The sequence below is a fragment of the Dromiciops gliroides genome, chromosome 1, assembly GCF_019393635.1.
Source record: "Dromiciops gliroides isolate mDroGli1 chromosome 1, mDroGli1.pri, whole genome shotgun sequence".
Classification (NCBI taxonomy): Eukaryota; Metazoa; Chordata; class Mammalia; order Microbiotheria; family Microbiotheriidae; genus Dromiciops; species Dromiciops gliroides.
The window spans coordinates 52,616,037-52,688,125 of NC_057861.1; positions in this window are offsets into that span (position 1 = coordinate 52,616,037).

The following is a 72,089-nucleotide window of genomic DNA, read 5'->3' on the forward strand; positions in this document are numbered from 1 at the left end:
GAGGGAAAATGTGGAGAGAAGGAAAGAGAGGAAGGAAAGGAGGAAGAGAGGAGGAGAGAAAGGAGGAAGGAAAGAGGAGAGAAAGAAAGGAGACAAAGAAGAAGGGGAGAGAGACATGGAGAGGAAGGTGAAAAGGGAGGCGGAGAGAGAAAGGAGAGAAAGGAGGAGGGAGGACCTCAGAAAGCCTGGGTTGAAATCCCACCTCTCTGACCTTTGGCTAGCTTTGTGACCATGAGCAAGTTGCTACCCCCTCTCTGAGATTCCTCTGTAAAGTGAGGGACTCAGACAAAAGGATCTTTAAGCTCCTTTCCAGCTGTATATCATATGATCTGGTTCATCTCCCTGCCTTTGTCTGGGTGAGGCATCTCCTTTAGTAAATTGTAGGTAAAACACTTTGCAAATCTGAAACAGCTTCTCCTCCTCCTCCTCCTCCTCCTCCTCCTCCTCCTCCTCTTCCTCCTCCTTTTCCTTTTCCTTTTCCTTCTCCTCTCCTCCTCCTTCTCCTCCTCCTCTTCCTCCTCCCTCCTCCTTTTCCTTCTCCTTCTCCTCTCCTCCTCCTTCTCCTCCTCCCCCTCCTCCTCCTCCTTTTCCTTCTCCTTCTCCTCTCCTCCTCCTTCTCCTCCTCCCCCTCCTCCTCCTCCTCTTCCTTCTCCTTCTCCTCTTCCTCCTCCTCCTCCTTTTCCTTTTTCTTCTCCTCCTCCTTTATCTTCTTATCATTACTACTACTACTACTACTACTACTACTACTACTACTACTACTACTACTACTACTACTACTACTACTACTACTACTACTACAAATTGGCTAAGTGATGCAGTGGATAATCCTGCTCAAATCCTGCTCAGACTGCAGCTGTGTGGCCTTGGGCAAGTCACTTCTACATGCTTCAGTTTCCAGGTTGGTAGAATAGGTATAATAACAACATGTACCTCCGGGATTGTCATGAGGATGGAATGAGATCATGTATGTAGAGTGCTTTGTAAAACTTAAAATGCAATAGAGACACTAGTTATGATGTTATTATTATCAGTATTTCAAAAGAGCCGTGATTTCACTGCTGGTGGTGTTTCCTCCACTTCAGCAGGGCATAGCCCCACTGCTCTGCTCCACCACCAAAAATTCTACCAGTATAGATTCTCACCTGTGTGGCGGGTCTTTTTGGGTATTAAAAAAGATGCCATCCTTGTTAGTTGAAAAGGAAGAAGAGGAAGAAGAAGAGGAGGGGGAGGAGGGAGAGAGAAGGGGGAATAGGAGAGAAAAGAAAAGGAGAAACGAGAAGGGGAGAGGGAGCAAGAGAAGAAAGGGGAGGCGAGGAAAGCAGAGAGGAGGGAAGAAGGAGAAGGGGAGGGGAGAGGGAGAAAAGAGAGGGGAAGAGAGGAGGGGAGGAGAGGAGAGGGGAAGAGAGGCATGCCCTATTTCACCAGGAGTGGGGGCTGGAAGGGGGTATTTAGCTGTTACATTTGGAGTTACCTGTGGTGGGAGATGACCTGGGTCTCTTCAAAGCATCAGGTCCACCGATCTGAGCAGCCCCATCTGGTCTCTGGGTCAGCTGGCTTCCTGAATCTCCGACTCCCATCCCCCTGCCCACAGGAGGCAGGGCTCCCACTCTCCAAAGGCACCTCCTGATGCCATCAACCCCCTTTTCCCATCCCCTCGGGCTCCCCTTATCCCCACCCCATCCCTGTTCCCACTTCCCAGCCTCGGCCAATTAAGTATCGATCCCAGCTTTCCATCGCTAGTCAGGCGGGCCTGCAGCCTGCATAGCTGCCTTCCATAGAGATGAATAATAACAATAATAATAATAAAGAAGGACCCCCTCCCAGCCCCCAGAAAAGAAGGAAACCTAACTTCCCTTCCCCCACTCTCCCTCCCCCTTCTCCTTTTCCCTCCCTTTCCTCTCCTCCTCCAGATTCCGAGTGGCAGCTACAGGCAAGATCGATGGGGAATGGAGTCAGGAATGGAATATTTTGATCGTCTAATTGGGAAGTGCTCTGACAGCTCCAGGAGAGGTGGGAGAGGTGGGAAGAGGATCTCTCTCTCTCTCTCTCTCTCTCTCTCTGTCTCTCTCTCTCTCTCTTTCTCTCTCTCTCTTGCTCTCTTTCTCTCTCTCTTACTCTCTTTTTTTCTCTTCTCTTTCTCTCTCCTCTCTATTCCTCTCTGTCTTTCTCTCTCCTCTCTATTCCCCCCCCTTTCTTCTCTTGGAATCTCTCTTCACTTTCCCTTTCTCTACTTCTTTCTCCTTTTTCTCTTCCCCTCCCTTTTCCTTTTTTCTTGCCTTCCTTTTCTCTTTCTCCCTCTATCCCTCTTTTTCCTTCTCTCTCCAATATCTCTCCTCTCTCTAATTTCTCTCTATCTTCCTCTCTTCCTCCCTCCTCCCTTTTCTCCCTCTTCCCCTTCATGTCTCTCTCCCCTTCCTATATCTCCCCCTTCTTTCTCTCCTCTCTCCTTCCTCCCCCTCTCCTTTTTCCTCCTTTGCTTCCTCTCTTTCCTTCTCTCTCCCTCCCACCCCCACCTCCATCTTCTCTCCCCCAAATGACTTGAATGTGAAATCCACAGCTGGACAAAGTAGAAGATACCAAAGGGGAAAAAGAGAAGCATCTGTTTCCTTGCACCAAAGGTCTGCACTTGAGAGTCTCCTATGGCTGCCACTTCCAGCCCCTGATTGGGGAAATGAATGGTTAGGCTGAGCTTCTAGCCTTGCTTCCCAGGGCACGTTGGGATGGAATGACTCTATAAAAGGGAGATTTCCAAGGTGTGAGTGAAGAGATCTCCTTTCTTCCACAGACTCAATCTCAAGACGCACATCTAAGTTGGACACTCCATATTAGGCCATCATTGAAGATACCTGTATAATTAATCAGTGTTATTTATCTCTCTGGGCCTCAGTTTACCCAGTTGTAAGATGAAGGGTGTGGACTAGACCACTTTTAAGGCTCCTTCCAGTTCTAGTCTATGATCCTATATAAACTTCACCTTTTGGAGGGAATTGAAATGAGCCTCAAAAGACAATTGGTGAGGCAACTAGGAGGCACAGTGGATAAAGCACTGGCTCTGGATTCAGGAGGACCTGAGTTCAAATATGACCTCAGACACTTGACACTTACTAGCTGTGTGACCCTGGGCAAGTCACTTAACCCTCATTGCCCCCACCACCACCACAAAAGACAATTGGTGATGTGGAGTAAAATGAGCAGAACTGAGAACACTGTACACGGTATCAACAATACTGTGTGATGATCAACTGTGATAGACTTAGCACTTCTCAGCAATACAATGATCCAAGATAATGCCAAAAGACTCATGTGGGAAAATGCTCTCCACATCCAGAAAAAGAGCTATGGAGTCTGGAGTCTGAATACAGATCGAAGCATACTATTTTCAGTTTTGTTGTTGTTTTTATTGTTTTTGTTTCTTCTTTCTTGTGGTTTTTCCCTTTTGTTCTGATTCTTCTCTCCCAATATGACTAATGTGGAAATATATTTAACATGATCCTAATGCATAACCTATATCAGATTGCTTGCTGGCTTGGGAGGGGAAAGGGAGGGAGAAGAATCAGGAACTCAAAATCTCACAAAAATGAATATTGAGAACTCTCTTTACATGTAATTAGAAAAAATAAAAGAAAATATTATTAAAAAAAGACAATTGGGATTTGGGTGAAGAAGGGGAAAATGGAAGGTGTTACAGAGAGTGGGGATACAGTAAACAAAAGTGTGGAGACAGGAATGAGGATGACAAGTGTGGGAATAGTAAGAACAGGGGGAAGTGGTTGGAAAACAAGAGAGAGAATCACAGATTTATAGAACCATTAAAATGCCACAGGTCAAAGGGACCTTAGAACATAGAACGTCAGAGACTATGTCTGAGATTCAGTTTCCTTATTTGGAAAATGAGCAAAATAATACTTGTACCACTGACCTTGAGGGTTGTGAGAGAAAAGCTTGGTAAGCCTTAAAGTGCTATAGAAATATAAGCTATTATTAAGAACATTAATAAATAACAACAATGGAAGGAACATTATAATGGAGAATGCCAGAGCTCAGAAGGACTGTAAGATGTGGAATATCAGAGCTGAGAGGGACCTTAGACTATAAAATCACAAAGGTGGAAGGAATCCAAGGTCACATAACCCAATTCCCTTATTTTACAAATGGGGGAACCAAGGCCAAGAAAAGCTAAGTGACTTGTTCAAGGTCAAAGTCAATTAATGCCAGAACTAGGATAAAAATTCAGGTCTTCTGATCCAAGTGTTGTATATTTTCCATGATCTATGCCCTAGCTTCTTCTTATTTTTTAAAAATGGGGCAATGAGGGATAAGTGACATACCCAGGGTCACATAGCTAGTAAGCGTCAAGTATCTGAGGCTAGATTTGAACTCAGGTCCTCCTGAATCCAGGACCAGTGCTTTATCCACTGCACCACCTAGCTGTCCCTATGCCTTAGCTTCTTAAACTGTGGGTTTCAGCCCCATATGGGGTTGAGTAACTAAATGTGGGAGTTGAGAAAAAACTAGCAACAGTAAAAGGTTATACATACTTATTTAATATACCTATGTACCCGGGGTCATGTAAAAATTTCTCAGGCGAAAAGGGGTTGAGAGTGGAAAAGGTTTAAGAAACCCTGATCCATGCCACCTCTCTAGAAAGATGGGGCAGAGGGAAGGAAGGAAAGGAAAAGAGAATGAGAATACTAGATCTAGAAGAGAGCTTATAGGTTATCTAGTCCATCCCAATCATTTTGCAGATAAGAAAACAAGAGAGAAGAAAGAGACAGAGTGAAGAAAAGAGATAGAATGAAAAAAGAAACAGAAAGTGACATAGAAAAAGGAGAGGAGGTGATGGGGAATTATAGAGTATTAGAGCTATAGAGTGGAAGCGGGTTGAGGGCAGGGACTGCTTCACTTTTGTCTTTGCATCCCCAGCACCTAGCACAGTGTCTGGCCCATAATAAGTGTTCAGTAATTTGTTTTAGGGACAGCTAGATGGTGTAGTGGATAGAGCGCTGACCCTGGAGTCAGGAGGATCCGAGTTCAAATTGGCTTCTGACACTTACTGGCTTGTGTGATCCTGGGCAAGTCACTTAACTCTGATTGCCTCAAAAAAGGGGGAAGACAAAGAAAAGAAAAAATAATTCATTTAATTAATTGGGATGATTCTTCAAGATCATCTAATTCAAGTCCTCATTTTACAGATGAAGAAACAGCTCAGTAAAAGAGAGAAGACAGAAGGAGACATAAAGGGTCCTACAGCTAGGTGGCGCAGCAGACATGGAGTCAAGAAAACCTGAGTTCAAATGTGACTTCAGACATTAGCTGTGTGACCTGGGTAAGTCAATTAACCACATCTGCCTTATTTTCTTCATCTGTAAAACGAAGATAATAATAGCACCTACCTCCCAAGGTTGTTGAAGTGAGATAACATTTGTTAAACTCTTTGCAGAGTCTTAAACTCCTATTTACCACCTTCTCTCTTCTTCTTCTTCTTCTTCTCTCTTCTTCTTCTTCTTCTTCTTCTTCTTCTTCTTTCTCCTCCTCCTCCTATTACTACTACTACTACTACTACTACTCCTATCATAAAAGAAGAGAGATAGAGACAAGAACTGAGTGGAAACAAGGAAAAGACAATAGAGGTAGGGAATGATCTGCCACCGACTCTGTGTAGCCTTTAACAAGTTACTTTACCTCATGGGCCTCAGTTTGCTCATTTGTAAAATGAGAGGATTGGACCAAATGAGGATAATCTCAAGAATAGATATCAATTCTATAGCATTTTCCAGGTTAGGAAGAACTTTACTCAAAATAATACTTTGAGGGGGATGCTATCTTTGTTACCACTTTAGAGATGAGGAGACAGACCCCAAAAAGTGGAGGGACTTACCTCAGGAAGGCGGCAAAGTTCCTCCCTCCTCTGGGCTTATTTCCCTGTTTAGAAAATGAGGGGGCTTGTCTCTAGGGTCTCTGCCAGCTCTGGTAGTCTGAAAGGAAGTGCCAGAGCTAAGGTGGGCTTGAAAGGGTTATTCTTGCTCTAAAATCCTCTGGGTCTGTGTTGACTAATGGATAGAGCAGTGATCTTGGAGCCTGGAAGACCTAGGTTCAAATCCTGCCTCAGACTGGCTATGGGATCTGGGACAATTCATCAAAACTCTAATTTTCTCATATGTAAAATGAAGACTTTGGATTGGGTGACCTCCAAGAACCCCTCCAGCTTGAAATCTATGGTCTTATCATGTTCAGAAAGAGACAGAGACGGAGGACTATAAAAGAGAAATTGGAGCCAGAAGAAGGAAACAAACGTTGGGATCCATTATGGGATATAGGAAAGGAGAATAGGGAAGGAGTATGGGTATCTCCCAGAATCCCTGATCCCAGCAGGCTGAGATCAATAGTCCTGTTTGATTTGACTAAGCTTTGGTTCATCTGCTCTTTCTCCTCCCAGCAGGCTCTGCTCCCTCAGCCTCTGCACAGGCAGGACAGAAATAGTGATGTTTGGCCTTTTCCCGAGGGCTTAGTACACTTCCCCCTAACCTTCTGGGTCTTCCTGGAACTGGTGTCCTGATCTTTACCTCCTACAAGGCTTTGGATTCTCAGACCAAACCAAGTCAAACATTTCCTGAAGCACTGTGGCCCCATGGCCTCAACGGCTGGTCCTCTGCTGTGGTTAAGCTCCATCTGGAACATTAGATCCACTTCTGGGCACCACAGTGATGAGCCAACATGTTCAGGGGCTTAGTGTAATAAGCCCAGTGTCATCCATAAATAGGGGATCTATTAGCTGGACCTCCTCACTTCTGCCCCCTTAGGATACTGCTGCTGTTGTTGCCATTCAGTTGTTTCAGTCCTGTCCAACTCTTAGTGACCCCATTGGAGTTTTTCTTGGCAAAGATACTGGAGTGGTTTGCCATTTCCTTCTTCAGCTCATTTGACAGATGAGGAAACTGAGGAAAACAAGGTTAAATGATTTGCCCAGGGTCATACAGCTACTAAGTGTCTGAGGTTGGATTCGAACTCAGGTCTTTCTGACTCCAGGCCCAGTGCTCTATCCACTGTGCCACCTAGCTACCCAAATATTGAAACTTTAGCTTGTTTCCATCTAGTTTTGAATCAGGGACATTTCATGTCTAAAGCGATTGTGATAACTACCACACTATGCAAACTAGCATCTTAGGATACTAGTAAACAATTACCTATCATCTTAAGGTTTATAAATAAATATCATCCTGTCTGAGCTTCACCTCACAACCCCTTTGAGGAACAATGTTATTATTATCCACACTTTACAGATGAGGAAACTGAGGTAGACAGGTTAAATGACTTGTCCAGTGGAACTCAGATTGTTTGAGGAGGAATTTGAACTCAGGTCTTCTTGACTCTAAGACCGATGCTCCAGGATCGTACAATTCTTAAGGCTCTGAACTTAGATTTCAACAAATCTTCCTGATTCCATTTCAGCTCTCTATTCAAAGCTCCAACAAGTGGCCTCTAATCCCTAGACTCCTTTTCTCTCAAAGCTCAATTCAAACCCAATCTCCTATTATCTAAGGCCTTTCCTAATTCTTCCAGCTGCCTGTGTGCTCCTCCTTCCCACACCCAATTACCTCCTCTTTACTTTGTATCTCTTGTCTACAATGGTTGTTTTCCCCGTTGAATGTAAGGTCCTTAAAGGCAGAAACAGTTTCATTACTGCATTTATAGAGCCAACACCTAACTCGGTACACAGAGCAGAGTGGTTAGGTACTTGTAAATACTTGTTGAGTGATTAATTCTGTACCTACAGATAAAACATCCTGCACGATGCCAGCCTTTGTCTCCCTCCTTTATGCCTGAAATTGGTCATCAGAAGTCAGATGGACAAGGTCGGCTTTTGTTGCCTATCAAGGAGTCTTTTATGATCTTAATATGTGCATGGGAAAAACCTTTTTGGAGGACATCCTCTAAGGCTACATTTATAATTGTGTGTGTGTGTGAGTGAGTGAGAGAGAGAGAGAGAGAGAGAGAGAGAGAGAGAGAGAGAGAGAGAGAGAGAGAGAAAGGCAATTGGGTTTAAGTGATTTGCTCAGGGTCACACAGTTAGTTAAGTGTCAAGTGTCAGAGGCTGGATTTGAACTCAGGTCCTCCTGACTCCAGGGCCAGTGTTCTATTTGCTCCACTGAATCAAATGCTTTTGTGTAGCCTGCAAACAATAAGCACAGTGGGAACTTGTGTTCTCAGGACCACTTAATTAATTGTGTGACTGTCAAGATGTGGTCAGTTGTGAAAATGTGCCTATCCCTTTCTAAAACATTTTCATTCAGGATGATGACTGCATGGAGTCCCACAACATTTCATAATCTCCTAAAGGAGATCCATCACCATCAGCACCATCAGAAGATATCACCCTAACCAACCACACAGCAAAGACAAAGTGGATGACAGATGTCTGTTGCCTAGACTATGATGCACAATTGGATGAATAACCTATAGAGTTGGTCCATTAGTACACACACACACACACACACACACACACACACACACACACACACATTATTGGCTGAATGCTACAAATGAATAATTTGCTAGACCCATAATTGAATAGGAGAAAGCTAGGAGTCTGGATTATGCTTGAGAAATCGAGCTGTGCTTTTAAAAAATTTTTTTTATTAATAAAGTATTTTTCCCGTTACATGTAAAGATAGTTCAACTTTTGTTTATACAAGCTTTCCAATTTCAGATTTTTCTCCCCCCCTCCCCTCCCTCCCCCCTCCCCTAGATAGCAGGTAATCTGATATAGGTGTTTTATATATATGTATATATACACACACACATAATAACATTAAACATATTTCTGCATTAGTCATGTTATAAGAGAAAAATCAGAGCAATGACGAAAAACCTAAAAATAGAAAAACAACAGCACCCAAAACGAAAGAAATAGTATGGTTCATTCAGCATCTATACTCCACAGTTCTTTTTTTCCCCTGGATTTGGAGATCCTCTTCTATTATGAGTTCCCTGGAGAAGAATATAGTCCATCACAGTAGATCAACACACAATGTTGATGATACTGTGTACAATATTCTTCTGGTTCTGCTCATCTCACTCATCATCAGCCCACACAACACTCTCCAGGTTTCTCTGAACTCCTCCTGCTCATCATTTCTTAAAGCACAATAGTATTCCATTGTATTCATATACCACAACCTGTCCAGCCATTCCCCAATTGATGGGCATCCCCTCAACTTCCAGTTCCTTGCCACACACAGAGCAGCTATAAATATAATATAAATATTTTTATACATGTGGGTTCCTCTCCCCTTTCCATGATCTCCAAAAGTGGTATTGCTGGGTCAAAGGGTACAAGCTGTGCTTTTTAATGGCCCCAGTCTTCTTGAAATTAAAGTTCATTTTCTGAAATTCATCAAGTTTTTTTTTGGTTGGGATTCATAGACCACCAGGATCATGGAACACACCATGCCAAGGAATTATAATCGCAAAGAGCAATGAAGAAATATGGGGTGGACATAAGAAGATGGATCCAACAGGGGTCATGACGGATGGGTTGTAATCCTCACTGCTGAAAGGAATAGCCACATGGGAAAAAAATCAAAGATAAGCTGGAATAGGTCCAGAAGAAAGCCACCAAGAAGGTCAGAGTGCTAAAGATCAGGCCACCCAGGGTTCAATTAATGCATGCCACCCAAGTTGTTGGTGCTCTGGGCCAAATCCCCAGCTGCCACACACCAGTTATATTTAGCTCTGAGTGGAAGAACTAGGAGCATCAGATGAAAATTGCACCCACAGAGAGATTTTAGCCTGATATAAGGAAAATGTTCTGACAATTCAAGGTGTCCATAAGTGGGGTGTGCTCCTGGGGAGGGAGGAAGTTTCCCATCACTAGATGAGATCACTAACCTCCTGAGCAGAGGCCAGAAAACCATTTATGGAGATATTGTAGAGGGGATTCTTGTTCAGGCATGGATTGGATTACAAAATAGCCTCAGAGTTCCAATTTCATCCAACAAATGTTGAACCAAGTCCCTACTGTGTGCAAGATTACATGTGCAAAGTCCTTTCCAACTCTAGACATTTTATGATTCCTTTAGGAAATTAGTAGGGCAGGAATCCCCTCTCTAGTATTCTTGATCTGTGGCCATCCAGCCCCTGCTTGAATACCTCCTGTGCCAGGGAGATCACTCCCCATAGCTGTCTAATGCCAGGATGGGCTACCTGTGACACATAATGTGAGATCTATCAGGGCAGGGACAATGTCACATCTAAGCTTACTGTCACCCCTGGTGCCCAGAACAGGACAACTCTGGCTCTTAAATATTCTTTGGATGAATGAATGAATGAATGAATGAATGAATGAATGAATGAATGAATGAATGAATGAATGTATTAAGGTCTTTGTCACTGGAAAGTTTGAGCAAAGGCTAACTATAGAACAATGGAATCCAAATGATGGGAAGACAGGTTGTACAATGGTAAGAACCATTAGCAAGGAGTCAGGAGCAGCTAGGTGGCACAGTGCATGGAATGCTGGAGTCAGGAAGACCTGAGTTCAAATCCAGCCTCAGACACTGACTAGCTGTGTGATCCTGGGCAAGTTGCTCCTCCCTGTTTGCCTTAGTTTCCTCTCCTGTAAAATGAGCTGGAGAAGGAAATAGCAAACCACTCCAGGACCTTGCCAAGAAAACCTCAAATGAGGTCACAAAGAGTCAGACACAAGCAAAAAACAACTGAACAACAGGAAAGGTAGATTTGATTGCTGTCTCTGAACCTTCTCATGGTGTGACCTTGGAACCCTCAATGAGATCATGGTGTGACTGCAGTACCCCAGTCTGAACTTGTAGTCAGAAAGACCTGGGTTCAAATTCCACCTCATAGATTGACTAGCCTTGTGACCCTGGGCAAGTCATCTCAACTCTCTGTGCTTCAGTTTCCTCATCTATAAAATGGAATGGGTTGGACTTAATTGTCTTTAAGGCCCCTTCCAGCCCTAAATCAACGTTTCTGTGTTCCTCCCCTTCTACTGGGATTTCATCAGTAAGAAGAAAGGCCTGGAGCAGATGACCCCGAAGGTCCCTTCCAAATCTAAGGGTCCTTTTCCGTCTACAATTTTGGGATCCCTTATGCCCTTTCTCCCCACCTCCGATTTTTACAGCCCTCCCCAGGAAAGAGGATCCTCTCTGGTCTCCCTTTCCCTGACCCAACAGCAGGGGCATCAATACATCCCCCTGGTGGTAGGGCAGCTGCCCCCTTTTCTGGCTGTTGGCTCCATCCTTCATCTCGGGCTGCCTGGCCACACAGCTCAAGGTGAACCTCACCCCAGGCCCCTCGTCAGCCAGCGGCTCCCCGCCACCCCCCATCCATCACCCCGCCACTCTCCCGCAGCCGATCACAGCCAGCCTGCATCAGCTATTGATTTATTGACCCCCCTCCCCTCCCTGGGCTGGGGCCGGGAAGGCTGTGGGAGGCTGCTCCCTCCAGAACAGCCTTTTCAGAAGTACCGATCCGATTTTTTTTATTTATTCTCAGCTTCAATGTATAGATCGGAGGAACTTTAGGGCACCGAGGAATGACTCTCTCCTTTCTACTCCCAGCACCGCTCCCCCACTCTCCACCTAAGCTGCCTTCCTCGCTGTGGGGAGTGCCTCTCTCTCTCCTCTCTCTCCTGTTAGCAGTTCATGCTGGGTTTGTTCTGGCTCTGGGAGCTGATTCCTCACTTTGAGAGCTTCTCTTCATTCTTGAGAAGCCCCAGTCTCCCCAGCCCCAGCTGTTGCCAGAGCCAGAACTAAGGATTCTAGGGCCTGGGGCATGCAACTGAATGGAGAGGGTGCAGAGGACAGGGTGACCTTGGGTGCGGTCTCACCAGGAGGATCCCCATCCCCAAGAGGATATGGCCCTAGGTTGTGGGGGAAGATGGGTCCTAAGAGAGGGGCACTATGGGGATGGGATTTGGGAGGTGGCAGCCTAGAAGCAGTTATGCCATGAAGAGTGGTAGGGGGGATGTGGTTGCCATGGGGATGATGTATACTGTCTAGGAGGTCAGTGCCCTGGGATAAAGCCCTAGTTGACCCAAGCTGGTTTTGTCTCTGCTGCTTCTCTTCGAGGCCCTAGGATGTAGTGGAAGGAACCCAGAGGACTCACATTCAAATCTTGACTCTTCTGCTGATGTTGTTATTGTTGTTCAGTCATTTTTCAGTTGTGTCTAACTCTCCATGACCCCGTTTGGTTTTGGGGTTTTGTTTTGGAAAAGATACTTATCATTTCCTTCCTCAGCTCATTTGACAAGTGAGGAAATTGAGGCAAACGGGGTTAAGTGATTTGCCCAGAGTCACAGTAAGTGCCTGAAGCTGAATTTGAACTCAGGTCTTCCTGGCTCCAGGGCTGGTGCTCTAAACACTGTGCCATCTAGCTGACTCTTCTACTTACTATATGAACCTGCCTAAGGCACTTAATCCTGATGAATCTCTCATATCCTTTATCTGTAAGGTGATCGAGTTGACTACATGGTCTTCAAAGTTGCTCCCAGCTCTAGAATGTTATGATTCTAGGAATTATACCACAAAGCAGACCAAGTGTTAACATCATTCAGAGGCAGGACATATCACCAAGGGCTGAGATGGAATCAGACAAAGCTTCATGGAGGAGATGGCTTTGAATCTGATCCTCCAAGCATGGGAGGGGCATTGATACATGGAGATGGGATGGAGGTCACTGGATTCTGGAAAAACATGGACATTTTGGCCATGCCTTGGGTAAGTAAGTTCCTTCTCTTTGGACCTCAGCCTTCTTCATCTGTTAAAAAAAAAGTAGGGGTGGACTACCAAAGGTCACTTTTTAACTCTGTGCCTGTTACCAAGGTCTCTCACAACATACCCTCATGTTCAGCATACCTCAAGGAAAATGCTCAATGGTGAACACAGGAAAAAGCACTCTAGGACCTCAGACCCTACTCTGTCTCTCTGGTTTGCTCTCAGTCTTTGTTTCTCTGTCTCATCCCTCTTCTTTCCTTTCTTTCGTTCTTCTCTCTCCATATATGTATGTGTGTGCATATATGTATATATACATATATATGTCTGTTTCTTTATTCCTCTCTCTCTTCCTCCTCCTCCTCTCCTCCTCCTTCTTCTCCTTCTCCTTCTTCTCCTCTTTCTCCTTCTCCTTCTCCTCCTTCTCCTTCTCCTTCTCCTTCTCCTTCTCCTTCTCCTTCTCCTTCTCCTTCTCCTTCGCCTTTCCTCCTTCTCCTTCTCCTTCTCCTCTCCTTCTTCCTTCTCCTTCTCCTCCTTCTCCTCCTCCTCCTTCTCCTTCTCCTTCTTCTCCTTCTCCTTCTTCTCCTCCTTCTCCTTCTCCTCCTCCTTCTCTTTCTCCTTCTCCTCCTCCTTCTCCTCCTCCTCCTCCTCCCTCCTCCCTCCTCCTTCTTCTTGTCTGGGGTTCTAGTTCTAGGTGAGGCCTATGAGTCAGCATGTTGTCTTAGAGCAATTTTTTTATAGGATTGAAGACTGAGAGATGGGAGGGACTTTAAAGGCCATTTAATTCAAAGGTCCCAACTTTAACAGATGTGGAAACTGAAATCAAGAGAGAGGAAATGATTTGCCCAGAGGTCCCACAGGAAGTTGCCATTTAAAAGCAGGTTCTCTATCTAGATCATGAGTTTCCTTTCCACTATATTTTAAACTGAATGGTTCTTCCTATCCTGACATTTTACATTCTTTTATTTGAGAGAAAGCATTTCATAGTGAAAAGGGGTCGAGGAGATTGACTCATTGTGTGAGTTTGGGCAATGACTTTCCCTCTGGGCCTCAGTTTCCCTTCCTGTAAATAAGAGGCATTAGATTTGACTCAGAGAACCTGGGTTTGAAACGCCCAGCACTCTGACACTTCAGTGCATCTGTATGACCTTGGGCAAATCAATTTACTTCTCAGAGACTCAGTCCCTCATCTGTAAAAGAAAGTAGGTGGACTAATGACCATTAAGCTCTAAATCTCTGGTTTCCTGATTCTCTACTGCTGAGATTCTATTATCCCAAGATTCCCTCCAGGCTCAGGCCCCAGAACCAACCCTAGAACTGGACTGAGTGTGGGATTGGGGGGAGGGTTTCTGTTGCCATGGCACTAGCCCATCCAATGGGAAGGTACAATGGCTTTCTTGCTTCCATGTTACATATCTATATTTATATATTTATATATTTATATATATATATATATATATATTTTTTTTTATGCTGCACGGCAGGGTCATTGATTCCTGAGCCTGCTCGCTGCATGTCCGCTCCTTGCAAACACTGTATGGCTATCGATTGGCCTCCCATGTGCTCTGAGACTGTGTGGCTGCCAGGGAAGACAAAGGCAGAAACCCAGCATCCCCACCTGGCCCTCCCTGAATAAAGGGATGGAGAAGAAGCTGCTCTTACCAGGCCCCCCCCTTCTGCCCCCCTAAACCTCCCCACAGGTCCCAGGTCAGACCCTCTCTTCCTCTGGTTTTTACAGGAGGACAGTGACCCTATGGAGCCCGATCTGAACTCATGATTAAGGGCTGTGGAAGACAAGATTGGAACCCTGGGGCTTCCCCCCACCCCACCCCACCCAGATCCAATCTTAGCTTAGTCCAAGCTGTCTCCCCACCCCCATTACTCTGGCCTTTGAAGAAAGAGGGAGAGGACCCAACAAAGGGAAGAGCACATCTCTCCAACAAGGGCACTCTTTTTTGTATGTTGAGGACTTCTCAGGATACTGTTTTTAAATGCATACAAGAAAATACAGAGGAAAACAGAGGAAACCAATTTTGTGGAAATACAATCATCATTTTTCTAAAGTTCCTGGACCCCCCCAAGTTAAGAACCTGTGCTCTAGAACCAGAGAGCTAGAAAGATCAATTGCCTAAGAACATAGAACATTAGGGGGTAGCTAGGTGGTGTAGTGGATAGAGTGCTAGCCCTGGAGTCAGGAGGACCTGAGTTCAAATTTGGCCTCAGACACTTGACATTTACTAGCTGTGTGACCCTGGAAAAGTCACTTAACCCTCATTGCCCCGCAAAAAAAAAAAAAAAAAGGAAAAAAAAGAACATAGAACATTAGAAAGGCAGTCCAAGCTATGGGAGGGAGCACAAGGAACAAAGCTTATTTGGAGCCCTCCTGGACTGAGCCCCATCTTGGCCACTGACCAAGCTGTGTGATCTAGGGCAGGTAGCTTACCTTCTCTGAGACTGGGGTTCCCCTCCTGTCAAATGAGAATGAGGACACTTGTAATACTTATCTCACAGGGTGTGTTGCAGGGCTGAAATGGGGATGGCAAGCTTTTCAAAAACTGTCGTTCTGTAAGAATCAGATCCTGTCATTATTATTAGCAGGAGGAAGAGCATTTGAAGGGACCTTGGAAAGCAGAATATAATGTTAAAGTTGGCTGGGAACCTTAGAACCCAGGATATCAGGACTGGGAGGGCCCTTAGAACACAGGATGTCAGAGCTAGGAGGGCCCTTAGAATACAGGATGTCAGAGCTGGGAGGGCCCTTAGAACAGGGAATGTCAGAGCTTGGAGGGCCCTTAGAACAGGGAATGTCAGAGCTGGGAGGGCATATCCAGGAGAAACCTTCAGAGATCACTCAAAGAGCTTCCTCATTCTGCAGGTGAGAAAACCAGACATGACAATGACTGAGCCTGGCTTCAATTCAGTTCAATTCTACAAACATTTCAGGGTGGTGGAAAAGAAGAGCAAACTAGAAGTGGGGAGAGCTCAGCTTTAGTTCCAGCTCTGACCCTGGGCTGCCTTTGTAAATTGAAAAAAACCCGCTGCTGGCCCCAGTTTCCCCATTTATAAAATGGCTTAGAGGCCCAGGATCCATGTCCAGGCTCAGCCGCTTCTGAACCTGTGCGACCTTTACCAAATCCCTCGGTCTCTTTGGGCTTCAGTTTCCTTATCTGTAAAAATGACAGCACTATGGGGCAGCTGGGTGGTGCAGTGGATAGAGCACCGGCCCTGGAGTCAGGAGTACCTGAGTTCAAATCCAGCCTCAGACACTTAACACTTACTAGCTGTGTGACCCTGGGCAAGTCACTTAACCCCAATTGCCTCAGTAAAAAAAAAAAATGACAGCACTAGGTGAGGTAGATTCCGAGTTCCTTTCCTGCTTTGGATCCATAGAACCATGAAACTATGAATATCTAGGCTATGGAGGTAGAAGGAACTTTATCATATAATCTCATTCTCATGCTTTTTAGTCCCAAGACTCCTTTATACTCTTAATAATTATTGGGGATCCCCCCAAGACATCTTGTTTATGTATGTTAGACTTATTGCTATTTACTGTATTTGAGATGAAAACATTTTAGTATTATTTTGAAAATAATTTTGATCTTATACAACCCTTGGGAGACCTCCAAAGATCCCCAGAACATGCTTGGAGAACTGCTGGACTGGTCTACTTTTCTCATTTTAGAGATGAGAAAAGTGAGGATGGGTATTAATTAGCAGACCTAAATTTGAACTCAGGTCCCCTAAGTCCAATTGTTGTTGTTCAGTCACTTCAGTCATGTCTGACTCTTTGTGACCCCATTTGGGTTTCCTTGGCAAGGATATTGGAGCAGTTTTGCCATTTCCTTCTCCAACCCATTTTACAGATGAGGAAACTGAGGCAAATGGGGTGAGGTGACTTGCCCAGGGTCACACAGATAGGAAGTGCCTAAGATCAGATTTGAACTCAAATCTTCCTGATTTAAGGCCTGGCACTCCATCTGATGAACCATCTGCACCAATTAAATGATCATTAAGGAATCCAACACCTTGAATGTTCTCTGATTTTCTTTTACTTGGTTCTTTTATGTATCTTGGCACTTATTAGGTGCCAAGCAGCACATAGAGAGGTAAAGAGGTTTGCAAATATTATCTCATTTGGTCCTCACAACAATTAGGGGAAGTAGCTGGATTATTATTCCCATTTTACAATTGAAGAAACTAAGGCAGATAAAGGTTAGGTAAGAGACTTGCCCAGGGTCATCCCAGCTCATGAGTGTCTGAGGCTGGATTTTAATTCAAGTGATTCAAAGGGCTGCCTCAATAAGGGTACTATTCTACGCTTCTTGCTTTTGAATTTGCTTTTTACTAGTCTTGTGATTTCATCTGTGTAAAGAGCTGCTCCTTCTAATATCTATTCTTGGGCAGTTATGAGATGCAAGGTTAAGTAACTTACCCAGGGCCACGCAGCCAGTACATTTGGTTGTTAATTCCTGTCTTCCAAACTGTGAAGCCAGCTGTCCATCCACTAGGCCATGGTCCCTCTTAGGAAGTGATTTCCTGTTGGGGATACTACTTATTAGACCAGTTCTCACATACTCTGGTATGATAGATAGATAGATGGATGGATGGATGGATGAATAGATAGATAGATAGATGATAGATAGATAGAGATATACAGTTGGTGTACATGTATATGTGTAGAGAGACAGACAGAGAGATGGAGAAAGAAAAAGATAGAAAGACAGAAAGAAAGACAAAAAGACAGAGAAGGGCAGAGAGACAGAGACAGAGAGACAGAGAGAACTAGTCTAATCTGGTCTATTCTATGGGTTTAGGTAGGTGGCATGTCTAGATAAGACCCAAGGTCTGGCCAACCTTTCCACCACACTAGCACTAGCAATGGTGGGAGGAGCAAAAAAGGTCCAGCATCTTGGAGGTTGGGTGGTCTTCCCTCCAGTCCCCAAGAGGAGTATTGGGCCTTCCTAGTCTTCTGTCCTTCGGCCTCCCCTCTATTTTCTAGAGGGTGCCTCTAGTTTAGGGGTCCAGTGTTCCAGAAGGAAAGCCTTTTCCCTGGTGTCTCTTTGGGGGTGGGTCACCTCTGGTGGGCACAACCCATCTTAGCCTCTTCCCACTAATAATGACACACATGTCTCTAATGTGTTAAATGCTCACAAAGTGTTTTTCTCCCAATGGCCTTGGAAGGCAGGCATGAGTATTGCTCTTTTACAGATGGGGAAATGGAGGTTCCCAGAGCTCATATGATTTGTCCGGGATTGGATGGCTGGTCAGTCTTAGAGCTGAGAGCCCACACCTAGTTTTCCGGGCCCATTTCTCCAGCTCACACTGCCGGGTAGTTGCCCGGATCTTCCTGTTCCCTGCCCTCCTTCACTGGTCAAGAAGAGCCTGCCTGAGGTCTAGAGGCCAGAAGACACCTGGGGCCAGAGTGGGGCATGGAAGTGGCTGGGAGATAGGTCACCCCAAAGCTGGCAGTGGGGCATCATCTTGTCCCTGATGCCTGATGCCCTCGGCTCCCTGCCTCCAGGGCCCACTGAGCTGTAAATCCCCGGGGCTCCTAATCACCAGGCTGCTGCTTTATTCCGCTTCTGTCATTAGGCCCGAGCGGCCCCATTCAGCCGGTGACAGGTGCTCGATTGCTCTTAAGTGGCTGGTAGATAATTGTGGAGGTCTTTAGCTTCTTGTAACTTTCAATAATAAACAATAGAGGGGGTGTCCGGGTAATATCCACGCAAGGCACTTAATGGACTTCAATGCTCCCAGAAGGGTGGGCTACCAGGTCCCGAAGAGGCTCTTACAAGGCTAGGAGCTCAGGGTGGGAGGCCCCCAAGCAGAACCCACATGCTGAATCCCCAGGTCTCTCCCCAGAGGATTATAGATACTGAGCCTCTCTAGGTCAACCCCCCCATTTTACAGATAGGGAAACTGAGGCCCACCCAGGGAGTAAATGACAAAGATGCAGTTTGAACTCTGATCTCTGTATCCAAATCCATCATCTTACTCATTCTTTCCTATGGGCAAGTAAAGAGGGAAACTGTCTTTCTCAGTCCATACATCCTCATTGGATTCTTAGGTGGTGTGAGTGAGGAGAGGAGGAGGTGAGGCATGGAAAAAACGGGGGCCACGCTCTCTTTGCTGGAGACTCCAGGAACCTCGAGATGTCTGTGATCTTATGTGAGCCCTGAGACCCTTGAGGGAGGGGGGTAGTGTAGGAATTATTCTCCCCTATTTTACAGAGAAGGAAACTGAGGCTTAGAGCAAAATCACAGAATTTAGAGATCATCTAGTTCAACGTTCCTTAATATGGGGGATCCACAGATAGATTTCAGGAGCTCCATGGACTTGGTCAGGAAAAAATGACTTCTTTATTTGAATAGAATTGGTTTCTTTTGTAATCCTATGCATTTTTTTTTTTTTGCAGGGCAATGGGGGTTAAGTGACTTGCCCAGGGTCACACAGCTAGTAAGTGTCAAGTGTCTGAGGCTGGATTTGAACTCAGGTCCTCCTGAATCCAGGGCCGGTGCTTTATCCACTGTGCTGCCTAGCCGCCCCCAATCCTATGCATTTTGATTTTATTTATTTGAAGACATTATTTGGAGAAGGCGTCCAAAGTGTTCACTGGACTCCAAAGAGGTTCAGGTCACAAAACAGGCTTATCCAGGTTAACCCCCTCAGCAAGGTGGCACAGTGGATAAAGCACTGGCCCTGGAGTCAAGAGGACTTGAGTTCAAATCTCACCTCAGACACTTACTAGTTGTGTGACCCTGGGCAAGTCACTTAACCCCAGTTGCCCTAAACATCCAGGGCTATCTCCAGTCGTCCTGATATATATCTTGCCACTGGACCCAGATGGCTCTGGAGGAGAGGGTGAGGTTGGTGACCTTGCACGGCCCTGCCTCACTTAAATCCAATTGACTGCAAGTCATGACATCACCTGGGTATCATGGTCCTCTTTGAGAATGAAGGACAAAAGACAAAACAAATAAACAAACAAAAAACCAGGAAGAAACTGGGATCCAAAGAGGGGAAAGTAGCTCCCCTAAGGCCACCTAGTCATTAGTCAGTGGTGGGGGCCCCAAGTGTCTGGCATTAGTCATTCATTCATTCAATAAACATTGATTAAGCACTAACTGTGTACAGAGCACTGATTTGGGTTGGGGAGTGGGGGTGGGGGGCATGTGCATACAGAGAGATTAGATTGTTCTCCTGGAGCAGAAAGGAAAAAACAAAAATACAAACCCAAGTCATTAAAATATGATGGAGGTAATGGGGGAGTGCCCTTATCTGCTGACCTGGGGCACTTCCCATGGAGTTATGCTTGATTTTTGCAGAAACATGTGCTTAAGTTGTAGCTGCCATTGCTTCTGGGGGAGGGGAGGGGCCAGACAGTGCCCATGGGGGAGAAATCCTCTCCTCCCCATTGCTGGAAATCCAAGTGCAAACTGGTGTTGGAATTTCCCCAAGAGACAACAGATGGAATGAGAGAGGAGGTGAAGCCTCCCCACAGAGCTTATAAAATGACTAGGGGGAAGGGAGTTCTCTCCCAGACTGCCCCTCCTGATGCTCTGGGGTCAGTACTCTTTGAAACAATCCTTGGTCATGGGGACATATGGAGACTGAAATGGCATGTAAGTCCTTTAGTAAGAAGCCAGAGCTCAAACCCAGCTGGATGGGAGGTGCCCCAAGTCCAGCAGATCAGGGATTCACTTGATGACACCCTCCCCCACTACAACAATATACTACCTTAAAAACTGCATAGTATAGTGGAGAATGAAGGAGATTTAGAGTAAAGGTCAGATTTGAACTCACATCCTCTTGACTCCAGGGTCAGTACTCTATCCACTGTGCCACACATTTGAATTTCACAACAACCCTTTGAGGTAGGTACTACAAGTTTTAATATCATCATTTTACAGATGAACAGAGTTGTAACTAGTCCATAATAAAGTCAATAAACATTCATTAAGTGCCTACTACAAGTCATTAAGGCACTGTGCTAAGCACTGGGGATACAAATATGAAAAAAAACACCAGTCCCTGCCCTCAAGGAGCTTACAGTCTAGTGGGGAAAGACAGCACAAAAAAGGAAGTTGAAAAGCAGGGGGTGAAAAGGAAGGGATGGCCAGGTACCTGACACTGGAGCATGGTGGAAAAACCAGTTGAAGCAGCCAGCTGAGAAATGAGGAGATGTTCAGGACAGGGCAATCAGGGCTTTGTCATGGGACATCAAACTTTAGAGGGCATTAACAGCACACATACTCCCCTAGCATGGAAACAACTGAACTTAGCACAGGAAAAATGTTAGTCCTCATCTTGGACCTCTCTCCCCTGGTACTATTTCTAGATATCTTGTGGTCTCTACTTACAGAAGCCTATGCCCTATAGTCCTCTCTCGCCTCCAATCCAATATGGCAGTCATATATATTGCCAGTTATGGCTTTGCATTCTGAGACCATTGAGTCAAGGAAAGACTGTGGTCATTGATGGTCCCCCAGCTGGTAGGTGGCAGAAGCAGGATTTGGTCCTTGGTCATCCTGACATCAAGTCCAGTATTTCATTCAGAATGCCTCACTGCATCCCAGGACCTAAAACAGCACCTTGCATACAGTAGGCATTTAATAAATGTGTATTGGATTAATCCAGTTGGGTTCAAATTGGGTCATGTGACACCAGTGTGAGACCTTGGGCAAATTGTTTATCCCATCAGGGTCTCAGTTATCTCATCTGTATGATGAGGATAATGGAGTACATCTCTCTTCCAGGGTTATTGTCAAGGGAAGTTCCTGGAGAATTTTGACACTCTAGAGAAACAGGAGCCAGTCCTGCCATCGTTGTTGAATGATTATGTTAGGAAGTTGCAAAACAAAGGTACTGAAAGGGGAAGTCAGGGAAGGCTTCCTGGGGGAGGTGGCATTTGAGTAGAGCTTTGAGTGTCCATCTGAGCCAAGGAAGTAGGCAAGGCTACTAAGCCTCCTAAGGTGTGCTGGGACTTCTGGGTCTTCCTCTTGTAGAAGTCTCTGCTGCTTTTCTAGCCTCCATGCTATGGGCTCATATTATGCCCAATCATTTTCTTTCCACAGGCCTTCCCAGGCTGATGAGGGTCCTCCCAGCTCTGACATTCTCTGTTCTAAGGGCCCTCCCATCTCTGAAAATCTGTGTTCTAAGAACCTTCCCAGCTCTGACATTCTGTGTTCTAAAGTCCCTCCCAGATCTGACATTCTTTGTTCTAAAACACAGCTCTGACATTCTCTGTACTAAGTCCTTAGGCCCTGCTCTATCTAACCCCATTCTGGGCTCACTCTCTCAACTTGTATTGATGCTAGCAGGTTGCATCCCCAGAGTGATTGCTACTTTTAGGATTCTAGGTGTAACTCTGTGGGTGACTATACTAAGAGTAGCTTGGGAACCCCCATAAGTGAGCTTTTCCTCAACAATCAGGTTTAGTACTTTTATAAAGGCATTTACTCATTTATACAATAACAATTGTTGTTTGTCCTTTGTTCTCAAAGAGGACCATGACATCAGACTGATGTCATAATTTGCAGTGAATTGGATTTAAGTGAGGGAGGGCTATGCAAAGTCATTAACCTTACTCTATCCTCCAGAGTCACCTGGGTCCAGTGGCAAGATATATATCAGGACGACTGGAGATAGCCCAGAATGTTTAAGGCTGATGTTTTATTGGGGTTAGGTGACTTGCCCAGGGTCACACAACTAGTAAATGTCTGAAGTCAGATTTGAACTCATATCCTCCCAACTTCAGGGCCAGTGCTCTATCCTCTGCTTCACGTTGCTGCCCCTGCAACAATAGTAATAGCAAGAATAGTAGTTTCAAAGCATTTTCCCCAAATCAGGGGTGCACTCTTCCACAAAAACACAGACTGGACAGACTGCTCTGTCTGCTGGATTCAGTCTCCAGTGGGTAGCTGCAGTCTCTTACCACCTTCAGGCATGGCCTCAGCTGGACAGCACTGTGCTCTATTCAGTTGGACTCCTGCTGAGCTCTCAGCTAAGACAGCAACCCTGAGCCTAAAATTGGAAGAAGTCTTTCCTCTTTAGCTCCCCTGGGCCATGGTTCTGAGGTCTGTCTCCTCCCAATAGAAAGTGGGAGAGGCCCTAGGCTCCCTTGGGCTTTGTGCTAGACTAGCACCTGCTTCAGGGCCAGCTCCCTCAGCCAGGAAGTCTTCCTTGGCTTATGACGACCAGATCAAATCAGCCTATTTATCCTTCCCAGACTCCTGTCTGGATCTTATGGAGATGAGTGGCTAGGGACGAAGGAGGAGTGCAACCTGTGCTGTGGAGAGAAGTTCATTGTCTGCTGGCTTCTTCATATGCCAGCAAAGGCACAGTTCAACCTTTGGAACCTTCCTAAAATAGGGAATATTTATTTCCTATCTGAAGGCTTTCCCTTTGACATTTCAACATCTCTGTCTTCTTGTCCCAGCTGTGCTGAAGTCTCCCTAGGGCATACATCTGTTCTAAGGTCCTTCCAAACTGTTATTCTCTGTTCTTTTATTTTTATTTTAAAAAAAATTTTTTTGTGGGGCAAAAAGCATTAGTTAAATGACTTGGCCAGAGTCACACAGCTAGTAAGTATCAAGTGTCTGAGGCTGGATTTGAACTCAGGGCCTCCTGAAACCAGGGCTGGTGCTTTATCCACTTCGCCATTTAGTTGCCCCTGTTATTCTCTGTTCTAATGTACCTTGTAGCTCTGACATTCCACGTTCTAAGATCCCTCCTAGATCTGACATTGTGTTCTAATGTCCAATCTGGCTCTGGAATTCTTTGTTTCATGTTCCATGGGCTCTCCACTCTTCTGTTCTAAGGTTCTTCCCTTTTCTGATGTTCTCTGATCTAAAGACACTTCCAATGCTGACATTCCATGGTCTAAGGTACTTTCAGGCTCTGACATTCTACTTTTCTACTTCCAATGGTCCTTTCAATTTGGATGTTCTATATTCTAAAGTCTTTCCCAGCTCCCACACTCTGGTTTTTTTCCCCATACTTTTTTTTTGTGGGGCAATGAGGGTTAAGTGACTTGCCCAGGGTCACACAGCCAGTAAGTATCAAGTGTCTGAGACCAAATTTGAACTCAGGTCCTTCTGAATCCAGGGCTGGTGCTTTATCCACTGCACCACCTAGCTGCCCCCCACACTCTGTTTTTTTTTTTTAGTGAGGCAATTGGGGTTAAGTGACTTGCCCAGGGTCACACAGCTAGTAAGTATTAAGTGTCTGAGGCCGGACCTGAACTCAGGTACTCCTGACTCCAGGGCCAGTGCTCTATCCACTGCGCCATCTAGCTGCCCCCCACACTCTGTTTTAAAAGATTTCCCAGTTCTGACATTTTCTGCTCAAAGACCCCTCTCAGTTCTGGCATTCCATGTTCTAGAACATCTGGAAAAGGCTTCAGGTACAAGCCAGGTGATGAACTCTGTGTGTCTGTCATAAGTGGCCCAGTCTAGCTTAGATGCCCTAGAGAAGTTCATTACCAGTAGGTTGGCTGATGATAGGTCCCAGGGAAGAACCTTAGAACAGACACCATCAGAGCTGACTAGCTGGTGACCCTGGGCAAGTCACTTCACCCTGTTTGCCTCAGTTTCCTCTCCTATAAAATGAGCTGGAGGGGGCGGCTAGGTGGTGTAGTGGATAAAGCACCGGCCCTGGATTCAGGAGTTCCTGAGTTCAAATCCAGCCTCAGACACTTGACACTTACTAGCTGTGTGACCTTGGGCAAGTCACTTAACCCCCATTGCCCCACTAAAAAAAAATGAGCTGGAGAAGGAAAGGTCAAAGAACTCTAGTATCTTTGCTGAGAAAACCCCAAGGCACAACTGAAACAACAACAATGACAATGATAACAGAGCTGTTTAGTGGCAGGGCCCAATAACACAACACAGAAGGGACCATGGAAACCTCCTAATCACATATTCTTACTCTCCCCCCACCACCCGAAATTTCATGGATCAGGGAGCTGAGACCTAGAAGGCACGATCAAAGCTGGTCTTCTGCCTCCTAAACCACCCCCACTGAACTACATAACACAGCATCCTCTCTCATCAGCACAGAGAATGTTTTAGAGGCCAATTTCTCCATGAAATGCTCCAGCTGCTCCATGCTATAGGACAAAAAGGAGAGTCATCTGTGGCTGGCCCTTCCTCCCCATCACCAAAGCATTCTGGGAAAAGAGGTTCCTGAAGACCACTTCTGTGGGTTTCCTTCTTACTGCCCCCCTCTTTTTTCTCTCTCTCCTTTCTGCTCTCTCTCTCTCTCTCTCTCTCTCTCTCTCTCTCTCTCACTCTCTCTCTCTCTCCCACTCTCTCTCTCTCCCACTCTCTCTCTCTCACTCCCTCTCTCTCTCTCTCTCTCTCTCTCTCTCTCTCTCTCTCTCACACACACACACACACACACACACACACACACACACACACACACGACACCCAAGGCAGGCTGAGGAACAACTGATGGAGTGAAAGATGCAAAAAAGTAATTAATCTACCGAGAAAAAAGTGTTAATACCTTAAAGACACGGGGGACGCTGACTGTCAGCTTCCGCCAATTAGTCACCTAAAACCCCGCGTGTATGATCTCCATGGTACAGCTGAGTTGATTACTCTAATTAATTTTGCATTGATCGGCATGGATCTGCAGGGAGAGGGCCGATCGCACAAGGAGCTGGAGATGGATGTGCCTGGGCAGTCCACTCTGGACTACAGTCTTCCTCCTCCTCTTCCTCCTATCCCTTTCCCTTCTCCTCCTCCTCCTCTTCCTCCTCCTCCTCCTCCCCTTTCTTCTTCTCTTCCTCATCCTCCTTTTCTTCTTCTCTCCTATCTCTCTCCATTCGGTTAATCTCGGCTCAACCTGGCGGGACCCAGACACAGCCTAGAGACCTGCAGGCCTAGCTGTGTCTGCTCTGACCTCTAAGTAAGCCCATGATGATAAGTTTTTGAGCTCTTGTGGTAGGTTCTTGTTATTATTTCAGAATTTCTGGAACATTGGAGACAGGAGTCCTTCTCTTAGATCTGAGAATATCTGAGCTGAGGGGGACCTTAGAACAATTCAACATCAGAGCTGAGTGTGGGAAATCATAGAACAGAGATTGTCAGAGCTTGAGGAGACCTTAGAACAAAGACTATCTCAGCTGGAAGATACATTAGAACACAGCAAGTCAGAGGTAGAGGAACCTCACAGCATGAAATGCCCGACCTAAATAAGAACCTAGAACATAGACTAGCAAAGATGGGTGTGGGGGTGCCTTTAGAATATGGAGTGTCAGAGCTGAGAGAACCCTTAGATCTAAAGCCGGAAGGAACTTTAGAACATAGAACAATGGGGGTGGAAGGAATCTTTAAAATCATCCTCTCATTACAGATGAAGAAACTGAGGCCCCCAAAAGAGTAAGTGATCCAACCAAAGTCAGAGAGTCTGAGGCAGAGCCACCCATCCCCTAGGGCCTATGTTCCCTGCCTCTCGGACTATCATCATTGCTTGGAGGTCTACAGAGGTGGGATGTGGACAGTGGTCCTTAAAATTAGAAACATAGCTAATGTGGGAATGTTTTTCATGACTACTCATGTGTAACTTATTTTGAAATGCTTGAGTTCTAGTGGGTGGGGGGTGGGAATGGAGGAGGAAGAGAAGTTGGAACACAGATTTTTTAAAAATTGATGTTAAAATTTGTTTTTACATATATTTTGGAAAGTAAAATTCTATTCAATATTAAAAAACAAACAAAAAAAGATAAGTGGGGTGATGCAATGGATAAAGCACTGGCCCTGGATTCTGGAGGACCTGAGTTCAAATCTGGTCTCAGACACTTGACATTTACTAGCTATGTGACCCTGAACAAGTCACTTAACCTTCATTACCACCCTGTGAGGCAGATATTATTATCCCCATTTTACAGAAGAAAATTCCGTTTCAGAGAGGTTACTTGACTTGTCCAGGGTCATACAGCTAGTAAAGGTCTAAAGAACGACTTGAACCTAGACCCAAAGTCCAACACCTTCCCCCAACATAATCCTAGTCACCTACATTTATAGCTACAAAGGACCTTAGAATCCAACCCTCCCCTCCACACACACACACATTTTTTTTTTTTGGACACAGACTGCAGCACAGGTGGTGCTCTTTATTGAGGCTCACACGGTGGTGGCAGCACACACTAAGGCACTTTTCTTATATAAAAAATGGGCGGGGCTTGAATTTCTCCGTGCCAGCCACTGGGAGGGACCTGACTTCAGAGCTCTTGGGCATAATGCAGCTTGCTAGGTTTTGGGGTGGGGGGGGGGTGGGGGGGCTTTCCTTTGCTCGTAGGTAGGTGAGTCTGAGTAATGCAGCACAGACGATACAGTTAAGAATACAGGCAAGTCCAGCAACCAGTGTATGGTGGAGAAAACGCAGACCGCTCCCCAGAACCACAGCCCAGGGCAGAGGCAGTGATAAAGAGCTTTCTTTTATTCTTGAGAGAGACATGGACTGTGCGGGCTAAGGACTTTGGGGGTGCAGAACGAGCTCTCCCTTCCCTGGAGGGGGATGGGAGGGGAGGGGCAGGCTCGGTGGGAAGAGTCCTTGAACCATTAAAGAGATTTGGTCCCCAAGAGTTACTAGGAAAAGCCCCAGGGAAGCTGTAGGCCACCTCCGCCTGTCCCCTTCCCCCTGAGCCTGTGGGGCCCTGCGCCCCTAAGCTGGGGTCATGTAAGGGAGCATAATCATTGCACTTGAACAAGGAAGGGGCTGTCACCTTTGGCAGCTGCCTGGGGGCCTCCCATCTTCTCCCTTTTGTACCCCCCCTCCTGCCTGTGGGTCCAGGGCTCATGGAGCTGGCAGGGCTGTGAGGTCACCCAGCACACACACACATTTTACAGATAAGAAAGCTGAGGCCCAGAGAGGTTAAGGGATTTGCTCAGCATCACACAGCTAGTAAGGTTCTGAAGAGGGATTTGAACCCAGGTCCTCCCGATTCCAGGCTTAGTGCTCTACAGAGCATCTACTGCAATCCACACCTTGACAGGAATTCTTTTTACAACATCTCTGACAAGTGGCCAGCCAGCCAAAACTTGAAGACCTCAAGTGATGTTGTTGTTCAGTTGTTTACAGTCATGACTGAGTCTTCAGATAGACTTTTACTGGTGCATTCTGTTCCCCATTGTAGTCTTGCCAACTCATCCTTGTTCTGGCCTCCCCTTGTCTTCTCCAATCTCCTAACAACTGGAATGATTGGAATGATGCCACCTGCTGGAGACTTACTGTAGGAAAGCTCCGCCATGAGGAGAAGGTGTCTGAGGGCAAGCCATGTAGCTTTTCTTTGGCGTCAGGAAGTGACGTTTGCTTGTGGGAGGAAGAAGGGGCGAGGCTGGTTCTCTTAGTCTCTTTCGCCAGGACTCTTGTGGAGAGCAGAGCAGGAGAACTGTAGCTCCCCGAGATAGATAGATGAATCTAGGCCTTTCTCTCTCTCTCTCTTCACCAAATTCTTATTCTCCTTAATAAATGCTTAAAAGTCTAACTCTTGCTAAAGCTTATAATTTATTGGTGACCACTCATTAGATATTTTAGACAGACTAACTAGAATTTTAGCTAGTCGTTACACAACGAGTGTTCATTGCTCCATATCCTGGACAAAGTTCTTTCCTTTTTATTCTCCATTTGGTTCTAGAAGGCTGGCAGGGTACGAATTGCTATCTCCATTTGGCATATAGAGAAACTGAGGCCCAGAGGAGAGAAGTAATTTATAAAAGGTCACCCAAGGAATCAATAGTGGAGCCAGCACTAGAAACCAGGTCTCCTGATTGACCAGAGCCCATTCAGTTGACATTGGTGGGACCTAGGCCACTGACCTAGTTGAAAAGTGTTTTTGCATATTACTAATTCACAGAAGCATGGAAGACTTAGATGAACTGATGCAGTATAAAGTAAACAGAACCAGGAAGACAACATACACAGGAACTACAATGACGTAGATGAAAAGGAGCAAAAAACCAGAACCAAAACAAAACACTATCACTATAAGGACAAAACTTGTCTACAAAGAAGAGATGAAAAGATGCATCCCTCTCCTTTCCCTAGAAAGGTGAGAGTCTATGGACAGTGCAGATAACTGTCAAAACCAGGTGATGTATTGGTTAGTTTTGCTAATTTGTTTTCTTTTTTTCTTTCTTGCTTTGTACAATGGATGGCTCCATGGGATGGGGGAGGGAGGAATGGGAGAAGGCATATATATTTAGAAATAGATGTGATGTAAAAAGAAAAGATGTTATTAACATTTTTGAAAGAAAAAAAGAGAGATAAATTGTTTTTAAGTCTCTCAAATATCGTGATATAGGGGAAGGGGCACTGGGCTCAGACTTGGGTTCTATTTTCATCTCTGCCATTGATTATTTGGGGGGGCAGGGCAATGAGGGTTAAGTGACTTGACCAGGGTCACATAGCTCATAAGCGTCAAAGGTCTGAGGCTGAATTTGAACTCAGGTCCTCCTATATCCAGGGCCGGTATTTTATCCACTGTGCCACTTAGCTGCCCCTCTGCCAATGACTACTAATGTGACCTTGGACAAGTCATTTAACTCTTTAAGCCTCAGTTTTCCCATCTGCAAAATGGGGGAAGTTTGAACAGATGACTTCTAGGATCTCCTCCAGTTCTCAATCTAGAATCCTGTGAGTCTTTCAGTTCTAGATTCTATGATGTGATTAGGATCTGTTTAATCCCTATTGGCTGATGAAAGCTAGGGAGGGGGAAAGGAGCTGGGTCCACAGTTAACTGATATCCAGTTTTTTCATCCCTTTCTCCCTGCTCTTCTGGTCTCTGCTCCCCTTTCTAGAGTATTTGGTAAGGACCTCCTGCTTCCTCCAGAGCCTTGGTTTGGACACAGCCTTTCTTTACTTGGAGATAGTATTGTACTTAGGGTCTGGAGGACCTGAGTTCACATCCTGCCTCAGATATTTAACTGTGACCTTGGGCAAATCACATCCTCTCTTCACCCTCAGTTTCCTCATCTGTAAAGTAGGTAGGAAAAAAAGCACTTACCTCCCAGGTATGTTGTGAAGGTTAGGTGAGATAATCTTTGTAAAGTGCTTTCAAAATCTTTAAAAGCTACATAAATGCTACCTCCTATTATTTCTGGTCTGTATTTGAGGGCTTAGGGCTTTATATTTAGTCCAGCGATTCAAAATAATTATTCTACAGCTCAATTAATGCCAGTACCTTCCCTCTGAGATTATCTCTGGTTGATCCTGTATATATCTTGTTTGTACACAGTTGTTTACATATGGTCTCTCCCATCAGGGTGAGCTCTCTGATGGCAGGGACTGTTTTTACCTCTTTGTATCATCAGCACTTGGCACAGTGTCCAGCACTTGTCAACTTGAGTTAACTAGGTTAAGCTAATCTCCTCAGGTTACCACAAAAACCACCACCACCGACAGCTTATTCAACAAATTAATAAAGAATTTGGAGGGATGTCTTTACCTACTTAATAGAATAAACTTTAAAACACTTCAATGGAGTTCTTTTACAGGTTCACAAACAATATGTTAGCTATAAGCATTCATGGAACCTGGTATTTAAGGCACTCCCAAATAGTTCTTTTTTCTTTTCTTTTCTTTTTTTAGTAAGGCAATTGGGGTTAAGTGACTTGCACAGGGTCACACAGCTAGTAAGTGTTAAGTGTCTGAGGCCGGATTTGAACTCAGGTACTCCTGACTCCAGGGCCCATGCTCTATCCACTGCACCACCTAGCTGCCCCACTCCCAAATAGTTCTAACCTATGGTTCCCTGTTTATTTCAGATGACTTAGATTCCTGAAATCTACTTGCAGCCAAAATGGATTACCTTGGATATTCCTTACATTAATCATATCATCTCCCATCTCCATGTATTTGCCAAGGCTGTCACTCAGGACTGGAATATACTCTTTCTTGTCTCTTCCTTTCATAATACCCTTTCTCCAAAACTCAGTTCACTCACTGCATCCTCCATGGCCTCCCCCTGCCCCTGAAAATTTGCCTCTTCTTCAAATTTCATAAATCATAGGATCAGAACCAGATGGGAGCTAAGGGGACATTTAGTCCAATTTCTTCATTTTACAGATGGGGAAACCGAGGCCAAAGAAGTTAAGTGACTTGCCCAAGGTGGTTCAGCTGGTAAGTAAAAGAGCCAAGATTTGAATCAATTTTTTTGGGGGGGTGGGACAATGAGGGTTCAGTGACTTTCCCAGGGTCATATGGCTAATAAGTGTCAAGTGTCTGAGGTCAGATTTGAACTCAGCTCTCCACACTGACTCCAGGGCTAGTGCCTTATCCCCTGTGCCACCTAGCTGTCCCCTGAACTCAATTCTTGACTCCAAATTTAGCACTCATTTTTGGGCCTAGAGTGAAGTCGCCCTGGGATCAAAGACAAGCTGTCTGCAAGACACTCTGGGGTGGCAACCCAGAGCTGGGCAAGATTGCCTTGTATGACATGGGGCTGGTAAAACAGGGTCTGGGAAAAGATACTAGTATTCTCTTGTCAGTTACCCTTGATACCCTGAGACAAAGCCCTCATTGTCCTGCCTTGGATACAGCTCTGCTAATCTTCACCCTCCCAATTTTAAGCACTCTCTCCTACTTAATAATTACTTAGCATAACTTTGTATTTACTTATCTGTGAGTATAATATATCTATTCCCCAATAGAATGAGAGACACTGTGATACAATGGTTAGTGTGCTGGACTTGGATGTTAAGAAGACCTGGAATGGAATCCTGCCACAGTTACTGACTATGTGACTCTAGACTAGTCAGTTACTTAAATTCTCTGGCCTCAGTTTCCTCACTTATAAAATGAGCATGATAGCAACAATAAACAACCTCTGGTAAACCTAAAGGGATATATAAATGTCAATTTATGAATGTTATTGTTATTCTTTTTTGGGGGGGGCGGGGCAGTGAGGGTTAAGTGACTTGCCCAGGGTCACACAGCTAGTAAGTGTCAAGTGTCTGAGGCTGGATTTGAACTCAGGTCCTCCTGAATCCAGGGCCGTACTTTATCCACTGCCCCACCTAGCTGCCTCCTGTTCTTCTTCTTTTTTTTTTTTTGTGGGGCAATGGGGGTTAAGTGACTTGCCCAGGGTCACACAGCTAGTAAGTGTCAAATGTCCAAAGCAGGATTTGAACTCAGGTACTCCTGAATCTAGGGCCGTACTTTATCCACTGCACCACCTACCTGCCCCCTCCTGTTATTATTCTTAAAGGAAGCTCTTTGAAGGACATTTCATTTTTGTCTTTGAATGCACAGAACAGTGCCTGGCCTGTGGCAAACACTTAACAAAGGCTAGTTGAGTCATTGAATTTCTGGATCTTTACTTGACCACCAATTCATCAGGAAACTAGAAACTGTTCTTATTTATTCATTAACAAAGAAAAGAAAAAAGAAAAAAGAAAAAAGGCCCTGTTTGTCTCACATATTCATCCACTGCTGGGACTCAGGGTTAGTCAGTCCTTTGGATTTTACTGTCGCTGCAATTCATTTCAATAAGAGTTTATTAAATGCCTACTGTGTGCAGAGGACTGTCTGCAAGTAGTCAGGCACTTCCCTTTCTGGGTTCTGGTAGGAAGTGGGGCAAGTGTTGTCTGAACCAGATTAAAATGTAATTGGGGGGCAGCTAGATGGTGCAGTGGATAGAGCACCAGCCCTGGATTCAGGAGGACCTGAGTTCAAATCTGGCCTCAGACACTTAACATTTACTAGCTGTGTGACCCTGGGCAAGTCACTTAACCCCAATTGCCTTACTTTAAAAAAATGTAATTGGGTACTATTTAGCCAAATAAATAAGGATATACTATAACATAGATAGTGTTAGTGTGTGGTATTCTGAGTTAATACTCAGTCAGCAGGCATCCTTCTGTACTGGTTGGTACGTGTTTCTTTCTGAGTTGACTACCAATGGTCTAGAGCCTAGCTTCTTAAACTGTGGTGGAGACATCACATGGAGTTGAATAACCGAATATGGGGGTCATGAAAAATTTGGCAATAAAGATTATGTATACATATTTTATATATCTATATACTGGGGTCACATAAAAATTTCTTGGGCGATAAAGGGTCACTCGTGGAAAAAGTTAAGAAGCCTTGGGCTAGAGGATTAGGAAGGTCCTCCTAATTTTAACCATACTTATTCTCTTTTCTAAGGTCCACTTCCCCTTGCCCTCAATTCTTATATTATCTGTTCTAATTCCCTCCCAGCTGTTACATTCTGTGTTAGCTCTGATTCTCTGTTCTAAGGGCTATTCCAGCTCAGACATTTTCTGTCCCAGGGAATCCTTTTAAACTCTGACTCTGTATTCTACATTCTAATGTTTCCCCCAGAATTTGACACACTCTAGTGTTCTGGTGCTCTAAGGCCTCCCAGCTCTGAATTCTCTGTTCTAATCTCCCTCCCACTTCGTGACATTGTTACGTTCTGTGATCCCTCTCAACTGTGCCATCTTCGTGTTCCATGGTGCTGACATTGTATGTTCCACACTCGCAGGTCCATCCTGGCTCTGGCTGTTCTCTGTTCTAAGATTATATGATTCTTACCTTTTTGCTATACGGAGAATTCCCTGGGATTCATATCCCCAAACTGCTCTCCCAGTCCTGGTCTCTGACAGGTTTGCCAAATGACCAGCCACTGCTCTCCACACCCACCATAATCGATTCTTAATCAAATATTCCAATGGGCCCAGGGTAGAGCCCAGCCTGACTCTCCCACTTTGATCATAAATAATCTCTCTTCCTTTTCCCATTCCCCCCTCCCTTCTCCCTGCCCCCAGTTCCTTTTTTTCCCCTCCTTTCACCAGAGTCTTGCAAATATCTTTTGGTTTTAAGAGCTCCCCAGAGAGGCCTTGCTCTAAATGAGGCGTAAGAATCCAAGCCGCACAAAAAATACCACGCCGGGGCAATCAATATTCTCTTCACAGCTACATCGATTAACAACCATATTCTTCATTTATTAATTATGAAGGGGAGTTTTGGAGCTGCTGGCTCCCTCTTGGCTTGTGGTAGAGGGGTTCCAGGGTGGACAGGTTCTGACCACTGCCCCCCTCTACCCTCCACCTTTCCCCCTGACTATCTTGCCCATCATCACTTGCCAAGGAAGTGGATAAACCTCCCCCACCATCTTCCACTCACTTCTAGGTCTGGAGTGTGAGGCCGGGCTATGGCAATCCTTTGAATGCCTTCTGCCAGCCAACTGATTCATTCAATCAAGAAATATTTCCTTGGCACCTATGATATGCAAATAAAACACTGTGCCCTGCACTGGGTGAGAGATTGTGGGCCCTGGGCGAGAGATATGACATGTGTCAGGGATGAAGCACCAAGAGACCTGGGCTGGAATCTCAGTGGTCTCAATGCTTATTAGCTAACTAAGCCCAGGCACGTAATCTCTGAATTACTCCATGCCTCAGTCTCCCCAATTGTAAGATTAGCTTTAGCTCCCCTCTTTTTTTCAAATTGAAGATAATCTTATTGGCATCCTTTAAACCATAAGGTTTTTGAGGGTGGGGAAGTGCTTTAGGTCTTGATTCTAAAAGACAAATAGCGAAACACACTTTCCACCTTGCTAGGAAAGAGGTGGTTGACTATAGGTGTACCACACTGTATCGCTGTCAGACTCAGTTGAGATGTTGGCTAATTTTGCTTGACAATTTTTGTTGTTGTTACAGAGAGGATGAGGGTATATTGGGGAAATAGCTGTGGTATTTAAAAAACACACACTAAGGCATCAATGATTTTTAAAAAATATAGTTCATGTATGCCTTATGCTTTTCTACCATCATTTTTCCCAGCCCCCACTCCCAGATTGAATCCCTTGTGATGAAGAAAAAGAATTAAGCAAAGAGTTTGAAACAAAGACTCAGTATTCTGTACCATTGACCCCCACCTCTCAGCTATGAGAAAGAAAGTCTATTTTTCAATTAATTTTTTAGAAAGAAAATTATGTCCTTTGGAAAGCTTAAAACATCATAGATAAGTGCATTATTTAGTGAAAATGGAAAAACCAATCTACTAGGGAGGGATGCACACATATGAGCACTTAGTAAATTTTTTTTATTTCATTCATCCATCCAAATAAGCATGCTACAAGATAAAATGTGATAGAAGCAGAAGAGAGAAATAGGCAGTTCTAGGAAAATGTCAGGAGCACGAAATGTTTCTCAGCTGGGGGGGAGGGGAGAGAAATGATTTGGGGGGGCGGATCCAGAGCTTAGCGCCGTACCTGACACACAGTAGGTGCTTCCTGAATGCCAGCCAACTGACTGATAAAGAAGGTGGTATTTAATTGGACATTGAAGGAAGAGACAAATTTCAACAAGCAGCAGTGAAGGGAGAGTCACTGTTGGGCTTGGGGCTTGGTGGGTTTATTCCCTTCCCTCGATCAGGAGATCTGGGTTTTTCTTTTCTGCTGCTGACCCTGAGCAGCCACCATCCTGTCTCTGGACTTCAGTCTCCTTGGCTACAAAATGGGGTTAAGGAATGGGGAGGGGACGTGTCTTGCAGGATCTTTGAGTACCAGGCATCTTTGAGACATGTGTATGAAGGGGGGTCTCTGGGAATTTGTCCTGGTGTTGGACATCCTATATCAGTTCCGATGTTGAGCTCAGAATGTTGGGCTTTGCTACCAGATAAGATACAAAGCATCATGTCAAGTGTAGCATGGGTACTGCAATGAAGAAATCCCTACTCCAGACATTGACTTCCCATCCATGTGACCGTAGCCAAGTTTCTTGCCCTCTCTGAGACTCAGTTTCCCTAATTGTAAAATGAGTATAACCATAATTTTGAACCATAATTTTTTTTGGTGGGGCAATGAGGGTTCAGTGACTTGCCCAGGGTCACCCAGCTAGTAAGTGTTAAGTGTCTGAGGTCAGATTTGAACTCAGGTACTCCTGAATCCAGGGCCAGTCCTTTATCCACTGTGCCACCTAGCTGCCCCTCGAACCTTAAATTATAAAGTACTTTGAAAACCTAAGCTTTTCGTAATTTTATTCTACTCAGGAAAGCCCTGGCCATAGCAAAGTGGTGGTCCCAAGGATGAAATGCCATCTCCTTCATGAAGCCTTCCCCAGTTGGTCACCCAGGGAAAGCTTTCCCTCACTCCTCATCCCCCCTACTTACAGCACCCTTTATTCCCATATCTCTCATGCCCTAGTCCTGTATTCTTTTGTATCATCACTACTTATTTATGTCATAGTCCCTTGCTAGGTTGTGGGCTATAGTCTGTATTTCCCCCAGGGTTAAGCATGGGAACTGCATACAATAAGTGCTTAATAGATGCTTGTTGCATTGAGTAAAAATATAGTATATGGCTTGGTGGATATAAAGCTGTCCCTGCAGTGAAGAAAACTAGGATTTGAGTCCTTACTTCTGACACATACTGGCTGAGTGACCCTGGACAAGTCACTCTCTCTGTGCCTTAGACAATTAGATAAGACTGAAAGTAGCAGAAGAGATACTTGCTTGCATTAGTGGACAGTTTTAGTGCCAGGAGTACCCTTCCTCTGAGTGTCTGAACCATAGTGAATGTTGCCCTGCCTTGCACTGATGATAACAATCTCTCATTTCTTTTAGTAATTATAATTTATAAAGTGTTTCCTTTAGAGTCCTTTAAGGCAGGTAATGCAAGTTCATTATTTCTGTTTCACAGTGAAGAAAACCAAGATTCTGAATGTTAAGGAGACAGTGTAATATACTGGAAAAAGCCCTAAATCCTGAAGTTGGAAGATTGAATTCCAACCCCTCTGCTACTTGTCTGAGTTTGGCCAATTCATTTAGCCTCTCTGGGCCTTGGTTTCTTCATATGCAAAGAAAAAAAAAAACGGGGTTAGAAGGGATTTCTATGGTTCCTTCAGGCTCTAAATGCTGTGACTTGAAAGATCATGAAGCTAATATGTGCCCAGACTTAAACCCTATTCTCATAAATCATAAATAAATATGCTTTTCAGGACATCACCACTGCTTACTAGTTGAGCCTGGATTGATACAAACTTGGATGGAAGTCCCTAGTAGAGTGCTGAAGGGATCTGTCAGCATTTTAATCTTTTATTTTTTATTTTTTTAATAATAAATATTTTTATCTATGGTTGGTTTTTTTGGTGAGGCAATTGGGGTTAAGTGACTTGCCCAGGGTCACACAGCTAGTAAGTGTTAAGTGTCTGAGGCCAGATTTGAACTCAGGTCCTCCTGAATCCATGGCCGGTGCTCTATCCACTGCGCCACCTAGCTGCCCCTATTTATAGTTTTGAGTTCCAAATTTTAGCCCTCCTTCCCTCCCTGCCCTCCCTCTTCCCTGAGGCGGTAAGCTATCAGATATGGGTTATACATGTGCAATTACAGCTTTTTATTAATGACATGAAAGCATAGATGGCATGCATATCAGCTTTGCAGAGATTCTTATTGGATAACAATCAGGATACAGAAGGATCTCAGGCTAGAGATGGATAAAAATGAAGTTTAATAGGGATACATGTCAAGTCTTATGCTTGGGTTCAAGTAATCAATTTCAAATCTACAGGATGAGGAAGTATTTATATATGGTTTCATGAGAAGAATTTCTAGGGGTCTTAGTGGACGACAAGTTCAATATGAGTCAACAGTAGGACAACTTAACACTAACTTAGAGTGTGTGAAGACTGTCCAGAACAAGAAAGGTTATGAGTTTCATGTCTTTTGCCCTTGTCCAATCACATCTGAAGCAACTGTTTCATTCAATCCCGGGCACCACCTTTTATAGACATCAGCAAAGGGAGCATGTCCAAAGGAAGGGGTCCAAAAGAGTGAACAGCCTAGAGACCACACCCAAAGAATGAAAGCAATTGAGCTCACTTAACTGGAAAAGAGAGGACTACTGTCTTTTTTTTCTTTTTTTTTTTTTTGGAAGACTACTGTCTTGAAGGATTTGAAGGGGTGTCCTGTGGGGGACTGGACTTGCTCTGTTTAGCCCCAAAAGCCAGAACCAAGAACAATTGGGGAGAAGTTTCAGAGAATCAGATTTGGGTCCCTCACAAAGTAAATGTTCCCTACAATTAGAACTGGCTCAAGTGGGATGGGCTCCTTTGGGATCTAATGGCTTCAAGCTCAGGCTTGAGGTTTCAGACAGTGGCTGGAGGACCACTCATCAGAGGAGACACCTGTCAGGAATGGCATAGTGAGAGGTGGCCTTTGGACACCAAGAAATTCTGTGATTCCGTTTAGCCTAGGATGAGTCAGCCAGACAGTGCTAGAGGAGTCTGAAGGAGGCAGAGCTTCTCCTGGGCTCTGGCATCCACGAACGACTTCCTGGAAGCAGAACAGGACTCTTGGTAGTGCTGGAATGGAAAAAGAAGTTGGGTGAAGATGGTTGTAAAGAGGCAAGGGCAGGGAGAGCCCAAAAAGGGCCACATAGGACACTGGGCCCTGTCTGGTTGGAGCAGAGGGCCCATCTTGGAGAGAGAGAGAGAGAGAGAGAGAGAGAGAGAGAGAGAGACTGAGAAGGAAGAAGGAGACTAGAAAGGGGGATGATTGAATGTGAGCTTCTAGACGGCAGGTTTTTTGTTGTTGCTGTTTGGTCTTGTCATTGTATTCCCATCACCTAGCACAATAAGTAGTAATGAGGCGGCATAATCAACAAAGAACTGAGTCTGGAATTAGGAAAACCTGAGTTCAAATCAAGTCTCAGACACTTACTAGCTGGGAGACCCTGGTCGAGTCACTGTGTCTGCCTCGGTTTCCTCTCCTGTAAAACGGGAATGACACTAGCATCTACCTCCCAGGGTTGTTGTAAGGATCCAATGAGATATTTGTAAAACATTTTACAGACTGCAAAGTGCTACATAAATACTAGTTATCATTATTGTGTTTGCTTCTGAGTGTCATGTTTACGATCACATTGAGACATGGACTTTGCCTTGAACATAGTAGTAAGTGAGTCTGTCAGTAAATGCTTGTGAAAGGGAACTGAAACTGGACAGGGGAGGGCCTTAAAAGCCAGGTTGAAGAGTCTGGATTTGTGTCTGTGTACAGTAAGGAGCCATGGAAGTTTCTTGAGCAGAAGAGGGATTCAACCCAATCCAACAAACATTTAGTAAGTGCCTACTATGTGCCGGTCATTTAGGATCATAAATTATCTCAAGCTGGAAGAGACCTCAGAGACCAAATAGTTCAACTCCCTTAATTTTTCAGATGAGAAAATGAAGGCCAATGAGGTTAATTAATTTTCCCTTAGCCACACGGGCATTAAATGGTCAGAAGTGAAATTTGAACCCAGGTCCTCTGACTCCAAAGGAAGGGCTCTTTTTATTATGCCATTGGCTGCCAATCAAAGGGATGTAAAGACAAAGTGAGAAGCTGTGTCTGCCCTCAAGGAACTTATAGTCTATTTGGGGCAGGGCAGGGCAAGGGGTGGGGGATGGGGGAAGGATGTGATGAAATCCCAGTTTTAGGATCAGCCTGGCTTTGCCATGCATGGCTAGCAGCTTCTCGGCTGTTGCTCCTCTGGTGACAGCTCACTCGATCACCTTCTTTGTTCACTTCATAAATTCAGTTTGCCTCATGTGCCTGCCTCTCTCCAGTGACCCAAGCAAGCTGACCCTAATCACCAGGAGTTGGGTGGATGGCCTCTGCCTCTGTCTAATGGTCCTGACCAATAGCCCTGCCTGGAGCCGGAAGGTGCCAGGGAGACTGACTGCCTTCCTCAGTGCTAACTCCAAGGGTTCAGAAAGAAATGCACTACAGAGATTTCTGGAGTGTGAGGATGAGATGGAGAGTGTGGGCAATTCCTCCCAGGGTGTTCTCAAGGACAAACACGCAACCCCCACACCGACACCTCTCAGTCTGCTACTGGCTCATCAGCTTATTAATTCTTGATCTCTCCAGGTTCAAAGGCAAAATGAGAGCACATGTGGGTCTTACTTCAGAAATTCTCCAACACACAGAAACTCTCTCTAATCATCTTGGCCCCCAACCCTTCTGGTTAACTGGGGAGATTTTAGAAGTTGGAGGTCCCAAGGAATACTTGCTCCCTCCATCTGCCTTTTCCCACCTATTCCAACCTCCAAGAACTAGACAATTTCGTGCTTGGAGCAACATCGGCACAAAACTCCTCTAGGGTCAGACAACAGGAAACTTATCCTTAAAGCCTGAGGGATGTTACCCCAAAAGGAAGAGGCAGTTGGGGAAAGTGGAGGAAGCTGATCCCCTGATTGTTTCCTGTTTTAACTAGTTATTCTAGTTAATTAGGTTGTAAACTCAGTTGTTTCAAGTATCTTAGCCTCGTCTAAATTTTAGTACCCTGGCATGAATCACAGGACACCTCACCCAAGTTATACTTTTTTCTCCCTCTCCCCTCAAAAAGTCATACTTTCCTCTCCCTCTCCTTATAGGTCCCACAAGACCAAGATCACCTGAGCATAGGGGATGTATGGGGCATGATGGAGGGGAAAAGACAAGAGAGTGTAAGGTAATCCCAGGGAAAGGGATCATTCTAGGACCTTGGGTTTGTCCCTTAATTTCTCTGGGTCTGAGTCTCTATAGCTGTAAAATGAAAGTGTGGGGTTTGGTTATCTCTAAGGTCATTCCAGAGTATACGAGGAGGTGGAGAAGGTCTGTCAGCCAGGTGGTCCAATGGATAGAGACCTGGGTCCAGAGTTGGGAAGACTCGAGTCCAAATCCTGCCTCAGGTGCTGACTAGCTGTGTGACCTTGGGCTAATCACTTAACCTTGATTTGCTCCAATTTCCTCATCTATAAAATAGGGGTCACAATAGCACCTACCTCCCAGGGTTGTTGTAAGGATCCTATGAGATGCTATTTTGTGAAGTGTCTGCCACGTAGGTGCCATATAAGCACCAGCTATTCTTATACCTATAAAATTATAGATAGGGGGAAGAGGGCAGGGTATATTGCAGAGGTGTGAGGCAGGCAGAATTGGCCATACCTATTTGGAGAGAGGATATGCTATGGTGTGTGTGTGTGTGTGTGTGTGTGTGTGGAGAGAGAGAGAGAGAGAGAGAGAGAGAGAGAGAGAGAGAGAGAGAGAGAGAGAGAGAGAGAGAGAGAGCGGGCTGTGTCTAAGGGACCTTCCTGGGAGAAGATTGCAGTCAGGGCCAAAGGTATATAGATGAGGGAGGAGAAAAGGTGTGTGTACGGGGTTGAGGATTATCTATGGGGGAGGGGGATGAGAAGGACTGATCTGTGGGGAGGGGGCAGGCTGGGGCCTGAAGAGCACGTTCCGGGAGGAGATCTGGGTGTCCTGGGTGTCTGGGTGTTGCTGTTCCCCAGGTCGATGCAGGGGGGGGTTGGTGAGACACAGGCCTGTGGTTTTGCACTGAATCCGCAAAAATCAGCGTAGCTTGAACAGTGTTCAATATGGCCATCGATCGCCCCTGAGCTGCTGTGTTCAGACTAGGCCTGCCAGTCTGTGCTGCTGCAGTGCTCCTGGCAGGATGGGGGGAGGGGGCTGGCCCACAGACGAGCCCAGGGCCAGGGATGGAGAAGGCTCTCACCCTCCCCCCAGCAGGCCCAGAAATCCTCACCCCTTCCTAGGTGTTTCTGATTGCATTGGAGGAAATGGAGTTACCCTGTGTCCGGAAGGGGTCGTGGAGACCATCTGATCCAATCTCGTTTGTGGAAAAGGAGGCATAGTTAACCCCCCACCTTTGTATTACAGACTGAACTTTCTAAAGCAAATCAACATGTTTCCTCTTTGGAGCCTCACAGACCCTTCGGGAAGCCAGGAGGGTAGAGTTTATGCTTCACTTTGGACCAAGAGAGAAACCGAGGCTCAGAGATATGGAGAAATTGAAGGTCACGCTGTAAGCTTGTGGGACAACTGAGTCTAGAAATGGGGTCTCCTGACATGAGACCCCAAGGCCACACTGAGTTACTCCCTCCACTATGGGGTTCCAGGTTGCCCAAGGAAGCCAGCATCCCTTAGAGCCCTGGGGAGGTGTGGGGTTGTGAGAGGCCCTGGATTCCTTTCATATTCCTCAGATGACAGACTTCAGTTCCCTCAGAACCACCTTGTGAAGAAGATACTTCTAACATACAATCCTCATTCTAGAGAAGGAGACTGAGGCTCACAGGGAAATGCCCTCCTCAGCTAGTATCAAAGCTTGGGTCTGAGCCCAAGTCAGTCAGTCGTCAGTCAGTCAACAAGCATTTATTAAAGGCTTACTGTGTGTCAGGCATTGTGCTAAGCACTGGGGATACATAGAAAGGCAAAAACCTCAGGACAGCTCCTTGCCTTCAGGGAGCTGACTTTATAACAAGGGAGTCAATATTCAAATGTGTACATACAAGACACACTCGGTGTAAATGGAGGTCTGCCTCATTCTGCTACCTCTGAGCATCTGTGGCTTCCTTAAGGCAAGCTCAGTTTCCACCTCCCTCCCCACTCCCCCCATCCACACCCCTCCATGGTCCCTCCTGGGATTCTTTCGTATTTACTTCTGTGAACACCCCGTGGCTCCCAGCAGAATGTGCTCAGAGTCCACTGGAACTGGACTTCCTGCTGCTCCTCACACACACCCCTTCCCAGGATGCCAGGAATGCATGCCCTCTTCACCTCCCTCTGCTTCCCTTCTTAACTCAGCTCCAGCACCACCTCCTTCGGGAAGCCTTTCCTGATTCCCGCTTTTTCTCTTCAGTGGCTAGTGCCCTTCCTTCCTATCTCACCAAATCATCTTATGATTAGTTTGTACATGTTTTGAATTTCTTGTTTGTTTGTTTGTTTGTTTTGCAGGGCAATGAAGGTTAAGTGACTTGCCCAGGGTCACACAGCTAGTAAGTGTCAAGTATCTGAGGTTGGATTTGAATTCAGGTCCTCCTGAATCCAGCACCAGTGCTCTATCCACTGCACCCCAATTTTTATCCAGCTATCTATTTCTATCCAGCTGCCCCCAATTTTTTATTTGTCTGTTTGTTGCAGGCATACTTTGAATTTCTTGTTGTGTGCATGTTATTCTTCTTCCCCTAGCCCCTCCTCCATCCCAATACAGTGCTAGCTCTTTGTGGGCAGGGACCATTTTTTGTCAATGTGAGAAGGACAATGGAAAAAACACTGGACTTGGAGTCAGAAGACCTGGGTTCAAATCCCGTCTCTGCCGATTACTAGCTGTGTGGCCCAGGGCAATTCAGTTAACCCTTCTGAGCCTCAGTTTCCTCCTCTGCAAAATGAGGGGTTAGGGCTAGATGACCTCTGGGGCCCCTTCTAGCTCTAAATCTGTGATTCTATGATCCCATCTCTGATCAGGGTCTGCCACAAAGAGGGAACTTCATAAAGGCATGTGGGATTGAATGAATGAATGAGAGAAAGAGAAGGAGGGAGGGAGGGGAAAAGCAAAGGAGAGAAGGGAGGGAGGGACAGAAAGAGAGAAGGAGGGAGGGAGAAGAAAAAGGAAGGAAGGAAGGAAGGAAGGAGGGACAGAGAGAAAGAGAAAGCACATGAGAGAAAGAATGGGGGGGGAAGGAAAGAAGAGAAGGAATAAAGGTAGCCAAGAGAGGAGGGGAAGTTGACAAGACAGAGACAATTGAAACAGCCAAGCCCTCCCCCATTCAGTGCTGAGGGGGTGACGAGCAGGCGGGATTCCAGCCCCCATTCCCTGAGCTCCCCCACCTCCCCAAAGCTGCCTGGGAGGGGGGGACAGGCACAGGCCAACTCAGAGTAGTTTGGCCTGGGGTGGGTTGAAGTGGGGGAGCCTCTGGGGAAAGGAGAGAAATAACTCCCCCTCTATGCAGGCCCCCCTCCCCACCCCCAAAGGTCAGAGAGTTAATTCCATTCCTGTGTATCTCTCTCACACCTCGCTGATTAATAATTGAAGAAAATGTATTTCTTTTTCGGCTCCGTATAAATCAAAAACAAGTACAGCATCCATATTCCGCCTGGGGCTTGGGGCTAGGGGCTGGGAAAGGGGAGGGGATGTTCTATAGCAAGGAGAGTGAGGGGGCTCCCCAAGCATTGGGAGCAGTCCTAATGTCCCTACACCTTTATTTGTCCAGCCATCACCCCAACAGGCCAGGGGCACTCAGAGCCTGGAGGTCAGAGAAGCACAGATGTAAGGCCAGAAATGTGTGTGTGTGGGAGGCCCTTGGAGGTCATGGAGAGCCCTTCACAGCCTTCCTATCTGGGCTTATCAAGCCCTATTCCCTTCACCCACTCAATGGTCCAGCCATCCCAACTTCATCTCCCATCTCAGGGCCTTTGCTTAGGCTGTCCCCCACACCAGGAATGCATCCTCTTAGAGGAGGTACACCTGCTTCTCAGAATCCCCAGCTTCCTCCCTATCTCAGCTCAAGTGCCATATCCCGCCTGAGGCCCTTCCTGACTCCATGGCTGCTAGGGCATCACCACCCCACCCCCACCCCTGACAGATTACTTTTTATTGGTGAAATTTGTACATGTAACTCCATATACCAATTCCTGTATCTGGGCTTTAGTTTCTCCATCAGTCCAATGATCCTGTCCTAATGAATCCAAAAAGCATTTACTTAGTACCTGCTATGTGGGGCAGCTAGGTGGTGCGCCAGGCCTAGAGCTGAGAAGACCCAAGTTCAAATACAGCCTCAGACACTTACTAGCTGTGTGACTCTGGGCAAGTCACTTAACCCCTATTTTCCCCAGTTCCTTATCTGTAAAATGAGAACAAACTGGAGAAGGATATGGCAAATCGCTCTGATGTCTGCCAAGAAAACCCAATGCACTTGTCCATGGGGTCACAAAGAAGTTGGATATAACTGAATGACTGAACAATGCCCCACGTTTTATCATGAGCTTAGGCGTCTTTGTACCTCCAGCTGTAGGCACAATACCTTGAACATGGTAGATGTTTAATAAATGCCCACTTGCGGGGCAGCTAGGTGGCGCAATGGATAGAGCACTGGCCCTGGAGTCAGGAGGACCTGAGTTCAAATCCGGCCTCAGACACTTAACACTTACTGGCTGTGTGACCCTGGACAAGTCACTTAACCCCAATTGCCTCACTGAAAATAAACAAACAAACAAACGAATAAATAAATAAATGCCCACTTGCTTAATTGATTTGGTGAATGACACTAAAAAAGATGAACTAACATATGCTTTCCACCTGCATTCTAAGCCTTTCCACACTGACCTTGCAGCGGAAACACAGTACATCCTGTTTGTTTTGTCTCTCCAAGTTGGACCATGAGCTCTGTGAGAGCACAGACTTACTTTCCTATGTGTAGCCCCAGAAGCTTGAACAGCACTTTTCACATGGTCTGCACTTAATCGATGCTCTTTCCTTCATCCATAGCTCCCATTTCTAGAGAGTTTTACAAGTCACATTGTTACAGACGCAGGTTGGTGGAGCTGTGAATTGGTCCAACCATTGTGGAAAGCAATGTGGAAAAACAAGTGACTAAAATGTCCATCTTCTTTGAATCAAGACTCGATAATTAAACAACGAAAGTCTCCATACACACCAAAATATTTATGTAGCATTTTTTTACAGAAGCAAAGAATTGGGAACAAAGCAGATGCCCATCGATTGGGGAATGACTAAATGAAATGTGGTACATGGATGTAATGGAATATTGTAGTATTGCAAGAAATGATGAACATGAAGAATATAAAGAAGTATAGGAAGACAGAACAACTGATCCAAAGTAGGTAGAGACAGAAAACAATATCTACAATAATGTAAATGGAAAGAACCACAATAAAACAATCAAAATTGAATGTTTCAAAATTATGACTAAGAGGAAATATAAGAAGGGTATGGGGTTTTTTTTGTTGTTGTTGTTTGTTTGTTTTTTGGTGAGGCAATTGGGGTTAAGTGACTTGCCCAGGGTCACACAGCTAGTGTTAAGTGTCTGAGGCTGGCTTTGAACTCAGGTCAGGTCCTCCTGACTCCAGGGCCAGTGCTCTATCCACTGCGCCACCTAGTTGCCCTGGATGTCCGACAGGCATCACAAACTTAACATGTCCAAATTAAAGCTCGTTATCTTTTCCCCAAAACTCACCCCTCTTCCCAACTTTCCTCCTACTATTAAGGGCACCTCCATCCCTATGCTCTCAATCCCAGTGTCTTCCTCAATTCTTCACTCAAACTTGCCCCTCATATCCAATCTGCTGCTACTGTTGTTTTTAACCTTCATTGCATTTCTTGGATACCTTTTCATAGGCGTCCCCTTCTCTGCATTCACACTACCACCACCCTAGTGCAGGCCCTCGTCAATACTGGGCTAAACTTGAATACTCCTCTTCCCATTCCAGCCCATTCTTCCCTCAATTGCCGAAGTGATTTTCTTGAAGTTCAGGTCTGGCCACGACGCCTCCCCCAGCCCTACTCAATACTCCCCAATACCTCTAGGATCAAACAGGAGACTGACCCTCTGCCATCTAAAACCTTTCACAACCTGCCCTCCCCACCTTTCCAGTCTTCCTACCCCTTGCCCCAGGGACTCTGGTCTTCTTTATGGTCCTCACACAGAACACTCCATCAGTCAATCAAAAGCATGTATGAAGTGCTTGTGATGTGTCAGGCATGACGCCAAGCACTGGGGATCCAAGAGAAGACACAAATCTGTTTCCTGACCTTAGGGAGCTTCCATTCCAATGGAGACAACACAAAAGCAAATATGTGCTAGATACAGGGTAGGTGGAAGGTCATTTCAGAGGGAAGATGTGGGCAGGTTTGGGCTGAGGAGAATGGGAAAGGTCTGTAAGGTAAGAGTTGAGCTGGAGGGAAGGAGGCAGAGCATTTCAGAAAAGGTGGACAGCCGGTGAAAAGGCGCACACTTCAGGGCCGGAGCATCTTGTCAAAGAAACAGAAATCAAGGTCCCTGGATCTCAGAGTCCATGGAGGGAAGCCAAGCATAAGACTTGTTTGTCCTTCTTTTTCCAAGGGGACCATGACGTTGGGTGATGTCATGACTTGCACTGAATTGGATTGACATGAGGGAGGGCTGTGCAAGGTCACTTTATATATAATATATATTTGTATAATGACATATAATTTATATATATATATATATATCAGGAGATAGCCCCAGATGTTAAGGCAATTGGGTTCAGTGACTTGCTCAGGGTCACACAGTTAGTAAGTGTCAGAGGTGAGATTTGAACTCAGGGCCTCCTGACTTCAGGGCCAGTGCTCTATTCACTGCACCATCTAGCTGCCCCAAGGATAAGACTAAATTAGCAAAGTGTTGAATTGTAAAAGGTTTAAAATGACAAATAGGGGATTTTATATTTAATCTTGGAGGTAATAGGGAGCCACTAGGGGATTAAGGGAGTGACATGGTCAAACCTGGGAGCCACTTTGGTGGCTGAACAGAAGATGGGTCAGAGGAGGGACTGCATAGGGGCGGGCAGACCTACCAGCAGGCCACTGTAATAGTAGAGGCACCGGGTGATGAGGGACTGTACCGGGGTGGTGTCGGTGTTGGAGGAGAGATGGGGGAGTGTATGGCAGGTGCTGTGACTGCTCACCTTTGTCCTGGCTGTGCCCAAACCAGTAATGTTCTCCCTCCTCACCTCTGCCTCCTCCCTTGCCTGGCTTCTTTCTAGACTCAGGTCAAGGCCCACTTTCTTCCAGAAGCCTTTCCCTTTCCCCCTGATGGTATAGCTTTCCCTCTAAGAACACCTTCCTTTCCAGTTTTTATCTCTTACATGTACATGGTTACCTAGATGTTGTCTCCCCCATTAGAAGGTGGGTTCTTTGAAGACATTGTGCTTAGAACAATGTTTGGCATAGATAGAGCTCCAGGCCTGGAGTTAGAAAGACTCATCTTCCTGAGGTCAAATCTAGCTGTGTGACAATGGGCAAGTCACTTCAACCTGTTTGCCTCAGTTTCCTCATCTGTAAAATGAGTTGGAGAAGAAAATGGCAAACCACTCCCTTACCTTTGCCAAAGTCCCAAAGTGGGTCATGGAGAGTTGGACATGACCAAACCACAACAAAAGTGTCTCATAAATGCTTTTCAACTGTCAAGTAATTGCCATATAGAACCCTGCCTGTAATGGCAGACTTTTAAAATACATTGGTTAGTTTTGCTGAACCATATTTTTTCCTCTTTAAAAAAGAGATGGCTCTCTGGGAGTGGAGAAAAAGAAGACTATATTGGGAACCAGGTGATACAAAACCAAAAACTATCATTAAAATTTTATTTTTTAAAGGAAATTGTAATGACCAAACAGCCCCAAATACAAGGTCATGGGGTGAGAAATTCAGAGCTGGAAATGATCCTAAAAGTCATGAAGCCTTCATTTTACAGAAGAGGAAGCTGAGAGATCTCCTTGGGCTCATGCAGCTAATAAGTAACTGAGGAAGGATCTGAACCCAGGAACTCTGAGTTGAGTGCTCCAGCACATATGAGTAGAGCCCTGCTGTCTTCTTTGGGGGATTGTGGGTAGAGAAATGTAACATCAGTTTTAAATTTTTTTCTTTTTGGGAGGCAATCAGGGTTAAATGCCCAGGGTGACACAGCTGATAAGTGTCTAAGGTCAGATTCGAACCCAGGTCCTCCTGACTCCAAGGCCGGTATTCTGTCTGCTGTGGCAACTAGCTGCTCCGAATAGCAGCCCCCTTTTTTATGCATTGGCTGATTTTGCTGCAATTTGTTTTGATTTGTTTTTTCTTCTTTGTTATAACTCTAGGCTCTTTGGGGGTGGGGTGGGGGATGTTAATAAAGATGGGTGATGGAAAAAACAAAAGAGTGCTTTTTAAAAACTGGCTCTGTCAGGTCCAAGGTGCAGGTGTTATTATCTGTATTTCTAGATCTGGGGAATTGCCTACAGTCACCTGCCTCCTGTTTGGTCCAAGAGGGTTGGGAAGCTTCCTTCCTGCTCTAAATCCCCCCAATCCTCAGACTTCTCCCTGAGAGAATGGAGGAGCTTGAGTCATGAAGATGACGGGTACATAAAAGGCCTTTGTTTTGGACTCGAGTGTGCATTGGAGGGGGAGATTGGAGGACTCAAAGAAATCTGAAAGAAAGCACTTTGCCTTGCCCGGCCCATGCCGTGACATGATCAATCAACTCCGAAAATTAATTATAATTCTACCTGGTAATCTCAACGATTCCCATTGATCCATTGATTCCTCAGTCCTGGCAGCTGTGGGCTCGGCAGGGCAGGTCTAATCCCCACCCCCACCCCCAGCTCCAAGGCTGCTCTGGCCCAGAGTGGGCCGTACCTGGCCAAGTGCTCGTCTGCCTCCAGAGGCTGAGTCCTAAAGGCCCCAAGACCTCGATACTAGTCTCAGCTCTGTGGCTGATTTTTGTGTGACTTTGGGTAAGTCACTTCCCCTGACATCCTGTGTTCTAAAGGCCCTCCCATTCTGGGTTATAAGGCACCTTTCAGCTCTGACATTTTGTGTTCCAAGGTCCCTCCCAACTCTGACCTTCTGTTCTGATTCTTCAGTATTTTATTATTTTCTAGTTACATATAAGGATAGTTTTCAACATTTGTTTTCATAGGATTTTTATTTCCAAATTTTTCTCCCATCCTCACTTCCCTCCCTCCTCCCCAAGACAGAAAGCAATCTAATATAGGTTATATATATTCAATCACATTAAACATATTTCTGCATTAGTCATATTGTGAATGAAGAGTCAGAGCACAAGGGAAAAACCTCAAAAAAGAAGGAAAAAACCCAGCCTCAAAGTAGAAACAGTATGGTTCAATCTGCATTCATAAACCACATTTCTTTTTTCTGGATGTTGAGAACATTTTCTATCATAAAGGTCTTTGAAATTGTTTTGGACCATTGCATTGCTAAAAAGAGCCAAGCCTATCACCATTGTTCATCACACAATGTTGCTGTTACTTTGTACAATGTTCTCCTGATTCTGCTCCTGTCAGTCAGCATCAGTTCATGTAAGTCCTTCCAGGTTTCTCTGAACTCCTCCTGCTCATCATTACTTTTCACATTGATTTTTTAAAACTTTGTGTTCTAAATTTTCTTCCTCCTTCCCCCCTCATCCCTCCCTATGAAATCCAGCAATTCAATGTGTCATACATGTGCAACTATACAAAACATCTTCTCATTAGTCAGGTTGTGAAAGAAAATAGACAAAATATTTTAGAAAGAGAAGCTAACAAATAAAATTATACTTCAGTCTGTATTCAGATACCATCAGTTCTTCCTCTGTTGATGGTTTGCATTTTTCATATGTCCTTCTGATATCATCCTGCTCATAATTTCTTTCACAGTTACTATTGCTAACTGTATTACTCTCAATCTTAGTTCCTCCCCTTGATATTTACTGAACTTTCTATCTTCCTTCACTCTATCCCTCCTCAGAAGTGTTTTTTGCTTTTTACTGCCCCCTCCCCCAATCTGCCCTTCCTTTCTTCACCTACCCCCCATCTCCTTCCTCTCCCACTTTCCCTCAGAACACCATATATTACTATTCCCACTTGAGTGTGTATGTTATTCTCTTTTTGGGTCAATTCTGATGAGAGTAAGGTTCACTCACTCCCCCACTCCTTCCCCATCTTCCCCTCCACTCCATAAGCTTTTTCTTGTTTCTTTTATGTGAGCTACTTTTCCCCGGTCCGCCTCTCCCTTTCCCTTTCTTCCAGTGCATTCCTCTTACCTCTTAACTTTATTTTGAAGATGTCATCATGGGTCAAAAGCACCAGCCCTAGAGCCAGGAGGCCCCAAGCCCATATCCGGCCCCAGACATAAGCCACCCCACCCTGCCTGCCCCACAAAAAAATAAGGATAAACAAAAGATAAATGCTTTACAGACATCATCCCTTCATATTCAATTCACACCCATGCCCTCTGTCTAAGTATATTCCTTTCAGTTACCTTAATACTGAGAAAGATCTTATGAGTTAGAAGTATTATCTTCCCATGTAGGAATGTAAACAGTTTAATCTTTTAATATCACTCATGATTTCCTTTTCCTGTTTACCTTTTTATGCTTCTCTAAGGTCTTGTATCTGAAAGTCAGATTTTTCTATTCAGTTCAGGTCTTTTCATCACAAATGCCTGAAAATCGTCTTTTTCATTGAAGTCCCATTTTTCCCCCTGAAAGATTATAGCCAGTTTTGCTGGATACATGATTCTTGGCTGTAGTCCCAGTTCCTTTGCCCTCTGGAATATTATATTCCATGCCCTCCAGTCCTTTAATGTAGATGCTGCTAGATCTTGTGTTATCCTGACTGTAGCTCCACAGTATTTGAATTCCTTTTTTCTAGCTGCTTGCAATATTTTCTCCTTGACCTGGGGTCTCTGAAATTTGACTATAATATTCTTGGAAATTTTCCTTTTGGGATCTCTTTCAGGAGGTGATTGGTGGATTCTTTCAATTTCTATTTTACCTTCTGCTTCTAGAATATCAGGGCAATTTTCCCTGATAATTTCTTGTTAGATGATGTCTAAACTCTTATTTTGTTCATGGTTTCCAAGGTAGTCCAATGATTTTCAAATTATCTCTCCTGGATCTATTTCCAGGTCAGCTGTTTTTCCAACTAGATATTTCATATTGCCCTCTATTTTTATTCATTTATTCATATTGGATTTGCTTTACTGTGTCTTGGTTTCTCATATAGTCACTAGCTTCCATTTGTTCAATCCTAATTCTTAGGCAATTATTTTCTTCAGAGAGCTTTTGTATCTTCTTTCCCATATGGCTTTTCAAGCTGTTGACTTTTTTCTCATGACTCTCCTGCATGGCTCTTATTTCTCTTTCCATTCTTTCCTCCATCTCTCTAAATCTTCCTTCTATTTCTCCTACTTTCTCTTCAAAGTCCCTTTTGAGTGTTTCCATGGCCTGAGACCAATTCATATTTTCCTTGGAAGCTTTGGATGTTGAAGCTTTGACTTTGTTATTATCTTCTTCTGAGGGTGTATTCTGGTCTACTTTGCCCCCCCCCAAATCTTTCCATAGTCTGCTGCTTTCTTTGCCTACTCATCTCAACCTGGAAACAGATGTCTGATTGAAATCTGATTCTCTATGGTCGGAAGTTTGGTGAGTGTGTGCCCCTCCCCCACTGGGCTGCCACCACTCGATTCGACCCATTGTTTCAGAACCAGGGCGCTTAGCCCCAACTCCAGCAGAGACTGCAGCCACTTCACCCTGGCCAACCACCAAATCCCCTCACTGGTCTGCGAGCCAGGCCTCAGAAGGAGCTGCTGGCACTGAAGATTCCAAGGCTGTTCCTGGCTGGGTCAGGACCTCGAGCTGAGCTCCTCTCAGCCTGCACAGCATGTGATCCCATTTGCCATCTTTGGCTGGAAAATAGTCTCATTCTGTCCTTATGTGAGTTAGGCTGTTCTGGGTTTTTTTATGGCATTATTTGGGAGTGAGTGGAGGACTTTATTGGGAGCTTGCGGGAGTCACAGCCTCTCCTCTGTCATCTTGGCTCCACCCCCAAGAGGGGGTTTCTTTTAAAATATCCTGACCTTCTGTTCTAAGGCCCCTCCTACCTCTGACATTCTGTGATCCTAATGTGATAAACCAACTTGTCTTCCCTTCACCACAATCTTTCTGAGACCTCATCTTAAGTGTAGGGGAAACTGAGAATGACCATAGGCTCTGGAAAGCCCTTCAAGCAGAGACCCCGTTGGTTCTACCAGCCTCCCTAAAGCTGGAGATGCTCCTCACCAGCAGGCTGGTCACCAGCAGGGTATCCAGCCACCTACTCATTCTTACCAATTATCCCTTCTCTCTGGTAAATGATCACAAACATGCATTTTCACGGGCCAATCACAGCTCTAGAGTGGAGACATCAGAGGCTATCTGGTCCATGCAGCTAAGTGGTTCAGTGAATAGAGGTCCAGGCCTAGAATCAGGAGGATCTGAGTTCAAATCCGTCCTCTGACACTTACTAGCTGTGTGACCCTGAACAAGTCACTTCACCTCTCTCAGCCTCAGTTTCCTCATATGTAAAATCTGTAAATAATAATAATAGCACCTACCTCACAGAGTTATTGTGAGGATCAAATAAGATATTTGGTGTTTTTTTGTTTTTGTTTTTGTTTTTTTGCTGGGCAATGAGGATTAAATGACTTGCCCAGGGTCACACAAATGAGATATTTGTAAAGTGCTTAAAGTGCTATAAAAGCACTATTATAATTGCAGTACACCTCCCTCATTTTGCAAATGAGGAAATTGAGACCTAGCTCAAGTGGGCAAGTAAGAATTTGAACCCAGGTTCTCTGACTCTGAGCCCAGCATTCAGGTCTAGAATAAGATCTAGAGCCTCAGGAAGAATATTCTCTAAGCCTGGCCTGTAAAGACCCAGAACTTCATTCTAACTCTTTCTATGAAGAAATCAGGATCCTCCTCCTTTGCTTCTAGGGAAACTGCTTTCCTCCTAGCCCCTCTAAATTCTACCTCAAGGATATCACTGGGCCTGGCTCATTGAAGCTCCCAGCCTCCACCTCTCTTGTCCTAGGCACACAGCCTCATTTGTTGTTCATTTGTTTCAGTCATGTCCAACTCTTCATGATGCCATTTGGGGTTTTCTTGACAAAGATACCGGAGTGTTTTCTCCAGCTCATTTTACAGATGAGGAAAACTGAGGCAAACAGGGTAAAGGGACTTGCTCAGGGTCACACAGCTAGTCAGTGTTTAAGGCTGGATTTAAACTTGGGGCTTCCTGATTCCAGACCTAGTATTCTATCCCAATGTTTCTTAAACTGTGGGTCGAGACCCCCTATGGGGGTTGTGTAATTCTCCAAGCCTCACACCCCCATATTTCCCATTTATTTATCTCCTCACAACTGTCTCTTCTCAGCAACTACCATTACAGATCAGGCATACTCCTTTCTGTCCTGCCACCCCTTGACATCCCCATAGGCAGGGAATACATTGCCCCTCAGTCCAGGGGTCCCTCAAGGATGTTCGCCCCATCTCCTGCTTCCTTTCCCCATTCCATACTCCATCCCCTCCTCCCAACACCCCTCAGCCCAGAGAAGACATTCAATCGATAGATCACTAGATGGTGTCTGACTGGCTGTCACTCTGGAAGGATTCCACAGATCTCTTCTCTGAGATTTGAAGGACCATTTCTTGGGAAATGTAGGGACTAAAGGATCAGGGAGATTGACAAGCATGGAAAGGAGGTTAAGAGAACAAGGCATCATTCGATGCTGCTGCACCATCCCTTCCCTCCCCATAGCTGGCTGATCAGGGCCACAGGAGCAGCTAGGCAGTGGGGGCGGGGCGGGGGGGGCAGCTAGGTGGTGCTGTGGATAGAGTACTGGCCCTGCAGTCAGGAGGACCTGAATTAAAATCTAGCCTCAAGCACTTGACACTCACTAGCTGTGTGACTCTGGGCAAGTCACTTAACCCCAATTGCCTCACCAAAAAAAAAAAAAAAAAAGATAGTAGGGGCAGAGAGTTCCTCTTTTCCTGTTGGATCACCCACGAGGGTCTTGTGTTTCCCCTAACTGAATTATTCCCAGATTCAAATGCAAGCCAGCCTAGATCGTGCTTTAGAAGGAAAAGCATCAGGAACCTGGTAGTGGAAGACATTCCCACAACCCTTCTCAGAATTTGCCTTTGACCCAGGCAGAACAGATCCAAAGATGTGTCCTACTGGCATGGCCTTGCCTAATAGGCATACCATGATTGGTGAAGGAGCTGACACTGTGGGATCATGGTGGCTGCAAGTCTCAGCAGGGAAGACTGGCACCAGAAGATTCACTAGTCAAAGGAGTCAGAAGGACACAAAATTAAGAGCAAGCAGTGCATATATGGAAAAGCATGTGGTCCAAAGGGTGGAGTTTAGTCAAATCTGAACTGGCAGAAAAGAAGAGGCAGGGAGATAGCACCCAGAGAGGCCAGAAGGTCTCAGTATTGAGGAACTTGGAACAGACAGAAGGGAGCAAGGATCCAAGAGGGCAGATGGGGATCCAGATGCTCCTGGGGGGTGGGGGTAAGTCTGGAGCAAGGACTCTCTTTGGACACCAGATAAAGACTGCTCAAGCTTATCTCTAGCACTGCTACAATAGGCTGGTAGCATCTGAATAAGGATTTGACTGACTTGGAGAGGAGACCATCCCCATTTCCCTTCACAGATTAGGAAAACCGGGGCCCTGAGAGAGACAGTAATTTGGGGGTATTGGGACATAAATGGAAAGATCTTGGAATTTGGAGCTAGAGAACTTGTTTCACTCACCATCTTTGGGACTAGTCACTTCCCAGACCATAAATTGCTTCCCTAGCCACCCCCCCCCCAAACTGTCTGCCCCCAATTAGAGGCTGAGCTTCTTAAGCACCAGGACTGGCTTTTGTATTTGTATCACCATTGCTTTAGCAGAATGTTTGGTACATGGTAAGTAACAAAAACTCTGCGTTCAATCACCTATTTAGTCGGTCAGTCTATATTCTGCCAGTTATTGCCTATGTGACTGAGCAAATTTCTTCTAAACTTCTTTGGGCAGCAGCTTCCTCCTGTGCAAAATGCAGGGGTTGAACTGGATGCACCTGGGATGTTTCAGAGAGGGGTTCCCAAGGAAGGCTTTGTGAGAGAGCCCTGTCTTAGCACTGTAATCTGGCATTTCATTTCATCACTGACCTAGAACTTCTCTCTCCAAAGTTATCAGGGATCTCTCTTAATGGTCCAATCTGGTGGCCTTTTCTCAGTCATCATCCTTCTTGACCTCTCTGCAACATTTTATGCTGTTAATCACTTTCTTCTCCTGGATATTCTCTCCTCTCTTGGTTTTCCTGACTCTGTGTGTGTGTGTGTTTCCCTCTCTGTCTCTCTGTCTCTGTGTGTGTCTCTCTTTGTCTCTGTGTGTGTCTTTCTCTCTGTTTTCCTACCTGTCTGATTGCTCCTCAGTTTCCTTTGCTAATTCATCATCCATGTCTCCCAAAGTTCTGTCTTCTCTTCTCTCTATAATCTCTCCCTTGGTGACCTAATCAACTCCCATTGATTCAATGATCATCTCTATGCAGATGACTTCCAAATTTATATCTCCAGCCCTAGTTTTTTTTCCCTTCATGAACTCCAATCTAGCATCACCAACTAACTGCTTTTTGGATGTTTTGAATTGGATGGAGACATCTCAAACTCAACCTGCCCCAAACAAAACTCATTCTCCTTCCCCTCTTCCAAACTTCCTTATCCCTTTCAAGGGCACCACCAATCTTCCCAGTCCCCCAGACTCACAACCTGGGTGTCATCCTCAACTCCTTACTCTCAATGACCCCATACATCCAATCCATTTTCAAACCTTGTTGTTTCTATCTCCATAACACCCCTTGGATCATTTCCATTCGCAGAACTTCCATCCTAATTCAGGCTCTCAGCATCTCTAGCCTGGATGACTACAATAGCGTCTTACTGCTTTGTCTCTCCCCATAATAATCCAGCCTCTCCATGGCTGCCAAAATGATTTTCCCCAAACCCAGGTCTGACCATGTTATTCAGTAACTCCCTATTGCTCCTATAAACAAGTATAAATTCTTGTTTACTTAAAATTTCTCCCTACATTTCCAATCTTCTTACACATGATTCCCCTCTATGTACTCTTCAATCCAGTAATACTGACCTGCTCTGGGTTTCTTTCTTCCATCTCTGTGTCTCTGTTATAGCTGTCCCTTATGCCTGGAATCCTTTCTCTTCTTACCAACACTTTCAGGAATCCCTGTTTTCTTTTCAGACTCAGTTCAAATTCCTTCAGTGTGAAGTGCTCCCTGATCCTCCCTTCGGCACCCTCCACCTACAAGTACCCTCCTATCCCTTACTAAGTTGTTCATTAATGCATGTTGATTGATCATCCCACCCCAAATAAGTTCTTCTGAGTTGAAGAGAATCCCTCTCCCCTAGTTTCGTTTCCCCATCATTCTGTCCCTGCCTTGTTCTCTTCTTCCTCTCCCTCTTCTAAATAGATTGATAATGATCACACACACACACACACACACACACAATACATTCTAAAAGTACAGAGAGTGTTGTTGTTAGCTTTGATCTGTTATTTTTGTGTCCTTAGCATTTATGACAGTGCCTGACCCCTAGGGCCTTAAAAATGCTTGTTAGATGAGGAATTTGGGTCAGTTCCTATGACTTACTCAAAGTCACTTAGGTATCAATGTCAGAACATGACTAGCATCCGAGTCTTCTGACTCCCCCCTCCTTTGCTCTTTCTTGCTTTTTCAGGATTGGCCATTCTGGAGACAGGAGTAGGTTAATCAATCAAACAATGAACAAGTAAGTACCTACTATCTGTCATATACTGTACTAAGCACTGGGGATACAAAGGCAGAAGTAAAGCAGCACTTGCCTTCGGGGAGCTTACATTCTCTTTGAGGGAACAATATTCCTTTGTTGCAAAAGTATATACCAGTTATAGAACTAATAGTTATAAGGTAGTTGGGTGGGTTGGTGGTGGGAGGACATGCATAGCTGGAAGAATCACGAATGGATTCATGTAGGAGGGGGGGTGTCCAAACTGAATCTGGAAGTAAACTAGGAATTCTAAGATGTGGGAGTAATGAGGGAGATGACGAGGTCCTGATGTTGGAAGCTCAAGGACACCTGAAATTGCTTCCTGGGGTCCCCCGACAAAGAAATAAACTGTGACTGGAATTTGGAAAAGGTTTGGGGAGTAACAAAAGGATTTGGAGATGATGTGGCACAGCATGCTCTGCCAGAGTCTCTCATTCCTGCCCTGCGGTCAGAGCACAGGCCCCTGGACCCTGGGAGAGCTAGAGGAAGAAGGAAAGCCATGCCTAGCCTCTTTGAGATCCCAATCTGAGTGGGGAGGCATAGCTCTTACTCTCAGAGACCCCCCCCACACATGCAAGAGGCGAAGGCAAAGCCCTTATCCTTTGGGATCCCCCGGTCTAAATGGGGAGCCAGGATTTCCACACAGCAGAAGCAGACAGGAGACACAAAGAAGAAATATACAAACAAGTCCTGATCAATACAGAACAAATTCTGTGCACTGTACTCAGAGGGCTGGGGCTGGACCATCTGTTGGAACCCTGGCGGCTCAATGCCAGAGGGCTTCCTGAAGAAAGGCCCTTTCGAGTTGGACTTTGAAGCTGGGGGAAGGGGGTGGGGGGTGGGGAGAGGACCCAATTTGGAGGATGCCGGGGCTCTATTTCAACTAGCTACAAAATGTCTGATTTGGATAGGATGGAGAGAGGAAGGAGAGAGGAGATTGGATAGCTGCCTCCACTTAAAATTAACTCATCATTCAGACTCCAACCAAAAGGGACCACTGGGCCCTACCAACCCTTATTCGAAGTCCACAGTCAGGGACTATCTCTGAGCTTTGCTTTCCTCCTCCAAACAATGAAAAGATTCTCTAAGGTAGCTGTGTAACCTCGAACAAGTAATCCCCTCTCTTCTAGGCCTCAGTTTCCACTCCCTAAACTGAAAAGGTTGGAGAAGGATACTTGAGCCTCCTTGCTTTGGCTTCATGAAACCCTTGGCTCCCTTCCATCTAAAAAATTCTGTGATCTGATGTCCTGTTCTCCTCTCTGAGTCCTCTGAGGTAGGAAGGAGACCCAAGGTGTCCCAGAGGAGGGCTCCCAAGCAAGGACTCAGCCCTTGCAGTAGACTCAGTCTGTGACCCTTCATATAGTTTACCCCTTCTCTCAATAAAGTCCTCTGAGGATGTGCGTGTGTGTGTGTGTGGGGGGGGGGGTGACTGCCTTCAAAGGCCATTTGGTTTTCCAAGGCGCTGTAGAGGTCAGAAGGGGCTAGTTTATGTCACCCGAAGCATAACATTCATGTTGGAGATAAGGAGGGGGGTGGTCTCTAGCCCTTCAAGTTTCCCCGAAAGAAAACTTAGAGATCATCTGGTTCATTCTAGAAATAATTGACAGAACAGAAGACTGAGGCATAGAAAGTATGATTCGCCCAAGGTCTCATAGTCAGAAAGTATCAGAGCCAGGACTGGAACCCAGTCCTTGGACTCACGCTTTCCACTACAATTCTCCACTACAGTTCTAAGGGGCCTGTGAAAGGAGTGTTCTCCTGTCCATTTCCGTCCAGATACTTCACTGTGTCTGTCCCTTCAAAAAAGGCAGCCCCAAAGCCAGGGCCCCAAACCCACCTGGGAACTTCTGGGTTTGCCCTGGCCTTGACTGTCCACATTTCCTTCCCTGCCCTCCTCTCTTCCTGCTTCTCCCTTGCTCCTCTGCCTTCTCTTCTCTGGTCTGCCAACCAGCCTGAGTGCTGAATGTAGTCATAGGAAAGCTCTGTTACCAACCACCTTTGCAACTTTGAACAAGTCCCTTCAGTTTCTAAGCCTCAGTATCCTTTTCTGTAAAAGGAGAGGTCTGGGTTTCTTGTCTCTGTCCATAAGCCTATGACCCCCTTCACTGACCTACTCATTCTTCCTACTCTACCGTCCTCTCCCAGCCTCCTCTCTGGGCCTCCTCCCTCCTCTTCCTCCCCTTCCATTCCTCCTCCCTCTTCTTCCTCCCCATCCTTCTCCTGCCTGCCCTTACCCACACCGCTCTTCCCCATCCTTCTCCCTGCCCTCTTCATCTTTTCCCTCTCCCTCTTCTTCTCCCCATCTTTCTCCTCCCTGCCTTCCTTGTTCTTCCCCTATCTTCCCTCCCTAAGGCTCGCAGCCTCTGTGGAGCTCTCTGGGAACCGAACCGGGCCGAGCCGGGCCGAGCCCGGATCGATTGCAGCCGGAGCTGGCGGGATCGCGCTCCTCGGCCACAGCAGGCCCAGCGCTGCCCCATTGATCGGGCTCGGCCGCCGCTGCTGCCACAATCTAAAATCCATCTCCCCCGCCCCCTCCCTCCCCCAGGCCCCCGTCGCCTAGCAACGGGGCCTCATCCGGGCCCTCATTGGTCAGCGGCGGGAGCAGCTCCCCGGGCTTCCGCGTGGTCAGTTGGTCAGCGCAGGCTGCGCTGCGTCCTCCGGCCTGGCTCCGGGCGCCCATCGATCGCCTCTCACATTTAACCTTATCCTTTGGGGGTGGGGGGAAGGGGGGAGGCAGGAGGGGGAGGGGAAGGGAGAGGAGAAGAGAGGAGAGAGGGGAAAGGCGGGGGAAATCTTTGAGAAAATTGTATTGACCCGTTCCTTATCGCGGGGCCGCACGGATTCTGTCCTGCGGGGAGGGGGAGGGGGGGCGCTCGGCTTCCTCCGCCTCAGAGCTATCTCCGCCCCCCTTCACACACGCCTGCTTTTCTCTTGAGTCCGGGATCCATATAGGATCATGGAATTTAGAGCAGGAAAGGAGCTTAAAGATCAAATCATAGCCTCCCCCGCCCTTTTTTTATGCGGCCCAGAAAGGCGATGGGACCTGCCTAAAGTCACACAGCGAGTGGGGTGGAATATGGGCTTAGAATCTAGATGGTGAAATTCAAAATCCATGGAGGGAGGTGGAGGTCAGGAGACTTGACCTCTAGTCCTGCTCACTGAAGCCAGACCACTGGACTATGGGCAAACTGCTTCCCTCTCTCCGGGCCTCAGTTTCCTAGTGTAGAAAGCGAGAAAGTTGAGATAGTTTGTCTTTAAGGGATCTTTCAGCACTGACATTTCTCTTTTCGGGGGAACGGTGAGATTTCCAGGTGAAAAGGATCTCAGGAATTATCTAGTTCAACGCTTGTTTTTACAGACGAGGAAACTGAAGCGTCAAGAGGGAAATCACTTGTATAAGGTCACACAGGTCCTAAGGAGAAGAGCTTAGATTTGAACCCAGGTCTTCTGACTCCAAATCCACCTCCCTTTGTGTCAGACATAGCTAAATTCCCTTCTAGTTTCAGCATTCTGTATTTTGTGGTTCTTTGTCCATAGAATCATAGTATTCCTCAAATCCTATGTCCTATGCACAAGCTCTCTCTCTCTCTCTCTCCCCCCCCCATCTGTCTCTCCCTCTCTGTCTCTGCCCCTCTTTCTCTCTGTCTCTCCCTCCCTTCTCTCCCTATCTTCCTCCCTCCCTTTCTCTCCCTTTCCCTCTTTCCCTGTTTCTCTCCCTTTCTCTTTATCTCCCCCCTTTCTCTCCCTCTCTCCATGTTCCTCTCTTTCTGTCCCTTTCTCCCTCCTTTTCTTTTTACCTCTCTGCCTCTCTTCCCCTCCCTTCTCTCCCTCTGTCTCTCTCTTCTCTCTCTCCCTTTCTCTTTCTCTACCTCCCTTTCTGTCCCTCTCTGTCTGTCCCTCCCTTGCTCTCCTCTCCCTCCCTTGCTCTCTCTGTCTTCCCCCGCCCATGTCTCCCTCCCTGCCGGTCTTCCTTCATCAATTCCCATGGGTTCAATTATCATCTCTATACAGATGACTCCCAAATCTGCATATCCAACCCCCTCATCTCTACTGAACTTCATCCAGTCTCCAACCTCCAACACTCAACATCTACATCTCAAACTCAACGTGTCCAATATGGAGCTTATTGTCTTTCCCCCTAAATCCATCCCCTCCCAACTTTCCTGTTTCTGTCATGAGCAGTGCCTCTCTCCTAGTCATCTGCCTTCCAAACCTAGGAGCCATTCACCCTCTATTCTTCACTCTCCTTCACCCTGCAGAGCCTCCATAGTTACAAAGTCTTGTCAATTGTACCTCTTCAAAATCTCTCTCTCTAATCACACACCAACCACCCCAGTTCAGGCCCTCATGCCCCCTCCCCTAAACTATATTAGTAGCCTCTCTTAACTGATCTCCCTTCCTGCCTGCAGCCCCTCCCCTCTCCAGTTCAATCTCCACATTGCTGCTAAACTGATATTCCTAAAACACAGTTCTGTCTATGTCATTCCCCAACTGGAGAAGATTTCCCATTGATTTAAGATAGAGATTGCATCATGCCCCCCTTTTTCTGTGAGGAGGAGGAAACTGAAGCCCAATACCAACTCCTTTGTCAATTGAATCCTCTCACAGTCTGTATCCAGCCTATGTTTCTAGGATGATTACATGTTACACCCCATCATTCATTCTCCCAGTTAGGCTGCTTTGCTTGTTCTTCCCTGTACATGACAGTTTTCTTCCAGTGTCATGCCTTTGCATTGGCTGCCCCCCATGACTGAAACATCATGCCTCCTTGCTTTGGCCTCATGGAACCCTTGGCTACCTTGAAGAGTCCTTTCCTGATTCCACCATTGGTTAGTACATTTCAATCACTCTGTATTTATCTGTATATACCTGCATTAACTTACCTGTGGGCAAGCTGGAATTTGAGCTCAGTTCCCCTGAGCCCCAATCCAGGAGTGCCACTGGATCACATGCCTGTTACTCAATGACTCTACTTGGTAAGGTCCTTGAAGGTAGGGGCTGACTATTTTGCCTTTGTGTCTTTGGTGCCCAGCACAATACCAGGCACATTTGTTAAACAGATACTTAATGACTGCTTGTTGTGAATTAATGGGTGAATGAATTTTAGTGGAAGTATTCATAGAGATGAAATCATCAAACCTTTTATACAGGTGTACATACATGCATACATATATACACACACAGGTACTATGGATCCCCTTCTCCTCCTCCTGAGCTCTTCCAGTGTCCCTAGAGGTTGCCCAGAGTGTTCTTAGGTCTTGTCCCTTCTAGACATTTCCCACTTTAAGGAAGGAGGCAGCTCCCTCAGGAAATGTATGGTGGGAGGAGGCAGAGGCAGTGGGATAGGGCAGGGAATAGAACAAGGCTAAAGAATTCATCTTTCATCATAGCTGTGAAAAATCCTAATCATTTGGTCAAACACGTGTCTATGTGTGCACACAGAAACATACAGACACACACACACTCACATCCACACCCACACATATAAACACACACAAATACTTATGATTATATATATATGGTGTCTTCTTTTAGGGGTGAGGGTGGTTGAGGGGTTGAGTCTGATTTCTTTGAAAAAGCTGTTTTGATGGGGCAGCTAGATGTCGCAGTGGATAGAGCACCGGCCCTGGAGTCAGGAGTACCTGAGTTCAAATCCAGCCTCAGATGCTTAACACTTACTAGCTGTGTGACCCTGGGCAAGTCACTTAACCCCAATTGCCTCACTAAAAAAAAAAAAGAAAAGAAAAAAAAGAAAAAACTGTTTTGAGGGGGGTTTTATTCAGCCCCCCAATCCAATTATTTTTAAATTGTCCTACTGAATTAAGCCACAATATTGCTCATGGCACCGTGGATAAAATGCCAGGCTTGGAGTCAGGAAGACATCTTTCTGAGTTCAAATCTGACCTCAGATACTTACTAGCTATGTGACTTTGGGCAAGTCACTTAACCCTATTTGCCTCAGTTGCTCATCTGTCAAATGAGCTGGAGAAGGAAATGACAAATCACTCCAATATCTTTACCAAGAAAACCCCAAATGAGATCATGAAGAGTCAGGCATGACTGAACAACAAAAATTGTTTTGGCAATGAAGCTCCCTTAAAATCCACATATTTGAAAACTAGCAACAGATTTGGTGCCCATGGTTTTGAAGATGACTAGTTGAATTCAGGTAAAACAATCTGCTGTTTTCCAACTTACTCTCAGTGGGACTGGTTTCAAGCCAGCAGATAGGTGTCTAGACCCAAGTTTATTCCTGCCTGAAGCCCTAGGGGATTCACCAGCCAGTCAAGTCTGCTCCCTAAGGAAACCTCAAACCCTCTTCAGATTCCAACATTTCATAACCTCTCACATTTCCATTACACTTTGAGGTTTACATAACCCCTTTCCTCCAACAACCTTGACAGTTCAAGTCAGGGAGCTAGGGAGCTAGGGAACTAGGTGGCACAGTGGACAGAGTTCAGGACTGAATCAAGAAGACTTGAGTTTGTGCATACCCTTTGACCCAGCAATACCACTACTAGGTGTATATCCCAAAGAGATCATAAAAAAGGGGAAAGGACCTACATGTACAAAAAACATTTATAGCTGCTCTTTTTGTGGTAGCAAAGAATTGGAAATTATGGGGATACCCATCAATTGGGGGATGGCTAAGCAAATTGTGGTATATGAATGTAATGGAATACCATTGTGCTGTAAGAAATGAAAAGCAAATGGATTTCAGAAAAACCTGGAAAGACACGAATTAATGCCAAGTGAAATGAGCAGAACCAAGAGAACATTGTACACAGTATCAACAACATTTTGTGATGATCAACTGCGATAGACTTAACTCTTCTCAACAATCCAATGATCCAAGACAATGCCAAAAGACTTATGGTGGAAAATGCTCTCCACATTCAGAAAAAGAACTGTGGAGTGTGAATGCAGATTGAAGCGTACTATTTTCACTTTTGTTGTTGCTTTTTTGTTATTGTTCTTGTTTATTCTTTCTTGCAGGTTTTTTCCTTTTGTTCTGATTAATGTGGAAATATGTTTAACATGATAGTGATGTATAACCTATATAAAATTGCTTGCTGGCCTCAGGAGGATGGAAGGGAGGGTGGGAGAAAAATTTGGAGCTCAAAAAGTATCTTTACATGTAACTGAGAAAAAGAAAAAAGAAAAAAAATTTTAAATGAAAAAAGAAGACGAGTTCAAAAGTGACCTCATAATGGGCAAACCACTTAACTGTTGTCTCCCTTGGTTTCCTCATCTGTAAAATCTCTCACACCTGCAGTGGTATGCTTTAGAAGTTCCCACAGTGAATTGCCTACCCATGGTGGGTGGGTGACTCTGAAAGGGCAAGCCCCCATCCCTATCCCCCAAGAGTCCAATGTTGGCTTAGTTCTGTCTCTATTCTTTCACTAGGCTGTTTATTCTAATAATTGAAGTTATTGCATCTCTTTGCTTTAGGGTTTGCAAAGTCCCTTTGAAACCATTATCTTATCCGATCCTAACAACATCCCCCTTGGATTAACAGTATTAACAGACCATTGTCCCTATTTTATAAGAGAGGGACTTGAGGCTTAGGGAAGCAGATTGAACAGCTCAAGGTGACACAAATTACAGTTGGCAGAGCATGGCTTAGAACCTAGATCATGAGACCTTGTTCCTTTCAGCTATTCAGAATCACAGAATGAAAGGGGCCTTGAGAGTTGACCATCCAGGCTTACCTATGTATACAAGGTGCCAGAGTCCATCAAACCTTTTCTTAAAGGTCTCCAGTGGGGGCAGCTAGGTGGCGCAGTGGGTAAGCACCAGTCCTGGATTCAGGAGTACCTGAGTTCAAATCCGGCCTCAGACACTTGACATTTACTAGCTCTGTGACCCTAGGCAAGTCACTTAACCCCCATTGCCCTGCCCCCCCCAAAAAAAAGGTCTCCAGTGAGGGGGAATCCATAACCCCTCCAAGGCAGTCCATTGTGGTTCAGAAGGTTTTCCTTACCTGGAGGAAGCCTGAGTGTATTTTTGTGTGGCTTTCCCTCATTGCTCCTGATTCTGCCCTCTGTGGCCAAACAGAGGGGGTCTAATCCTTTTCCCTGCATAACAAACCTCAAAATACTTCAAGACAACTATCATCATCCCTAGTCTTCTCCGAGGTAAACATCGTCAAGTCCTTCAACCAGTCCTCATGTGGTATGAACTTCAAGCTTTCACCATCCTTCTCACCCTCCTCTCAGGGTTCTCTAGCCTATCGATGTCCTTCCTGAAATGTGGTACCAAAGGCAGAGCACCCTAAACCAGATGGGGTCTGATTGGGCTAAAGTCTAGCAGGACAGCCATCTCCCAGGTCCTGAACATCATACCTCTCAATGGAGACCAAAATTGCTTCAGATGTCCTGGCTGTCATACAACGCTAATGATTTGGGGACCCTATAGTGAACAAAGCCACTCCCTTTCTGGAGATAGAGAGATGGATAGATGGATGGATGGACAGATGAATAGATGGATGGATAGAAGATACATGTACACATATATGTAAATGCATGCATTACTAGAATAAAAAACAAGGCACATAAAACCAAGATATCCAAGGAAGATGTAGATAAATCTAAGACAATGGTTTATAAAGCAGAATGGGCTACTTGATCATGTACTGCATTGTATAACTACTTCAGAAGGCTGCTATTGAGGGCCCCACTATCTGATCAGGTTCAAAGCCTCTGTGTCCTCCTTATTCTCACTCTCACTCACTTCACATGGCCAATCACTTGTCAAATCTCATCATTTCTACCTTCATCACTTCTCATTGTCACCTTCCCTTGGCTCCCATAGCCACAGCCTTAGTTCAAGTCCTCATCCCCTCTCACCCAGATGACTTCAACAGTTAACTAATTGGTCAACTTTCTCTGAGCTCCAAGCCATCCTCCATTCAGCAGCCCGACCACAGGCACAAGATCTGCCCATGTTAGGTCTACTCCTAACCCAACGAGACCCAGTGGCTCACTGTTACCTCCAGGATCAAAGATGAAGTTATTTTTTGGCTCTCAAAGCCCTTTAGAACCTGGTCCCCTCCTATCTTCCCAACCTTTTTACCTTTGTACACATATACACATATATGGATGTATATGGATATCACACATATATGTATGTGTATATATATATTTATATCAGCTAGATTGTGCATAAAGGTCTATGTGATTATATACATATATACACACACATACATATATATATACACATACATACCTATTTGCACCACCTAGCTGATTATATATAATATATAATTTATAATATATGTAACATAACACATTATATCTACATCTATATATCAGCAAGGAAGATAGAGCACTGGGCTTGTAATCAGACTTGTCTTCATGAGTTCAAATCTGGCCTCAGACATTTACTGTGTGACCTTGGACAAGTCACTTAACCCTATATGCCTCAGTTCCTCATCTGTAACCACTCCAGTATCCTTGCCAAGAAAACCCCAAATGGAGTCATAAGGAGTCAGACATGATGGAAATGATTCAACAACAATAATGCATGTACAGGCTAAGATGTAAGCCCCTTGAGGGATTTAAATATATCATTTTTGTCTTTGTATCTGAAGCACCTTTAACAGTGCCTGCTGCATAGAAGCTGTTTAATAAATACATGATTGATTGAAGGGAAACTGCAAACATTTAATGTTCTTCCTTAACCTTCTCCCTGCCATCCCTCGGTGCCTGGAAGGGTCTCTAAAGATCATCCAGTTAGAGGATAATAAATTCAAAGGTGGAAAAAGAATTGGAGATCATCTTGTCCAGTCTTCCCATTTTACAGATGAATAAATTGAGGCCTAGAGAGGTGGAGTGATTTGCTTGAGATCATAAAAGCCAAGATTAAAACCAAGGCCCAGGGGACAGCTAGGTGGCACAGTGAATAAAGCACCAGCCCTGGATTCAGAAGGACCTGAGTTCAAATTTGGCCTCAGACACTTGACACTTACTAGCTGTGTGACCCTGGGCAACTCACTTAACCCTCATTGTCCCACAAAAACAAACAAACAAAAAAATGAGGCCCACTGATTCCAATTCCAGTGGTCTTTGTACTGTACTCATTGACTCATGGGAGGGAGCTGAGGGCCACAGATGGGGAGGAATTTGCCCAGGGTCACCTAGTCTCAGATGAGGCTGCAAAAAGCCCTGGCATTTCTTGCCTCTCCCCCAAAGACCACAGCATAGGATCCGTCCTTCAGGAAAGGAGACCTGAGCTCTCAGTCATGCCACAGCTAAGACCCTGGGAAGGACTGAGAGAATGCTTTGCAGGCTGGCGAAAATGTCAGTTGCTGATAGATTTCCGAATCTCTCTTTCTCTCTCAGTCCAGCTGCATTATTAACCCAATTGGATTGATTGACTGAGGTATTTATTTATTGGCCTTATATATCACGTTCCTCAAAAGAACTTTACAAAGGTGCTTAAAGTCACATTCCTCCTTCCAGCTTAGGAAGAGGGGTGGGCAGTGTAGGGTGGAAAGGAGAGTGCCCAGTTGGAGAGGTTAAGAAAAGCTTCCCCTTGGCCAACTGTCCCAAGGTCCTCCCCCAAACGTAGTCAATGTCCATCCTCTATGAAGATCCAGAGTGGGGAATAAAAAGAGGGGGGAAGGAAACAAAAGAGAGATACACCTCTGATTAAAGAGATTGCTAAAGGTTACAATGGAAAAAAACCCCTGCATTTGCACCCCCAAAATAGCTCAGCTGCAATCCAAGCTCTATCACTGAGCTCCTGTGTGACTTTGGTCAAGTCGCTTTCAGGCAACTCCAGAAGGTCCCTACTAATATTCAGGGATGGTACCTAGGAGGATAATGTTGATAAGTTAACCCAAAGACCAATTCATTTCTTTTTTTTCCCCTTTTTTTCTTTTTGGTGGGGCAATGAGGGTTAAGTGACTTGTCCAGGGTCACACAACTAGTAGGTGTCAAGTGTCTGAGGCCAAATTTGAACTCAGGTCCTCCTGAATCCAGGGCCAGTACTTTATCCACTGCGCCACCTAGCTGTCCCCCAGTTAATTTCTTTGAGGAACTTTCTGTCACCTGGAAGAGAGAAGGCTAAAGAGAGTAGACATAATCTTTCCCATGTCCACATTTGGTCCTTCTTAGTTTTGACATTCTATATTTTGTGTTCTAAAGTCTTTTCCAGAGCTGATGTATATACGTATATGTTTTCTATTTTAAGATTCCTCCGACATTCTATGATCTAGAGTCCTTTACAGTCCTGATGTTCTAAAATTCTGATATTCTGTGTTCTAAGGACCCTCCCAGCTCTGACATCCAGTGTTTTAAGGGCCCTCCTGGCTCTGACATTCTTTGTTTCAAGGGCCCTCCCAGTTCTGACCTTATGAGAGTTTATCTGTCCTCCAGGAAATGCAACATCTTCCCAGCCTGACACCAGTGCTTTAAGAAACCCGAGTTCTGCTCCCACTTGTTTCTGTCCCTAGGCTCTGAAGCATTTACCCATCAGGAGAAAGTCTCCCAAAGACCATTAGCTGATTTCTTTTCTTTTCTTTTCTTTTTTTGTTTCCACTTAGAGTGCAAGCATTGACAAGCATGCTCGATACCTGACAGGGCCTCTGCTGGCCTGGGGAGAAGTGCAGATCTGAACTGTGCCTCCCTAAGATCTTATTTTCTTGTTTCTCTGCAGCTCAACCTTCCCACCTTCCAATCTCAACCCTCTCCCCTCCTTCAACACCCAACTTTCCGAATTAGTTTGATTCATTAGGCACATTACTAAAAGGAAGTGGGTAACTATTTCGGGGAACATTTACAGCAGCTAGGTCCTGCAGTGGATAGAGCCCTGGACTTGGGGTAGGGAAGACCTGAATTCAAATCCAGCCACAGACAATTGCTAGCCATATGACCCTGGACAAATCACTTAACTTCTGTCTGACTTCCTGTGAGGATCAAATGAGGAAATATTTGTAAAGAGCTTAGTATAGTACCTGGCACATAGTAGGTGCTTAATAAATATGTATTCCTTTTTCTTCCCTTACCCAGATGGAAGAGTCCTGGATTTGGAATGAGAGGATCTTGGAAACCCAGCTCTTCCACTTACTTACTTGTATAATCTTGGACAAATAATTTCTCTTCTTTGATCCTTATTTTCCTCACCTATGAAACGAAAGAGTTGGACTGACCTCTGAAGTCCCTCCCAAATATGACATTCTAAAATTCTCCACCTGAAATTTCAGACCTTCCAAAATCAGGCCCCATTCAACCATCTGATATTATCTCCTCCTCTTCTTACAGTTTCAGATGATACAGAGTAAGAAGGGATAGTTAATGACAAGGTCAGGATTAAAAAAAAAACTTGTCTGTTTAGAATTTTGGACCAAATCTAATAAAATTAACTGTAATATGGATAAATGCAAAGTTTCACACCTTGGTTCAAAAAATGAATTTCATAACCACAAGATGAGGGAAGCATGCCAAGTTAGATAAGCAGTTTATTCGAACAAGATCAAGGTCTATGATGTGGTAGTCCAAAGAACTAGTGCAATGTTGGGCTGACTTAAGAGAAACCTAGAGTCCAGAGTCAGAGGGACAGTGCTCCTAATGTCCCCTGTCCTGGTCAGAGCACACCAGAGTATTGTGATCAGTTCTGGATAACACATTTTAGAGAGGATGGATAGTTGGAGGTCTATCATAAAGAAGAGGGAAAACAAGGATAATGGGACTCAAGTCATGCTATTTGTGGATCCATTGAAGGAACTGGGAGTTGTTTCACCTGGAGAAGAGAAAATTTGGGGAACATTTGATAAGCTGTCTTCAAGTATTCATGGAATGGATTTAGTCTTCTTGGCCCAAGAGGGTAGAAAAAGTCAATGGGTAGAAGCTGCAATGAGATAGACTGAGGATGTATGGGGGGGGGCAGAATTAGAGCTATCTAAAAGTGGAATGGACTACTTTGGGAGGTAGTGAGCTCCCCTTCATTGGACGTCTTCAAACAAAGGCTGGATAGACACTAGCCGGATTTGTTTTTGTGGGGTATCCTCTGGTCTCTGTTGTCCCTTCCAAAGTTGAGATACCATAATTCTATTGTGGCTGTGGAGTAAGCTTACCCTAGGTTCATTCTAGCCTCCAGGCCTTTGCATAAACAATTTCTTTGGCCCAGAATAGCCTTCTTCTCTCCTTTACCCTTCTTTAAATGTTACTCACATGTCAAGACATAGCTCAAGTAGTACCTCTGCCAGGAAACCTTTTCTGTCAATCCAGAACAAATGGATCTCCCATTGCTTTGAGTTCCTGGTATACTTAGTCATCACCAGTCAGACTTTTAATTGTTTAATTGTTCCTCTATTATCACAGGTATGTAAGTTCTGGCTCCCCAGTTAGAGTTAGATTCCCCCCAAAGAGCAGGGACCCTGTCACAATGCTCTTCCGTTCTGGGGAAAGAGTCAAAATAGACACTCGTTTACTGAGGCATTATTGCTTAGTGCAATGATCTCTGGACTCACAGTCCAGACACCTGGCTTTGAGCCCTAACTATGCTTCTCAATATGTGTCACCCTGAACAAGTCAATTCACATATATGAGCCTCAATTTTCCCATCAGTAAAATGAATACTTCTTGCACTGCCTAATTCATAGAGTGGTTGAAAGGAAATTGCATCATAAATATCAAAGTTATAAAATCAGGGGTTATTACCATATATCCATCCCTTATGGTAGAGAACAAAGGAGGAAGAGATGGTATCCATCAAAATGGGAACTGTTTCTAACTTGGTCATTTCTAGCTTCCTCTGTGATTATGAGTGTGGCTTTTTAAAAGAAATCATGGGGGCAGCCAGGTGGCACAGTGGATAAAGCACCTCCCCTGAATTCAGGAGGACCTGAGTTCAAATTCAGCTTCAGACACTTGACACTTACTAGCTGTGTGACCCTGGGCAAGTCACTTAACCCTCATTGCCCCACCAAAAAGAAAAAAAAGAAATCATACTGGTCTGTTGGAAGGTACATGAGAGATGAAATATTAATAATAGCAGATTTCCTTTCTATAGCACTTTAAGGTTAGTAATGCGTTTCCCTCACAACACCCCCAGTAAGTTATGCAACAATCAGTGAAGCAACTGCTCAGTCAACAAGAATTTATTCAGCAATTCAAATATGATCATTCTCATTTTAAAAATTAGGAAACAGGCTCAGATTCCTCATCCTGCATTTTCATCAGTGTGGAAGAAATCCTCTCCAGGGGGTCTGAAGACCTGGGTTGGAGTGTAGGCGCTAGCTCTTGTTAGCTGTGTGACTTTTAGCAGGTCACTTAACCTCTTTGAGCCCTAGTGTCTATGCCTGTAAAATGCTGGGATTCAAGGAGCTATTTAAAGGTCTTTTCCAGCTATGGAGTCCTATGAAGTCTATAATTATTTTCCCTTTCTTCCAAATTGAGCCTAAATCCCATTTGAGATTCAGCACCACAGACAGCTCCTCACACTCCACTTGCAAACACCCCATCCTTTATTTTATCCCCTAATCCACCCTCCCACCCTCCCCCTCCTCCTGGCACAGTGGCACTTTTATTCCCTCCAACTCAATTTGACAAATCATGCCAGAACCCTGGGATGTCCAGAACCCTGAAGAAGAGATATAAGAATATTAAATGAGCCTTGATAACTACTATGTGGGGGTGGAGGGCAGCTAGGGGGTGCAGTGGATAGAGCACCGGCCCTGGATTCAGGAGGACCTGAGTTCAAATCTGGCTCAGACACTTGACACTTTACTAGCTGTGTGACCCTGGGCAAGTCACTTAATCCCAATTGCCTTACCCTTCCCCCCCCCAAAAAAATAACTACTATGTAGGGTAGAATGCCTTTGTGGGGAATCTATGTCACAAGTAGGATTCCTGCTCATCTAGACCATACTAGTTACCTCCTGAGTATAGCAATTTAAAGTTTGCAAAACATTTTAAATAGACTACTGCATATGAGCTTCACAATAATCCTGATAGGTAGGTGCCGTTGGCATTATCCCCATTTGATATTCTGGTAAACTGAGGTTCAGCTAGATGTATAGTGCATAGAACACTGGGCCTGGAGTCAGGAAGACTCCTCTTCCTGACTTCAAATCTGTCCTCAGATACTTCTTTGTTTGTTTCAGTTTCCTTATCTGTAAAATGAACTAGAGAAATCACTCCAGTATCTTTGTCAAGAAAACCCCTAATAGCAGCTAGGTGGCGCAGTGGATAGAGCACCAGCCCTGGAGTCAGG